This window comes from Gracilinanus agilis, chromosome 5 (genome assembly GCF_016433145.1).
Source record: "Gracilinanus agilis isolate LMUSP501 chromosome 5, AgileGrace, whole genome shotgun sequence".
Taxonomy (NCBI): domain Eukaryota; kingdom Metazoa; phylum Chordata; class Mammalia; order Didelphimorphia; family Didelphidae; genus Gracilinanus; species Gracilinanus agilis.
The window spans coordinates 172,597,639-172,669,727 of record NC_058134.1 but is presented as its reverse complement, the minus strand read 5'-3'; the positions used below and the strand labels follow the sequence as shown (position 1 = coordinate 172,669,727).

At 38.9% G+C, this 72,089-nt stretch overlaps 1 protein-coding gene across 1 annotated transcript; it reads left to right on the top strand.

Annotated features, from left to right (window-relative positions):
* The first annotated feature begins 28,361 nt into the window (after positions 1-28,361).
* ECHDC3 (enoyl-CoA hydratase domain containing 3) lies at positions 28,362-70,235 on the top strand. Its single transcript, XM_044679405.1, has 5 exons — positions 28,362-28,844; positions 34,368-34,489; positions 36,172-36,269; positions 46,090-46,290; positions 68,783-70,235. Exons 1-5 carry the CDS (start codon positions 28,675-28,677, stop codon positions 69,095-69,097), a joined length of 906 nt encoding a protein of 301 aa, XP_044535340.1. The 5' UTR covers positions 28,362-28,674; the 3' UTR covers positions 69,098-70,235.
* Positions 70,236-72,089: the final 1,854 nt, after the last annotated feature.

The window sequence follows — 72,089 nt, the reverse complement described above, 5'->3', positions numbered from 1 at the left end:
CAAGAATTCTTTTGGGAGGGGGGACTCCCAAGGCTTGGGGGGAAGCCATCCATGGATTCCCAAGCATTCTAGGAGGTGGGTCCATGAACTCCCAAGGGTTCTGTGGATCGATTTCAGAAGGTCATAAACTTGGAGAGAAAAAAATAATCTTTATTTCACTATAATTGGTTTCCACTGTAAGCCTATGTATTTTATTTTATGTATTTAAAATCACTGTTTTGATAAAGGATTCATTCATTGGCTTCACCATACAGCTAAGTTGAGTCCCTGGCATAGAAAGTTAGCACTTTCCCATGTCTATTGTGGTGTGTAAGAAATAAAATGGATATAAAAGGAGAGATTTAAAAATATTATGGTTTTAAAAGATTTATTGGTGGCCATTAGAAAATTGAAGCCACGTGCCATGTTGAAAGTCAGTTTAAAAGACCCGAGTCCTGTTACCTCCTCTCCCCATCCTGGACCAGTTCCAAATCACCAAGAGGAGGAGGGAGGAGTTACAGCCAACTATAAAACAATAACGTGACCACATAAATGGGGAGGCACAGGAGAGAATAATGGGGATTTGGGGAAAACTAAGGACTTATGGGGGATGAAACCCAAGATTCAAAATCTCCATTTATACAGGCACTAGCTATTCTATCACTCAGGCTGGAGAGCTTAGCGTTATTCTTGTCTCCATCCTCTCCAGCCATCTGACTGTATCAGTTGCTATGCCTTGCCATTTGTTCTATCTCTATTTCTTTCCTCTTTGTTAGGAGGCAGGTAGTAAAGCAGATAAAGTGCTGGACCTGAAGTAAGGGAGATGAGTTCAAATCCTCCTTTAGATACTTACAAATTCCTTTACTCTGGGCAAGTCACTAAACCTCCCTCCCCCTTCGTTTCCATATCTACCCTATAATAGCATATATAATAGCAATATAATAGATAATAATAGCACCTATATCCCAGGGGTGTCATGAGGTTCAAATGGGAAAATATCCATAAAATGCTTTACAAACCTTAAAGTACTAAGTAAATGTGAGCTATTGTTATTTTGATTTCAACCATGCTGGTCTAAAATTTCATTATTTCTTTTCTTTTTTAAAAAAATCCTCATCTTTCATCTTCCAAGGCAGAAGAGTAGAAAAGGCTAGGCAATTGGGGTTAAGTGACTTGCCCAGGGTCACACAGCTCAGAAATATCTGAGACCACAATTGAGTCCAAGACTTCTCACCTCCAGGCCTGGTTCCTCTATCCAGTGAGCCACTTAGCTACTCCAAACATCATTATTTCTCATGAAACTTCTACAAGGTTCTATTAACCAGTCTCTTACTCTTCCTATCTACCCTACAAGCCTCCATCAGATCAGTCCTTCCTGCACCTAGCCATGCCACTCTGTTGCTCAAAAACCTTTTCGAGGCTTCATATTTCAGAGGAGTTGCAGGAGTCTCTCTTATCAGTAAAGGGAATTTCCTTCCTTGCCAATTGTCTTCAGTTTATAATATTAGAGAAGTAGCTTGGGGACATAGAGGCAAGATCTCAAACCTAGACCTCTGAACCTGATTCCTAGACCTCTGTCCACTCTTGTTTCCCAAATACCTATTAAATAAAACCTAAAATCTTGAGTCTGGTATTCTGTAACCCGATTCTAATCTTCAGAGTCCACCTCATTTCATACCAGTTTCTTCTTCATAACTGGGCTATTCTTCATTCCAGGAACATGAAAACATAACTAGTGCTTTCCTGCCTCCACAACTTTGCTCATGCCATTCCCTAGACATGAGGTAGTCTTTTTTCCTTATCTCCATCTGTAAGATTCTGCCTTCCCTTTATGGACTTCTACACTGCAAGTTTCTTAAAAGCAAGAACCAGGAAGCAGGTGGATCCCCTGGTGCCTAGCACAGTGACATGCATAGAAGAGATGCTTAATAAAGGTACATTGTATTTTCAGAATTAAGGATATTGTATTGAATATATTGATTTTATTATGTCTCCTGGTGGGGGAGGAGAAAGTCTGAACATAAAATTCAATAAAGAATAGGAAAAAATTTTGTGTTTTTTTACAAGACTGGTAATATGATAGCTCTGTATGTTCAGCATTATTATTATCATCCCTTTAATTACATTTATTATTTGTACAACTTTATATATGCTTATATGTTTTTCTTTTTGGAACTGAAGCTCCTTGTTTAATTTTTGTGACTGTATCCCCAGTGCCTAGCATAGTGTCTGCTGCATAGTAGGTAATTAATACATGCTTCTTGACTGGTATTGAATAGCTGATGGCATGTTTTTGAATGTAAAAATTGGAGGAAGGAAACCAGACTTTGCCAGTTTATGGAAGTCATTGGCTATTAGCGAATGATAACGATGAGACAAAGCAAGGAAAAGAAATAATCTGAGGGTCAGCTATGTAGCACAGTGGACAGAGTAACAGGTCTGGAGTCAGGAGGACCTGGATTCAAATCTGATCTCTTCCTATCTGTGTGACCCTGAGCAAATCATATAACCCCAAATCATATAGCCCTTGATGCTCTTCTGTCTTAGGATTGAAACTAAGACAGAAAGTAAAAATTAAAGAAGAGAGAGAGAGAAAGAAATCAGGGAAGCTGTAGGGTGAGGAAGATAATATCAAATGGGTAGAAAAAACAAAGAAATTTTTAGGGAGATACAGGAATGTGTAGAGTGGGTAGAGAGCTGGCCTGGAAAGCAGGAAGACGTATATTCAGGTCCCTCCCTCTGACATATACTGGCTATGTGAACCTGGGCAAGTTGCTTCACCTCTCAGTGGTCTAGACAACTCCCCAAGACTACAAGTTGAAGAGAAGGTGTCCATCTTCACTGGTACAAGGAGTTTCCACACCTGGGAGTTCCCAATACCAATGAAAGCATATTTATATTCCTCTGGATTATCAATGAAACTTGCAGTTTGATTCAGAAGCAAATTAGGATACATCTAGAGCAGTGGTTCCCAAACTTTTTTGGCCTACCGCCCCCTTTCCAGAAAAAATATTACTTAGCCCCCTGGAAATTAATTTTTTTAAAGTTTTAATAGCAATTAATAGGAAAGATAAATGCACCTGTGGCCATCACTGCTCCCCTGGATCGCTGCAGCACCCACTGGGGGGCGGTGGCACCCACTTTGGGAATCACTGATCTAGAGCATGGTGAAAAGGATGTTTGTGTTCTAGAGGGGACAGATTTGTCATGAATAAAACACTTTTTAAAATACAAGGTGCCATATCAGTGTGACCTTCCATCCCTTGCTTCTGCCGAGGATTTCCAGTGCACTAGAGTTGAGGCACTGAAAGGAACAGAGAAAACCCCTGGGGCTGGCTTTTTTTATTGTGTTGGTATCCACTGTCCTACTTGATCCCATTTGGAGTTTTCTTGGCAAATTGTTTGCCTTTTCCTTCTCTGGCTCATTTTACAGATGAGGACATTGAGCCAAAAAAGACTAAGTGACTTGCCCAGGGTCATACATCTACTAGGTGTCTGAAGTCACATTTGAACTCAGGTCTTCCTGATTCCAGACCCAGCAGACTATCAAATCCACCTCCTTGCTGCCCCTTTTCTACTGTATATCATTACTCTAATACTCAGGTATGTTTGGTGAGAAGATGGGAGATGAAGAATTATTGAACTATAGATGGAAGGACCAACAGAGGCCATTTAGTCCAATCCTCTTTTTTACCAATGAGGAAACTGAGGCTCAGAAATGCTGTGACTTATTCAAAGTTACACAAGTATCACAGGCAATATTTGAACTCAGGTCTTCTACTCCTGGAGTCAGTGCCCTGACCTAAAGATTTCCTACAAAAACATAGTGTTGGGATAGCTACATGGCTCAGTGGATAAAGATCCAGCCCTAGAGTCTGCAGGACCTCAGTTCAAATCTGGTCTCAGATACTTCCTAGCTGTGTGACTTTAAACAAATCCCTTAACCCTCTTTGCAGTCCTTCTATCTTGGAGTTGTTACTAGGACAGAGGGGGTTTTACAAGCAAGGGTTTACAAAAAAAAAGAAAAGGAAGAAATATAGTGGTGTGAATGAAAAGAGGATTACACTTGAGTCAGAAGTTCATGCTTCTATGCAAACAGGCAAATCATTTTGTTTGAGCCTTGGTATCCCAACTTGTAAAATGGACATAATATTTACATGGATCACTGTCCAGCTTATTGTTAAGAATCCCTACATAATAAATAAATAAGTTTAAAACAAAAGAATCCCTCCATAAGTGTGTATTTAGTACAGCAGGGGAGGCAATATGAGATAGTGAATGGAAAACTGATGCCAGGACCAGGAAAACCTGGGTTCCTGTCCCTCCTTGGACACATATTAACTAAGTGCCACTGGACAAGTCCCTTAGTGTCTCAGTGCCTTAGACAGCTCTCTAAGACGAAAGTGAAGATAAGATGCCAACATGAGAAAGCGAGTTTCTGGGGTAGCTACCCAGTACAGCGGAGAGAGTGACAGGTCTGATGTTGCGAAGACCTATGTTCAATTCTGACCTCAGATGCTTCTTAGCTGTGTGACCCTGGGCAAGAGCCTGTCTAAGCCAAACCACTCTCCTGCCTTGGAATCAGTATTGTCAACTCTATGGAAGAAGATAAGGGTCTAAAATAATAATAATAATAATAATAAAGTGAGTTTCCTCATTGGAGAACCCCAAAGCAATCCCTGGTCTAGTCCCTAGCCTCATTAGAGCAATGACACATAAACAAGCAAACATGCTTCTATTCTCCCTGCTCTTGCCAGCTTTCAGCTTTAAGGGAAAGACAGCTTGGACAGCACTTCCCCTTCTCTCAGCAAGCCCTCCCCCTGAATCTCTACTCATACCTCAGCAGGTTGCAAGTGTTACAATTAAAAATAATTCCTGGCTGCCCCACAGGGAGGAAGAAATCCATCCTTCCCAGTTCTAAGATAACACGTCATTTCCCCTGTCTTTTGCTACAGGCTCTTATGCCATTGGTGATCCTTCCTTTGAACAAAGAGCCTGACCACATCAATTCCTAAGCAATACAGTATATACAATAGTGACCATATATATATACACTTACCTACTATCCTGTATTACATAACTTTATTTTAGAATTTTAGAAAGAAGAATGCATAGAATTTCTTTTTTTTTTAAACCCTTGTCTTCTGTCTTAGTATCAGTTTTGAGATAGAAGAGTAGCAAAGACTGGGTAATCAAGATTAAATGGTTTGTCAAGGACCACACAGCTAAGAAATGTCAGAGGCCAGATCTGAACCCAGATCTTCACAACTACAACCCTAATGTTCTTCTACTGCACTACCTAACTTCCCTTGAATACACAGAATTTTTTAAAAATTCTTCCCTATTTCTTTTTTTTTTAATTTGATGTTTTTTAAATAATTAACTTGATCACAAATAATCACCAATACAACAATGTATGAAGATCAAGTAAAGAGATTATATATGAAACCAAGTACTTCTTCTATATGTCTTGTTTTTTAAAAGTATACTTAAATGTAATAAAAGAGAAATAAAATTTCCCTGTTTATTTCCCCTTCTGATTTTCTTGCTTTCTTTTGTATATTTTCAAATATTGTATCGATCCTTTTTTTGTTTTTTCTTTTGGGGGCCGTGGGGTATCTGTCATTTCCCACTCACTAATCCTGCTCCCCATCTCACAACAGAAGCTATCCCTTATAACAAATGAAGGATTTTATTTGTTATAAATTTGTTATAAATTATTTGTTATAAATATGATATAAATAAAAATTGTTATAAATATAAATATAACAAGCAGAACAACTCAACACATCGGCCATGTCTGAAAACAAAGTGGCAGCAAGGAATGTTCAGAGCCCTATACTGGGAGAGGTGAGCAGACACGCTAAGAGACAAGGAGAGGGCAGAATCAGAGGATCTGGGGCAGCAATGGATCCATGGGCAAAATACCAGTGGCATCAGGAATTGTTCCCTCTACTTCCCAAGTTCTCCAACTCTAGGGACTGCGACCTTCCAGGAAGCCATGAATAAGAAAGCCAACGGGGGATATTTAGGCTATGACAGGGAAAGTTTTCAGAATATTTGCTGAATTCAATATATAATCCAGTTGGCATTTTGTTTCACCCAAATGCATGACTCTGGTTTAACTTAGAACCCATGTTACAAATATTTGGAGTGATTTACAGTTCCCAATGGGAACAGCTAAGTCTAGGCATATCAATTGGATCTTGAAATTCTAGAGTTTGGAACCAATTGGTTAACTAATACCTAGGTTGGGAGAAACTGAGGGCAAGTAGCCTTTGCAGTGGTTTTTAAATATTTTAATTGTTTTCCTTTTATTTTTTGGTCATGAGTAAAGAAACCATATATGTTTGTGGTCAACTTCATTATGCCACGCTCACATACTTAGGGCTCATTGAAATACAGTTGACTAGGGAGGAGGGTAGAGTTTTCCCAGTACATGGTTAGGAGCGGTGGCGGGGTGGGTCTTGAACCAAGGTTGTAATTGGACAAATCCACCCTGACCACACAGCTTCAGCCTAAGAAAGCAAGCAGTTGCCAGCCACAAAAGGGCAGCGCTAGGAGACAGAGGTAGCTATTTCCCGAGAACCAAAGAAGTATTGGCAATCTCTCAGTATGCCCCCACAGCATTAAGTGGAGCACATCCACCAGGGTAAATATGAGATTCCTCTGGAGCCCTCATAGCAAACAAGGGAGAGGTAGGTAGGCAGAAATGGTTGGTTAAAAGTAAAATACTTCTTTCATCCTAGACATGATATTCAGAACCTGCCCAAAGGTTGAAGCAAGAGCATTCGGTGAATTAGTTTTTGCTCTCCTCCTTACTGCTTGCATCTTCCTCAGAAGCTGGTCAGTTTTTTGCCCACTTTGGACAAGTGGCATAACTCCAAGGGTGTAGGGCACAGAGCTACGCCTAGGATATCACTTTGTACTAGCGGAATCTTTGGCTTGAGTTCATCACAAACAGCAACTTGTATTTTCTTTCATGGGGAAAAAAATTCCTTGAAGAACCTGAAGTCCCTGATATATTTGTTTGATTTGTTAGATGTGTGTTATTTCAGCTGTCTCACATCCCAAAGCCCTGCTCTCCTCCTTCCCATCACTGCTGGCTGTGGTAGAAGGTATCCGAGTTTACAGATTGTGCCTCTTATTAGGAACGGGACCCCAAGAAGTAGAAATGGAATGTGCATAAAGCATTAGCCAGGAATAGATTTGCTTGAACTCTCACCTTTCAAGGGTCTATAAACACCAGTGAAAAGAAAGCCTGGGTAGCCATGGCAATCCAGATAAAAGGGATGCCCACGCAATCACACACAAACCAACATACTTGCATTCCACAAAACGCACTAATGCTCAACTGACTGTAATTATTCTGAAAAGTCCCTGCCAAAAAGAAAAAAATTCACACCTTAGGGAGGGGCAATAGTGATGTAGAGATCAAGATAAAAAAAGCAACAGTCAAGGATTTTTAACTTGAATTACCTTCTCTAGTGGCTCTTCTGGAGACTGAGGGCAAATCCTTTTGCTTCTCTGAACCTTAATTATTCTCATCAGGACCTTCTCTAAAATTGATGTGATTGGGGACAGCTGGGTAGCTCAGTGGATTGAGAGCCAGTCCTAGAGACAGGAGGTCCTAGGTTCAAATATGACCTCAGAGACACTTCCTAGTTGTGTGACCCTGGGCAAGTCACTTAGCCCCTATTGTCTAGCCCAGGGATTCCTAAACTTTTTTGGCCTACTGCCCCCTTTCCAGAAAACATATTACTTAGTGCCCCTGGAAATTAATTTTTAAAAATTTTAATAGCAATTAATAGGAAAGATAAATGCACCTGTGGCCATCACCGCCCTCCTGGATCACTGCAACACCCACCAGGGGCAGTGGCACCCACTTTGGGAATCACTGGTCTAGCCCTTACCTCTCTTTTGCCTTGGAACCAACAATACACAGTATTTGATTCTAAGATGTAAGGTACAGTTAAAGTAAATAAATAAAATAGAATTGATGTGATTATATACATATTTACATATGAAATAAAGCTGTATTCAAGTCACATTTCAGTCAGATCTATGAATGTGGCCCTTTTTGGGCCTGAATTCCCCCCAAAGATAAAATCAGTGGACTAGACTAGACCACATGCATGTCCATGGGCAATCTTTCATCTGTAAAATGATAGGGTTGGGCAAGGCCTTGAAGATTCCTTCCTAAAGATCCCTAAATATTTGATGGTATATAATCTTTTCCAGTTCTGACAGTATATGACTCTGCTATGAGATCTGAGACAGCAGAGACTGTTTTGTGGAGGATTTGTAGATATTTTGTTAATAGGTAAACTCTTGGGACCAAGAGTGTGATTGAGATGGTAACTCTGCCTTTGGGCTTCCTAAAAGGTACATGCAGTCATTTTATTCAGATATTATACCCTAAGCATTAATGGGCTCCTTCCAAATGGAAAGTTGATAGAAAAGGTAGAGTCACAGGATATGAGCTATTAGAAACCCTAAAAGTCAAAGCCCTTTATTTGATACATCAGTGAATTGAGGACCAGAAAAAGTAAGTGACTTTCCCAAGAACTTCATTCTCCTAAGTCTTAGCATCGATCTACCCCTAAGTTCCAGTTCCCAAGTGGAAAAGAGACTTTGGCCCCATTTCTCAACCCATGCTACAACCTCTTCCTCATACATACAAATGACTACAGAGATGCAAAGGAATGGATGGATGCTTTGCTCCACAGAAATATACTTGACTTTGAATTTCGTTTTGTAGATGGGTGGAGGAGACCTACATCTGGCCCCAAATGAAAGCCTGTCCTTTAATAAGTGAAACTGGCATGCACCAAGGGGCAGGAAGTCAAAGGAGTTCAGTCCAAAAGGATGAGGAATTGCCGGCACAGAGTGTACATCTATGCTCCAGCTCCACCCAGAGCTGAGAAGAGCCCTCTAGCTAGGACGATGTGCCTGGCCAGCTAGTGTGCCAGTCAGTGCCTTGTCAGTAAGAAAAAAGCAGAAGCCAAAACCTAGGAGACAGCCCAAAGGAAAACACTGTATGAGATTTTGACTCCCAACATAGCCCAGAAAGGCTGTTTAATAAGAGATTCCATTTATGAAGCCCTTTAAAGTTTGCAAAGCAGAAAAGCATGGTTTCATTGATGCTTCTTATAGACAAAGCACTTTTCAGCTTTGTGAGAGGATATGATTATCCCCAGTTTACAGATGAGGACACAAACTCAGGGAGATTTAAGTGACTTCCTGGAGCTTAAGGAGGTAGTGACTAGTAGAGCTGGAATTTGAATTTAAATCTTTCATCTATCAGTCTGGAGCTCTTTTCACTATGCTAGTTCTTTCTTCAATAAAGGGAAGATAGAATTAGACTCCACCTCTACATTCCTTCTCCCTTGGACTAGAACAAAAAGGGGCAGGGAACAAGAAACCATAAGGAAAATGTGAATCAGTCAGTCAATAAGCATTTATTAAAAGCTAACTCTGCTTGGATACTCCCTCCTCTCTGGGTTTCCATGACATTGTTCTTCTTCTTGTTCTCCTACCTGTCGGACTACTCCTTCTCAGTGTTCCTTGCTGGGTCCTCAAACAGGTCATGTCTAGTAACTGAGGGTGTTTCTCAAAATTATATCCTAAGCCTTCTTCTCTTCTCCCTTTCTAGTGTATCCCTCTGTGATCTCATCAGCTCCCATGAGTTTACTTAACACATCTAAACAAAAAAATTCCCAGATCTATTCATCTAGCTCTATTGTCTCTCCTGAGCTTCAGTCCCTCATCACTGACTATCTTTTGGACATCTCAAACTGGATGTTCTGCAGGGATCTCAAACTCAAATGTCTAAAACACAACTCAAGCTGCCCCCCTTCCCTCTTATTCCTCCTCTCCAAAAGGCTGCCTGTCCCAAACTTCTCTATTTCTGTAAAGTCCTCCCAGTTACTCAGGCTAACCATCTTGATGCTCTCATTGTCTCCTCAAACAAAGCTCAAGTATTCATTCTGTTGCTAACACTCCAGTAAACTATCTTGGCAGGTGGGCTAAACCAGGTTGAGGGTAATTGGCAGTCCTCAAACCATTGGTGAGTTGGGGACAAGGAGACAGTGTACCCCAGGAATGTAAAAACTTACCCTGGGGGAAGGGGTAGAAGAGAACAGTTTGTTCTAAGTGTTCCATGGATCACTCAGAGCTTGGTTAGACATCAAAAAAGCTAAAGTCATCCAATGTCTACTGAGCCATCACCAGTCATCTTGACTTTTGTCTTGCCACTGGACTTCTGTGGCTTTGGAAGAGAGTGAGGCTAATGATGGGATAATTCTGTCTCACTTTAATCCAATTCATGTGCCAATCAAAAGATATTACAAGTGATGTCATTCTGGTCTCCTTCCAATGCGAAGGACATCAATCACTCATATTGCCACCATATTGGTGCAGGCTCTGAACACCTATTCCCCAGACTATTACAAAAGCCTTCTACTTCAGTCTTCCTGCCTCAAGCCTCTCCCCATTTCAGTGCATCCTTGGCTTCACTACCAAAGTAATTTTACTAAATCACAAATTGGACAATATCATCACCCCATTCAATAAACTCCAGTGGCTATCTCCAGGATCAAATATAGAATACTTTGACATTTAGAGCCCTTTATAATCTGACCCCTTTCTTCTTGGGAAGGAGAAGGAACAACTGAAATACAAAGAGAGATAATACTTCCTCCTCCATTCCTACTCCTTATACCTGAAAAAAAAAAATCATTGAGTTGCAAGTGCTAGCAGTTGAGAAAGATAATGGTAGTATTTAAAAGCTCAGGGACTTTCCCAGTCTGGTACAACAGATCATGGGACCCATTCATTAAGCAGACTCATTGCTATCTGAGTCAGAAATGGACAAGGGAGAAAAAATGCAACTGAAACCAAGTTATATTATCTGTTGCAAAATAAATAGTTCATAGGTCTCCTGGGAGTGGAGGAAGATAAGTCAACCAGAAACTAGTTAAGGCTTAGCTTGGGGGCAAAGAGACAGAGAAGGGGGGGGGGGGGGGGCGCATGACATGAAGAAATAGGACTGAAGATGTAGATACGCAGCCGGGTGATACAGCCTGTAAGATGTAACAGGGGTAGGAGCCACGTCATGGGCCAGGTGCTCATGGAAAGGAGGTCTTTGGGTCCCTGAGGAATAGTCCTCCACAGGACTGGGGCTGGTCTACACAGGCTAGATAGAATTGCCAACTGAGTCAACAGAGAGGAGGCAGACCAGTTTCAGAGGAAAAGTAGCAATGTCCACTTATCATGTGACATAGGAATATATTGTGCAGTACGGTTGCCATGAAACAGAGGCATAGAGGAATTGCATAAACAACTGAAAAAAGAGAATAAGAAAATCACTCTTTAATTTAGTGTTTCTGGCAGAGATAGCAATGAAAGCGCTGGTCTTGGAATCACAAGATTATGTCTGAATACTAGTTTTAACATTCACTTGCTATGTGATCCTAGAAAAGTTAGTTTGTTTTACTGAGCCTCAACTTCCTCACCCATATAATGGCAACGTTAAGCAACATTTTAATAATCTAGTCTACTTTTTAGACTGCTAGTTGCAGAAAAAGTGCTCTTCTCCATTGGTACTGAAAGCATCTCACTGGAAGCTGTTTACACCAAAGAAATCACAGATTTAATGATAATAGCAATAATAACAATGCACAATCTACCTCACAAGGTTGTGAGGAAATCACTTTGTAAAACCTTAACATGCTCTATAAATGTGAGATATACTAATATTATTAGCTATTGTTATTAGAGGAAAATTCAAAAGTACAAACCTACTATTTGTGGATCAGTAGTAGTCATGTTCACATGTAATGGATGATACATATAAGGGAAATGGAAACATCATGACAAAAAAAGGATTCCTTCAGAAATGGTAAAAAGAAATAAAACTGATTTAAGAAAATATTTTCTCTCATAATAAAAAGCATTCATGCAAGCTCTTGCTTACTAGGTATCTAATACCAAATCAAGCCATCTTTTAAAATATCATTTCATTGATATTAAGGACAAAGAGCAATATAAGAAAGCAGGGGAAAGGTTCCCAGCTCTATCTCATCCTTTAAGGGTTGTTACGTGTAGCCTCAGTATGATTCTCATGGCCCTAAAGCTAGCTGCCAAAGGCAAGATGTGAGATGAAAGAATTTGATCACCTAAACCTAAATAACAAGCAGGCCTAGGAGAGTTCCTGCTGAAGAAGAATAAGATTGTGAAAAAGAAAGACTCTGTGCTGGCTGGGTGTACCTGGTCTGACTGATCCAAAAACAAACAAACAAACAAAACTCTTAATAAAAAAAAAAAAGTCCTTGGGTCCAGGAAGTCTTAAAAAAATGATAAGCATGTGTTAAAATAAAAAGAAGCACCTATAGTAGCTGAAATCAGCTTAGCAGAGAAGTCTAAGAGCAGATGTCAACAGCAGAGAAGCAGCTAGTGGAAACCTTGAATGCAGAGTAGAACAGCAGATGGGCAGAGTGGGTTGCTGGTAAATTATCCTAATGAATCTGTGAGGTGCATTCTCCCTACAAGGATGCAACCAACCCCTAGGATATGAATTGTCCAGTGTCCCCTCTTCTCCCTGGAAACATGGGAATCTGTGAAACTCTATCCCTTTTCCTTTAAGGAAGTTTTTCATGTTATTTACTTTACTATTCAATTTAATTAAATGACTTTTCTTTTGAATTAATGTATGATCAGGCTTACTTGGTCTGATACAAGGAGATATATTGGTAGGAGCCCAAAGCTATAGTTATAAATAGATTACCCCAACAGTACCAGGAATCTGCATGTAGCTTTCAGAAAGCCACTCTGAAGAATCCATATGCTATGAATAAAATCACAAGAACTGACTCACAAAATAGCAATATTTGAACCTTTTACTACAACCCCTGCAATTACTATTAAAAATGCACAAATCAGTAAAACTAATAAACTACATATCTGGGGAATATTTTTATGACTTGCATTGCTTTCTAGGATCTGAAATGAATGTCCTTTGCACTCCTTTGTTTAAACTTCCTTTTTTGGGTCTCTTCTGTTCCCCTTTTATTTCCCCACTGAAAATCTTTGCTCTATTTCCCACTGTTAGCAAGAATATTATAAATGCTGAGACAGTCTTATTGTTATTAGTATATGATAACTTGTTCACTTTATAAGACTATATGTTTTCTGTAATGCAACTAGGATTAAAATTTAAGTAGTAGTGAATAAGCTCTTGACTGTATCATTTTAACCTCTTTGTTAATATTTTATTCCAAATCTTTGCATTAATATTCATTCATGGAGAGGCAGCAAAGTATAGTAGATGGAGAGCTGTCTTTGAAGCTAAGAAGACCTAAGTTCAAGTCCTACCTCTGATATATTAGCTGTGTGACCTTCAGAAAGTCACTTAACCCTTCAGTGCTCTAAGAACTCTATAAGATAATAAATTTCAAGGAAAGTGCTGATCTGCATGGGTAGAAGATCTTCAATGGGTTCCCCATATACCAATGAAATCACAGTTCCAGGCTCTATTGCTATGTACAGATGAATGAATCTGTGCTTTTGAAGTCTGATTCGTGTTGAGTTGTTCTTTCTTAAGAAAGGCCCGTTGACTGGTTGAAATGGACCTGATAAAAATGTCCTGAAAGGAATCATCTGATCACCTGTGAAGTTTAGTCATCAGTAGATGTTGTACACACAGCTCTGGATTCCATATAATGAAATCTTTCCAAATTTAATACATCAGCCAAAAGCATTAATGTAATCCAATGAACAGAAATTTCATACAGCCCATTTGCTTAATATTCTGACATTAAGAAGGAAAAAAATGCAATCCAAACTAGAAATAAAACTCTAACTACAAATGAACTAATGAGCTTTTTTAAAAAATAAAGAGTTTTGCAAAACAACTCTGAGGTACCACTTCACATCTAGCAGATTGGCTAATATGACAGCAAAGAAAAATAATAAATGTTGGAGGGAACTGGCAAAATAGAGACACTAATGCATTGCTGGTGGAGTTGTGAATTGATCCAACCATTCTGGAAGGCAATTTAGAACTATGCCCAAAGGACTTTAAAAGACTGCCTGCCCTTTGATCCAACCATACCACTGCTGGATTTATACCCCTAAGATTTAATAAGGAAAAAGACTTGTACAAAAATATTTATAGCAGCACTCTTTGTGGTGGCAAAAAATTGGAAGATGAGGGATCTTGGAAGATCCCTCATTGGAAGAAGAGATCCCCTTCAGTTGGGAAATGGTTGAACAAATTGTGGTACCTGTTGGTAATGGAATACTATTGTGCTAAAAGGAATAATGAACTGTAGGAATTACATGTAAACTGGAACAACCTCCAGGAATTGATGCAGAGTGAAAGGAGCAGGAGAACCTTATACACAGAGACTGATACACTGGGCACAATCGAATGTAATGGACTTCTCTAGTAGCAGCAATGCAATGATCCAAGACATTTCTGAGGGACCTATGAGAAAGAGTGCTATCCACATCCAGAGAAAGAACTGTGGAAGTAGAAACATAGAAGAAAAACAATTGCTTGATCACATGGTTCAATGGGGATATGATTGGGGATGTAGACTCTAAATAATAACCCTAGTACAAATATCAATAATAAGGAGATGGGTCTTGATCAATAACACATGTAAAACCCAGTGGAATTGCATGTTGGCTATGGGAGAGGGGTGGAAGGAGGGGAGGGAAAGAATATAAATCATGGAACCACGGAAAAATTCTCTTAATCAATTACATATAATTTTAAAAACAATACAGAAAAAATAGATTTGAAAAAAGAGATCCAACCATTCTGGAAGGCAATTTAGAACTATGCCCAAAGGACTTTAAAAGACTGCCTGCCCTTTGATCCAACCATACCACTGCTGGATTTATACCCCTAAGAAGAAGACCTGGAAGTGAGAGAGAAGAGAAGAAAGAAAAGGAGATTAGGAAGACAGAGAGGGAAGACAGAGGATGGGGGAGAGAGACAAGAGAATAAGATTGAGAAAAAGGCACAGAGAGACAAAGAAAGAGACAGAAGATGAGAGACAGAAAGGAGAGAGAGAGAGAGAGAGAGAGAGAGAGAGAAAGGAGAGAGAGAGAGAGAGAAAGAGAAAGAGAGAAGTAGAGAAGAGAGGAGAGGGAAAGGCAGAGAGAAAGAGAAAGAGAGAAGTAGAGAAGAGAGGAGAGGGAAAGGCAGAGACTAAGAGAGAGAGAAAGAGAGAAGAGTCTCAAAGACAAAGAGGAAGAAGAGAGAGAGAAGAAAGAGAGACAAACCAAGAGAGAGATAAAAGTGGTGCTTTGGGTGTTAAGTATAAGTTAGGTCTCTGAAACACTACATATATTGTAAGAAAATTAAAATTGGAAAAAACAAGAATTGGAGGATCCAAACCAGGTGGCTGAAAGCCTGTTGTTTGGATCTCAAGCAAGATTTCTGCACTCAACTTATTGTTCAGCAGTTTCTCGTCTATGGCTCAATTTCTCTGTGAAGAGGCGAAAAAAAGCTTGACAGGATTTTCCTCTCTCTTCTCCGCGTGGAAAGACATTGATATTGGCATTACAGCCACAGTCTGTAATCCTCCTGCTGCCTCATTCTAAGAAAGCAGCTATTATGACTGGGAACACGATGATCAACTCAATCTCCTCTTGTCTTCTGTCTCTGAATAGAAACTACACTTGAATTTTGCTCAATAAAGCTTTAATAATATCCACCAAGTCATTCTGTAAAACCCTATATTCTAGTCCAGCGATGGCCAATATGATCAAGAGTAGGAATCGGGATGCACAACCTAATTGTTTTGTTTTTGAAAAGTTTGTGCTAGATACTTTTAAATTTATTTATTTAATGTCTTTTGTTTTAAAAGTATGAATATATTCCACCTGGACACTCTACCAACAGGGTCACTCTTTGTCCTATTGCAACTTTTTTTTTTAGATTTAATTCTTATATTATATATACCAAACTTAATGCTGGCAGGTTAGAGCATCTTTATGTGTTTCTGTTATAATGTTTTACATCTTCCAGAATAATGGTGTTTTAAATCATGGAACCAATATGATTAAATCACAATATTTTTATACCTCAAGAGCTAGACATAAGAAGTCATATGTGAGACACTGTTACTGTGGATTGGTACCCTCTCCTTTTCTTCCTCATTCATATAGTTTTCAGTTTTCAATGGAAGTTTAAGTAATGGGCAGTTAGATCAGCTCTTGCATTAAAAAAAAAACAATGACTATAATAATAAAACATATTTCCTGAAGTATTATCATTTGATCTATTCCAAAACATGTGGAAATATTAAAGATTCTCAGAGAAAAAGCAACCTATCTTGACATAACTACTCTATCCATTCTGCATATTTAGAGATAGAAGGAAGGAATTTTTTTTATAGGAGAGAATAAGTAGAAAGAATCTTAGACCTTGCATAACTCAGAAATACAAAGATGGCTGTTACTCCCTTTTGCTCAAACAGTGGTGCCCATAGCATAAGGTATTTCTAGGATTCAGTTCCCCTGGGTGACAAATCCACCTACCTCTAACTACTAAGAATTGGGAAAGGATAGAAGTTAAGGTCCTAAGGTCCTGCTTAGCTTAAGGTAAGCTACCCATTCAGTTTCAGCTCTCTTTATTGAAGAGGACAACCTGGACATTGGTGTCCCTATCCCTTGTCTCCAGACTATACACTGGTGAGTTTGGGTTGAAAAAGAAAGTGAAGGATTGGGTACCTCTTACCCCTGGAAAAGAGAAAAGAACAAAGACTTTGCTTTTCCTATCCCTCCTTTCAGAACCATTAGATGCAATTAGTGAGAGGTGTGATTAAAAAAAAAACATAGGCTATGTCCTAAATTCTATATATGAGATTCATTTAGGATAATACACCCCTACTCCTTGGAGGAGGGAAGGTTAGGATTAGTATAAATTCATTTAATCTGATTATTTTCCCCTAATACCTAGTTGAGATCTCACTGTCATGAGGGAATGCCATTGACTTTAAGGTCTATTGGGCCTTTTGCTCTAAGTTGAAGATGAGTCTTCCCCTATGTGAGCTCCTTGGGAGCAGAAATTGCCTTTTCCATTTGTATTCTCAGCACAGATCATAGTGTTTTGCATATATTTAACAAAGGATTTTTTACTCATTTATTCAAAAAAGAAAGGAAGAAGCCCTGCTTTCTTTAAAAAAAAAAAAAAAGGAAGAGATCCGATTTAAGAGACATTACTAAATATGTGCTTATCACAATAACTTACTTTTGACCTCCTGTAAATGTAATGTGGTAACTTCAAAATTAATTAGTAAATCAACAATAATAACTATCATTCTATATTATGTAGTGATTTACAATTTATGAAACACTTTCCTTACAACATTCTCATAAGGGAAGCAAAACATGTATCATCTTCATTTTATAGACAAGGAAACTGAGATACATCACACACAGCCAGCAAATTTCAGAGCTGGAACTTGACTCTAATCTCAGAAGTCACCTTTTCCCAAGTGGTTTTCTTGACCACTAGAACATTATCTTCTTCACTGTCTATTAATGCCCTTTGATTTGTCATCGCCATTCAAGCCATCGTTCTTTAGTGCCACATCATGGATACCGTGGACTGTGAGCATCTCGTCATCACATATTCTTCTATCTCATTGTACTGTTTGTTAACTGGTAAGTATGAAGGTGGGCTATGGTGTTTGTGTAATGATGGTGGTAAAATGGCAGTTTTTTTTAACAAAGGAAGATGCCATTTCTGCAGTTATGACCAGGCCACATTTTTTTTTGACATTCCTTCATGACTGACTTTGAACAGAGTTCCAAGCAAAAGCAATATCAAAAATTCCATCTCCAGTGATATAATGAGTTAGAACATCCTGGGAAAGTAGGGCATTCCTGAATGATGGGTTGACTTTTTCATGAAATCTACTGTAGTAATATTTCCTAATCTGAATAGTATCCTAGTCCATATATTGAATCAGTGAAATAACATTGGAGGACAGGAAGATGATAAAAAAAATATTACCAGATGCTAACCTTACTTCTTTAGATAAGCTCTATAATTATCTAGCAATAGAATAGCTTTTATAATCCTCAGCTTTTTATCTCCTCTGTTTGGCATTAAAGCCCCTCATAATCTGGCTATAGCCTACCTTTCCAGGTTAATTCCACATTACTCCCTTTCACATACTCTCTGTTCCAACCAAATTTAACTTACTCATTCCTTGTACCTAACAATCCAGTCTCCAATATCTCTGCCTATGCATGTTCTGCCTGTCCCCTGTGCCTTTAATACACCCTTTCCTCATTTCTCAATTTAAAAATTTTAGAATTTAGAATATTTCTTTTTAGAATTCGGAATTCTTAATTTTAGTATCCCTAATGTCTTTTAAAGCTCATCTCAGGGGTCACCTCCTACATGAAGTCTTTCCATATCCTTCAGTTACTAATAATCATACCTCCCCACTCCCTGAAATTACTCATATTTACTTGTCTGTGTACATATTGGTTCCCCCACTAGAACATAAGCCCCTTGAGGGCAGGGGCTGTTTTGTTTTTGTCTCTGTATCTCCAGTGCCTTGAACTTAGTAGGTAGTTAACAAGTGATTATTGACGGAAAAAAAGTCTATCATTTTGAAGTTTTGAAGTGATCTCTCACTAAAAGATGATCAGGCCAGTAGGTGGAAAGATTCTTTGCCCAGTCCTTTTATCAGTCTATACCTTTAAGCAACAGATAAAAATATGATATCATTGAAAGTTGCTCTTGGTTCATGGATCCCTTAGGCAGTCTGGTGAAGCCTATGGAGCCCCTCTCAGAATAATATTTTATATATAAAATAAAATGCATAGAATTACAAAGGAAGCCAATTACATTGTAATATAATTAACAAAATATTCCTTCTTAAAGTTCTTGGACCTCAGGTTAAGAACTCATGCTAGGGCAGCTAGATAGCACAATGGAAAGAACATTGGGCCTGAAGTCAGGAATACTTGAGTTCAAATCTGACCTCAGATGCTTACTAGCTGTATGACACTGGGCAAATCCTGTAACTCTGCCTCAGTTTCCTCATCTGTAAAATGAGCTGGAGAAAGATACAGCAAACCACTATAGCATCTCTGTCAAGAATACCCCAAATGGGGTCACAAAGAGTCATATGAGTGAAAATGACTGAACAACATGGAGTCTCCTCAGAATAACATTTTATATATAAAATCCAAGGAAGTCAATTATATACTATATATTATATTATATATTATACATATATTGTGTATTATCAAAATATTTTTACTTAAAGTTCAAGGTCCTCAGGTTAAGAATTGGCACACAATGGCAGCTTCTTTCTCTCATTCTATGACTTTTATCTAATACCTCTGATTTCAAGCCCTGATGTAGGTATATTTCCCCTACTGTTAGCTGCCAAGAATTAATACCCTAGTTGTCCTTAACCAAATGATCAACTAGCTTTGACGGACAGGCATTTACTTTGTCCTAAGAACATAGACACGAATGTTTCCCTACAATGCCTTGAGGGCACATTCTCTCTTCCACTCTGCTCTGCCTCTGGGGTGGGTAAGCCAAGACTTGGCACAATATCTATAGAGCTTTTGTCCAACAAATTCCTGACCAAATGCAGTATTTGGGCCAGGTGAATCCTTGTCTCATCTGTCAACCACCACAATTTAGGTCCCAAAGATTCACCCTCACTCACAGGGGAGGGGTGGGGGGATTAGTATTAATAATAATAACAACAACAGCAAAAGCTAACATTTATATCCTGCCTACTATGTACCAGGTAGTGAGCTAATTGCTTCCCAATTATTATCTCATTTGATCCTCCTTACAACTCTGAAAAGTCAATACTATTATTATCTCCATTATATAGATGAGGAAACCAAGGTTAAATAACTTGGCTAGAGTCACATAGCTAATAAGTACCTGAGCCTGGATTTGAACTCCAAACCCAGTGCTCTATCCACGGTGCCACATAGCTGCCTGATGCTCAGCTGGCTACTTGACTCTTGGATCCCAGGAGCACCAGGATCTCGGATTCTTGGATGACTTGCTCTCTTTTGAAACTCACATGGTCATAGGCTCTAATCCAGTGATTCCCAAAGTGGGCGCCACTGCCCCCTGGTGGGTGCTGCAGCGATCCAGGGGAGCGGTGATGGCCACAAGTGCATTTCTGAGTTCAATAAATAGTTTCATAATTTCAAAGTTCAATGTTTCTAATTTACACCTTTCTTTACTATATTTTATGAAAAAGGTAGAAACATTAATACATATATCTTTCCTATTAATTGCTACTAAATTTTTTTAAAAATTAATTTCCAGGGGGCGCTAAGTAATATTTTTTCTGGAAAGGAGGCAGTAGGTCAAAAAAGTTTGGGAACCACTGCTCTAATCCCTTCTCCTAAAATGAAAGAATAAATGTCAAGGCTGACAAGAACAGAGACCCATAGTCACAGCACCATATTTGTCCTTGGACGGGAGAAAGCCTGAGGCTCTCCTCATACAGTACCATCTCTCACTATATACCATCTAGAAAGAAGAACTCAAAAGCAGAAATACAAGAGAGAGAGAGACCAAGAGAAAGACAGAAAGAGAATGCCAAAAGCATACATATTGTTTGCTCAAAGGTGCCTCCAGTTCCAGATTCTTAACTCTAGCCAATCAAAGAAACTATAGTTTGCTATGTGGTTAAAAGACCTGAACCAGTTATGGAATGTCTACACATGCTCCACAGTCTCTCCAAGATTTTTGTATTACGCAGCATCACAACTCACCCAGAAAGAGGCTCTTCAACCTCTTCCACACAAGGAAATCCATCAGCTAAGCTATATTGGACTTACTGGCCAGTCTTCCGTTACTCATTGGCTCTTTTTTTGTTTTTCATTTTTTAATGGATATTTTGCACTTCTTTTTTAATATAATATTTCATTTCTCCCCAATTACATACAAAAATATTTTTTAACAAAAGGGTCTTTTTAAAATTCTGAGTTCCAAATTCTCTCCCTCCTTCCCACTCTCCCACCCCCCCCACTTTCCCTGAGAGGTAAGTAATCCGATATAAATTTTACACACATTATCTTTTAACACAATAATTATTCCATTATATATACTGCAACTTCTTTAGCCATTCCCTCAACCACTGGGCATCTATTTTGAGCTCCTTATTACCATAAAAACCTATACAACAGAAATCATAACACGGCTTTTTGTGATAGCTGTCATTTATATGTCACTTCAAGTTAGCAACCAACTTACTGCTATAAGAGAGGCATTTAAGTGGTGCAATGGATTGAGCAACAGGCGCAGAGTCAAGAAGACCTGAGTTCAGATTCTACCCTAGACATCTACTAACTGTGTGACTCTGGGCAAGTTTCTTTACGCTGTTTTCCTCAATTTCTTCATCTATAAAATGACCTGGAGGAAATGGAAAATCATTCCAGTATTTTTACAAAGAAAAACCACAAATGGAATCATGAAAAGTTGGATATGACTGAGCAACAACAATAAATGCTGTCAGGGGCAACTAGATGGTTCAGTGGATTGAGAACCACACTAGAGATCTGGGTTAAAATCTGGCCTCAGATATTTCCTAGCTTTGTAACCCTGGGCAAGTCACTTAATTCCCATTGCCTAGCCTTTACCACTGATTCTGCCTTAGAACCAATGCACAGTATTGATTCTAAGATAGAAGGTAAGAGTTTGGTTTTTGTAAATAACAATAAATGCTACAAGGCTATAGTTTTCTTACCATCCTGTATCATGACTTAGTTTTTCACATTAGTGGAATATAGAGAGAATTTTCCCTTCTCTATCTCTGTCCCCAACTAATGAAGCATTTTCATTGAGAACTTTCATCATGGTACCTTCATGTGTTTTTGAGGATATAGGAGGTACCACACAAGTAGTTATTTACTTCCACTCACACAAAAAGAGATGTCCTATTGTTTAAGATTTCCTATAACTCTAAACCTATGATTCTTCTCAATTAAATGGCACAGTGGATAGAAGGCTGGTCCTGGAGCCAGAAACCTGCATTCAAAACCAGCCTTCAGACATATATTAGCTGTGTGACCCTGGGTTTGTCACTTTACCTCTATGTGCCTCAGTCTCTTCATTTGGAAAATGGATAATAAGAGTATCTACCTCCCAGGATTGTTGTAAAGATAAATGAAATATCTGTAAAGAGTTCAGCGCAGTTCCTGGCACATAGTAGGCACTTACTAAAGCCTGTTTCCTTCTTCGTTTTGCATCACTAAGACTCCAGAGCTGTCTATCATCTCCTCTGTGGCAGTATCTCCTGCCTAGCACCTGTCATCACCATTTCTAATCCCTACAACCGATGTTGTTAATCTCCACCCCTGTCTTCACTTCATTTTTTCCCTTTCTTGTCTCTGTCACTTCACAAGTTTAGTACAAAAAGGATGTTCTTTTCTAGGCACTCCCTGCGTGACAGAGCACTGCTTTTGCTGTGGGCAAAGTGAACAATTATAGTGCTTTGGCTGGAATCCCCAGCTTCCAGGTCTCTGCTTCCTTGCTGGTATGAATGTAGCACCTGGACATCTCCAGGGCGTAGGAAAAGGGTTGTGTGTGTTGGGACTGCAGGGGCAGATTTGCAAATTCTCACAGTTTATGGTTTGAACTTTTCTTTATTAATATCCAGGTGTCTGAAGAACAAGCATATAATAAACAAATCTAGTTTGTTGCTAGTTATTCAGAAGCTATTTTATTATCAAAGATGTTCTCATCTGTTATTTCTTCCTGGCTCCTTCTGCCTATAAAGTCTAAACATTCTTGAAATATGATTTCAAGTGGTCATGGTTTTACTGTATTAATTTTTGTCAGACCAAAGCAACACCTCCATCTCTTTCCCTTTCCAGAAGTGTATAGGTAAAGAAAGCCAAATTCTGCCATCTTTAAGCATAAGTCTTTGGGCTCGAGTAGAATCACAGGGGCAGACCTTCTCCCCTTTAACTTTCATTCCAAGACCATTTGAAAAAAGTCTCCCTTTCTCCTTTTCTTCAGCTGTAGTGAGCTGGCTCCACAGTGATTATGTATAGAAACCTGGAAGACACTATTTAGGCCAGTCCAGGATTTTCTATATATGTCAACCAAGAGGTATATATTTTATGCCATCTGTGACCTGCATAGACTTCCTAGAGAGTAAACTTTTGTAAGTAGTCATCAACTTTGCCAATGACTAGAGTAGACAATATAGACAATATAAAATAATTATGTATTTCATTTGTTACTAGGTTCACAACACTATACCTGGAACTGAGGAGGAGGAAGAGGCAAAGATGGCATAACCCTTGCTACTAAATCTCTTGTTATGTTTCTATAAATTCTTTCTACCCTCTAAGTAGCATGAAGACTGTTAAAAAGTTAGACAGGCTATTTGGATGGTAACTGGTGAATTCAAATAAGAAAATTATGTTTTAAGACTTTTACTAAAGGAAATTAATAAAAAGATAAACATGTGGTTATTTATAGTTTAAAATGAAAAATAATGCCTTAACAATAAGGCATTATTATTCCCACATTTAAAATGGAAACACTAAGTCAGAGAGAAGTTAAGTGACTCATCTCTAGTCACACAATTATAATAAGTAGCAAAGTTCTTGTTGGACCCAGGTCTCTTGACTGAGTCTATAGTTCTTTCCCCATCACACCTCTTTTCACTCCATCATGCTAGTAAATATCAGCCCACTAGAGTTTAGCAGAGATGGCACCATTCTGCTACTTGGAAGGGGTGGGGTAGCTGTTGGGAGCAGAGCCTGGAAAATCAAAAAGCAAGGAGCCAAAGGACTCTCCATTAAAACTGTTTCCTATCCTAACATAACACCTCTTAATCATCTCATTATATGCTTGTCTTGTAGGTGCCTGGAAATCAATAAAAGAAAGTTCAAACAATATACTGTGTGAATCTACAAATCTGTCTTCTACCTCCTTTTTCTGTACCCTGTGGACTTCCCTTGTATCAAGCCCAAGACACTGGGATCCACAGAACTGTCTTTTATTCCAGATTATTTTTGCAGTTTTCTGCCAAGAACCGGCAAGTCTTTAAAGGAAAAGGGAAAAGGTAGCAAAGATACATCTGTAAGGCAAAGAAAGGCAGGTGGTGCAGAGGAGAACATAAATCAAAGCCAAGGAGAAGCCCGCCAGCAACCCAGAAATCAAATTGTGTCAAAGAGGTTTGTGCAGGAAAAAAAATAGATTAATAGGAAAATGGATGGGTGAGAGGAATGACAAGGAGTCTCAACAAGAATTAATGAGAGGTGGAAGAGGCTTCCGCAAGTATCTTGTAGGAAAAGGGTCAGGCACTGCTTTGGGGTGGATTAACATAACAAGTTATATTGCCATTTGCCTGAATAATGCAATACTTTCTACCTGTATTGTCTATTTTTTTCTACCTTAATCACTTTCGAGGGGATAAAACAAAACCTAAAAGAAATGGAATAAGAAGCTTTTAAATACATTATATATACATTCAGGGGCCCAGTTTCATAGGCTGGAAAGGTGATAGGTGACTCATGATCCAACATTTAGCAGCAAATGCTCCCTAAATATACTGATAATAAACATTTTCACCAAGGCAGCCAGGTAGCGCAGGGGATAGAATACTGTGACAGCAGTCAGGAAGACCTGAGTTCAAATTTGACCTCAGACATAGCTGTGTGACCCTAGGCAAGTTATTTAACCTCTGCCTTAATCCATTGGAGAAGGAAACAGCAAACCACTCTGGTATCTTAGTAAAGAAAACCTGGTGGCCAATATTGGTAAGCTATGGTCCATAGGGTCATAAGGAGTTGGACATAACTGAAGAATAAAAAATTAACACAGTGCCATTAAAAACTGAAATCAGAGCTCAAAGAAAAACCCAAAGCAGAACATATGTGACAGGTGCTGTAATATGATTATTATGGTCTATGATAAATCTTCATGTCTATATCCATGGTGAACACCAACATCAGTGTTGGACAGACAGAGTCCATCTGTAATAGCAGTATAATTTGAGGATGGGTTATTGTTGCTAATAATAAATGTTTAACAAATATTGAGTTTTAATTTTTCAAGTTTCCATGTTGATATAATTTTTAATAATTGTTTTCTGATATTTTGCAAGTCACATGTTCTCTCATTTCTTCCCCTCTCCAAGGCTTCAGGTAATAATGATATTAGTTGTACATGTATTATTATATAATATATATTCCATATTTGTCATGTTGGGAAAGAAGATACATATCGCTTACATTAGAGAAAAATTCATGGAGGAAAAAATGAAAAACGGTATGTTTCCATCTGTATTCAGACTCTGTCAGTTCCTTCTATGGCAATGGATAGTTTGTTTTATCATAAGTCCCTTGGAATTATCCTGGATCCTTGCATTGTTGATAATAGTCAAGTCATTACAGTCGATTTTTTTACTATGTTCAACAGCCTCCTCAGTTCTGCTCACTTCACTATGCATCATTTAAATCTTTCCAGGTGTTTTTGTGATGATCTTGTTCATCATATCCAACATCTACCACTAATTTGTTCAGCCATTTTCATCCCCCAACTGATGGACATCCATTCAGTTTCCAGTTCCTTGCCAAACAAATATTTGTTAAAGAGAGTAGTAAAGGATTAATATGCTTATTGGCTTGGATTAATTCTAGACAATTGAGGAATCCAGGTGGCACACTGGATAGAGAATTGGACTCCAGAATCAAGTTGAGGATAAATTCTGACTTTGCCACTTACTCTATGACCTGGGCATGTGACTTAACCTCTTTCCAGCTTCACTTTCCTCATCTGTCAGATGAGGGGATTGGATTCACTGATCTCCAGCTCTAAATCTTCTAGTCCACAGTGCTCAGGTACTTTCAGCTGCATCACTGCAACCACATCAGTGTAACTGGCTGTGTTTAGTTAAAAACATACATAATTAACAACTAAGGATTCATGATGAAAATATTACTCCTGCCGGAGAAAGAACTGATGGAGTGTGAATGCAGATCAAAGCACATCATTTTTTACTTTATATTCTTCATGATTTTTTTCTTATATGTGGTTTCTTTCATAACATGATCAATATAGACATATGTGTTGCATGATAGCACATGTATAACTGGCATATCTCAGGGAGGGAAGAAAGGAGAGGAGTTGAATCATAAAATGTCAGAAAACAAATATTTAAAATTATTTCTATATGATATTGGTATAAATACAATAAATATTACTGAAAAAATAAATGTACATGATTGTCTCTTTAGTAATTTTATCTGCACAACTATTGACTATACCTGAATCTAAGTTTTAATCACATCATTCTTCATGTTCTGTTGTACTTTGTACAATAAATGATTATTAATGACAATACGGATATAACCAGAAACAAATAAATGATAACATTTTCTTAAATGAGGAAGAAGCAATACATTATGGTAATTTTAAGCTATATTCCAACTTTGTCCTTTCTTACTTTCTTTTCCTGTTTGTTAGTCTCGGTTTTAAAAAATTCTCAATTCACTAAAAATATAGTAAGCATTTTAATGCTGAACACTGTGCTAAGTGCTGGGCATATAAAAGCAAAAATAATAGTTCATATTTTCAAGGACTTCACATTCTAATGGACAGTATTTTCAGTAGGCTTTCCTAGTGAGTTTCTGATATCTTTCCAAATACAATGAAATTCTCCAGATATACCAAAAACTCCAAGGAGCTTTTGGCACCTACCACGTTGCTCTGAACTATTGAAAAGAGTCAATGGCCCCAAAAATCCCTTAAAGATCATAGGATCCTATACTTAGAGTTGAAAGAGACCCTTAGGGCTATCAGTCCAAACCCATCAATTTGAAGATGAGAAAATTAATGAAGCAAAGAGGTTAAGGAGACAGAAAGACCTAAATTCAAATCTGTTTTCAGAACCTTACTAGAGGTATGATCTTGCACTTAACCATGCTGTGCTTCAGTTTCTTCATCTGCAAAAATGGAGAATGTGGGGCAGCTGGGTAGCTCAGTGGATTGAGAGCCAGGCCTAGAGACAGGAGGTCCTAGGTTCAAATCCGGCCTCAGACACTTCCCAGCTGTGTGACCCTGGGCAAGTCACTTGACCCCCATTGCCCACCCTTACCAATCTTCCACCTATGAGACAATACACCGAAGTACAAGGGTTAAAAAAAAAAAAAAAAAAAGATTATAAAAAAAAATGGAGAATGTGATAATACCTATCTCCTAGTGTTGTGAAGATTAAATGAGAAATATTTGCAAAGCACTTTGTAAACTTTAAAGTGCTATTTAAATGCTGGCTATTATTTATATTGTTCTATGACTTGCTCAGGGTCACATATCTAGTAAACTGTCTGAGGTTTGATTTGAAATTAGGTCTTCCTGACTCCAAGCCTTTACTATAGAAATCTTAATGACAAAGCTTGGCCATGAAACTGGTGAGATAGCCTATCTCCTGCGCTTTTGGAGGACTATGAATTAGAAGACTGAATATACTGTCAGACTGGATTGTTGTGCTGGTTAGTTTTGCTGAACTGCTTTCTCCTACCTGCTTTTTTCAGAGGATCGTTTTTTTTTTCCAAATAAAAGAGAGGAAGGCATCATTTTCAAGAATGAAAGTAACATTAAAATATATATTTTAAAATGTCGAGTTCTACTGTGTTAGAAGTTTAAATTTCATTTATTGATCCAGCCATCCATTCATTCATTAGGTTAAACAATATTAAAACCATCTTGGAAACGATAAGCCCTCTTTAGAACTTAAGCTCTTTAAGAGTAAAGACGCAGGCACTCGATGTTCCATATCGGTCAGTGTGACCTTGGAGCTTCAAGGCCATTCAAAATAAATCTACAAAGATAATTTTGTAGCAAGCTCCTGCCGTCTTGCGGGTCTAAGTCTACTGGTCTAAGCCAGACCAATACAACCTTCTCTGGGATGGAGATGTGGATACCCAAGACTTTTAAACTGGATGAATGTGAGAAAAATAAAATGTTACTGTTTGTGCTACATTTTCACATGTAAACGACCTTGGAGCTACAGCACAGTGGATTTTGAGGGAGGTGAAAAGAGAACAATTTGTAGGGCCAGGTGGGTGTCCATACTTCAGTTCCACACACAGATGATTTTCCCCCCCTCTCAGATAAATGCTTAGCTTGCTGGAATTGCAATCCTCAGGCAATCACTTCTTACACAGGAAGAAGAGGGGGAGGGGCGGAAGAGAGATGCCACCAATACACACCCCCTCCTCCACCCCTAAACCACCCAAGCCAAACCAAACATCGACCACAACAAATCAGGCAGAAACTCCCAGGATCTTAGATCTGCTTTCCTTTTTTTCCCCTTTCCCTGTCGCTCCCCTTTGACTGGGGGAGGGGTAGTGCCCTAGGAGTAGGGAAATCGAAAAATGTCTGGCAGATGCGCTTTCTTTTGGTAAGCCTGGGGGTCGAGGGGAAGGCGGTTGCCTGCGCACCGCCCCCCTCCCCGCCCCATCGAGGCCCTGGGCGGAGAGCGCCGTGGCCTTACAGGCCTCCCCCGGTTTCGTTTGCTCGCTGGCCTTGGCCTGGGTTAGGGGACAACTGCCCTTCCCCCGTGGCAGCGCTGCAGAGCAGGTCCGGCCGCCGCCTCGGCGTCAGCAGCGAGCCCAGCTCGTCTACGTCCCTCTCCCGCAGCCGTGCTCTCCAATTCGATGGCCGCGGCTGTGAGCCTGCTCGCCTTTAGGGCTCGGGTGCCCGGCCGCCTCCTGAGCTGCGGGCGGGCTCTGCTCTCCTCCAGCGCCTGCAGTCGGGGAGCTGCCGGAGCCAGGCAGCCTCAGCCGGAACAGCGGCTCACCAGCTGCCGGCAGCTGGATGGCATCAGGTCAGGCTCCGCGGGGGCCTCCCCCCAACCGTCCCTAGTGTCAGCTGTTCCTAAGGGACTAAGGCGGTCGCGGGGAGCGGCCACCAGGCGCCAGGAGTCTGTGTGTTTTTGTTTGGGTGGTGGTATCGGAAGGGGGGCACTAAGGCCAGCAGGAGCTCTTTGGTCCCCACTACCGAAGTCCGGTCTGCAGCGCTGGGGCACTGAGTAGGACGGCATGGGGTGGGGGAGGGAAGAGTCCTAAGAATAGGGCAGCCTTTTCCGAATGTTTGCCCGGGTGTTGGGCCTGGGGATCCTCATTCAGTTCACTCCATTTCAGGAGCGGAGCTGGGACAAATAGGCTAATATAAGGAAAAGAGATTTGTAAACCTCCAAAACAATCAGAAAATGGCTAGACAGGTCAGCTACTATTATTCCTTCCCCTCCCAGTATATTCTAGAGGCTGCACGCTTCAGGGCATCTGCCTAGCTCCTGTTTATAACCGCTTTGGCAAGTACTGCTGGAAGGGGCGTTTAAAAAGGCACTTTTAGTCCATTCTCTGCCTCCCGCAGCAGGGTAGGCCTAGAACTTGGTTACATACTTAAGGGAGGGTGAGTCGCTCCCCAATACCTTTGATATCTAATGTAGGTTTAAAAAACCCCACCCCTCCTCCCTCCCCGAGCAAAAACTCCAAACAACCGAAACCTCGGTAGTAGATGCTTCCTGGCCAAGTTAAGCAACTATGGAAGTGCATGAGTAGGAAGGAAGGCCTGTGACTTTTCAGGAAGTCCTTCAAAACAATGTTACCAGCCTCAAAGGGCTTAGTACAGTGTGTTCAGTGGTATCAACAAATCAGCTCTCAGATCTGGGTGCCCCCTTACCAAGGAAACATTCCTGCCTGCTGATAATTAACAGGATAAAGTAGTTACAGAATAGTATACAGAATAGTACTCCTTCCCCCACTTCCCACTAGGTCCCTAGATCCTTTTCACAAGCTCCCTTCCTTTAGGGAGTTTACAAGTACATAGTTGAACCAGTGTATTGACACACATCAACCATTCAGTTAGTCTACAAGCATTTATTGAGCACCTTCCATTTACCAGAGCACTAAGGATCCAAAAAAAAAAAAAAAAAGATGGAGGAACAGTGCCTATTCTTAAGGTGCTAGTGTCTAACTGGGGAGACAAAAAGACAAACATCTATGTACAAACAAGACACACAGAGAGTACATTGGAGATTCTTTCAGAGGCAGCCATGAAGGGGATCAGGAAAGGCTTCTTGAAGAAGGTAGGATTTTAGTTGAGTTGAAGGAAACCCTCCCATGTAGATATACTTCTTCCCCCCAACTAGTCAATCTCCCAACATTCCCAGTGTAGGAGACACCAAAATGTGGTTCATTAACCAACGCATTTATCTCAATCCAGAGAGTTGTATGCAATTCCCTTAAAAGGCACAAAAACTAATATGTAAAGATGACCCTCAAAGGAAATAGATTTTAACTCCTCCATGCAGAATATCTCTTCTCCCTCTATATATTCAACAGCTTGGATCCCTGCTCTATTTACAAAAGGCCATAAACTTGATTCCTGGTGTGGCATCTGGGTGATGACAGAATGATTGAGTCAATGACTCTAACCTATGGAAATCCACGACTGAACTGGAACATTTTCCTCTTCCATTAGACAGCTTGCCCATCATAAAACAAAAAAATATACGTACTTTCAGGGCAGCTAAGTAGCTCAGTGGATAGAGAGCTAGGCATAGAAACAGGAGGTCCTGGGTTCAAACCTGGCCTCCAACACTTCCTAGCAGTGTGACCCTAGGCATGTCACCTAAGAAGCCCTACTGCCTAGCTCTTACTGCTCTTCTGCCTTGGAACCAATATACAGTATTGATTCCAAGATAGAAGTGATTTTTTTTTTTTAAGGAAAAGAAAGCAGTAAGAAGTATAGAAGGAGATCTTTTCTGCTCCCACCTTCTTTCTGAAATTTACCTCCTATTTACACTGTTATCGTGTATGTGTCATTTGTATATTGTCTTCCATATTCATAATGGAAGTAAGTGTTTAATAAATGGCTACTGACAGATTGACTGAATGATGAACTAGCACTGGATTTGGAGTGCAGGAGAGACTTGGTTGCTCTACCTGCCCCTGACAGTTATATGAACATCTATTATTCATTTAACCTCTTGTCCTCAGTGTTTACATTTGTAAAGGGGGGTGGGGCGGCTAATAATATCTGTAACACTTCATAGGTTTTTGTGAGGATTAAAGGAGAATAATGTATAGAAAGTATTTTACAAAAGCCCCCCTCCAAAAAAAAAAGCACAGGGCCTGGCATATAGTCAGCCCTTAGTAAACCCTTACTGATTGATTATATAAATGTCAGCTATAATAATAGTGATGGCTAATAAATATAGTAGGTATATCAGAATCACAGTCATTTGGGAACATAAAGAATTTGAAATATGTGTTATCTTTTTTAAAAAAGCATTGGTAAGTAACTTTTTCATATTATGTTTTAAGTTTTTTTTTCTCTTAATTTTAGGAAAGTATTGAGTACACAGCCAATAATGAGCAATATAAGCAATAAGCTTATGAAAAAAAAAACAATATAAGCAATAAATACTTTTTTCACTGAATATTTTTGAAAGAATGAAAAAACCTGGTCAAGGACTGAAGAAAAATCAGCCACTGTACCTATTAACTTTCAGCCACTATGACACAATCTCTTTGACTATAGTTTCTTTGTGAAACTTAAAGGGATGTAGATGAGGAGGATTTGGACTAGATCAGTGATGGTGAACCTATGGCATAGAAGCCAAAGATGATATGCAGAACACAATCTGTGGGCACAAGAGCTGCCTCCCCACCCCACCCCACCCCGAGTTCCTTGTTAGAAAGGCAGAGGTACTCAGAACTGCTCTCCTCCCCCTCTCTACCATGCCTGTAGACATTTTTTTTCACATCACCCACCCCTCTGCCAGCAGCTCAATGGGAGTGCACAGGGGGCAAGTTGAGTGGTTCCCAGGAGGCAGAGCTGGAGTCGGGTAGAGCTCTTGGGCCACTCCCCTCAATCTTCACCTCTGATAAGGACATTTTTTTCACTTTATCTGACCTTCCATCCAGCAGTCCAATAGGAGTGCTTCCTCCCTCCCCTGTCTGGGGTAAGGGGGCAGGAGTAGGTAGGGGGTGAGATGGGAACAGGGCATGGCACTCTATCTCTAAAAGGTTTGCATCACTGGACTAGATGATTCTGGGGTCTGGACCAGTTCTAAGCCTCCATGATGCTAAAAACCATTAAAATCTGATCTCTGTGTCTGGAATAGCTTGTTTAAAAAAAAGAAATGCTAAGAACCTGGTTAAAAAAAGCTAGTTTTTCATTACCAATTCGATAAGGATTCGTTAAGTACCTACGTACATAGTATTGACTTCTAAGCTCTATCTATGTAATTTTAGACAAAACAGTTTACTTTCTTTTTCTAAGATGGAAATAGCTGTCCTCTGATAACACTGTTTCAGTTTCACAAGACTTTTAACTTCAACATTGAGTCTGAAAAAATTGAGAGGTAATAACCAAAAGCAATGGTACTATCTACCCTATAATTGACTATGTAAAATATTTTTATTCTCTTGCATGGTTTTCAGAGTTCAGGTAGTGGCGACAACTAACAGAAAGCAGTTTTCTTCTCCTGAACAGTTTTTCTCCAGCACTCACTGAGGCCTTTTCCCTTTCATGGTTCTTGGAAATAAATAGCTTTAGAGGCTTAATCAGAATTAATCATCCTCTTCTGATGAACAGTGCCATCTAAACTGCTTCCATATTGGTCATCTGCTCAATGCTACAACAAGGAATTTACGTGCCTTATTCTTTTAAAAGATCCCAGTTTCTAGGCCAGAACAGGCTGAGAGTTAAAATAATTCTTCAGCCAAAGTGTTAATGAGACATACTGTCATAGTTACTCCCAGGTAGGCTCTGGAGTGCTTGGGCTCTCAGGAGCAAAAGAGGGTTATTCAAGAATAGTACCTATTGCCACAGTTTTAGGGAGCCTGGATCCTTTCCAAATTTTTGCTTTTGGCCTCAAAATGTAAGTTTATGCCATTGATCAGGGTGGTAGGTTTTTTAATGTTTTTAATGTTTGCTGAGGCAAGAATATTTTCCCTCTAATGGAAATATTAATAAGCAGCATTATGATACAGTGGGGAAAAGTTTTGGATTTGGAGACAGAAAACTGGAGGTCAAGTCCTGTTTCTGCCATTTACTTTGAAAAAAAAAATACTTCAACTCTCCTGGCCTCACTTTCTTCACCTTTAAAATAAGGGAGTTAGATGACCTATGAGATTTTCTGCTCTAAGCTTGTGATCCTATGGCAGTTCCCTTGGCACTCTCAAAACATGCAGCAGCTTTTATACACATAAGTAAATAATATTTATGGAAAACAAGAGAATGAACATCACACCCATTTGAAGAGGACCACAAAATTGAAATGACATCCTGGAACTACCCAAGAATCATTATTATTCTGATTGCACCGGGATTAATTCAGCCACCAAAGGGAACTGTAGCAAGGGATGTTATTTATGGAGGGACCAAATTGCCCTACATTGCAGTGAGGAATATGAAATCCATCAAAGAAGGGGAAAAGTAATAAAAAAAAAAAAACACTAGGTAGAGAGTGACAGGAGGCTGATGTCAAATATAAAACAGCAAAATTGCATTTGGCTCATTGCTGATTTCTGTCCTGTTCTTATAACAGTAATAATAATCCATTTCTGCATGCAGCCAACAGGATGATGATCAAGGTTATTAGAGTCAGCACATGGGGTATAATGAAACAGTGATCAGGCAACTTTGCATGCACAAAGGCATTTTGTTAGATGGTTTTTATCAAGAGTCCCTCTCCCAATATGAATTTTGTCCTTTTGTTCTCTCATCACACATTAGCAGAATTCTGTCGATACCATGAAAAGGCAGATGAGAAATGCTGTCACAGAATCATCTTGACAAACATGCCAGTTTCTGTTCTCCCCAGAATGGTTGATAGGAGCTCTGGGGCACTGAGGGAGGGGGTGAAATTTCAGTCATATTTGACTCTTTTCCTAACCTAATTCTGAAAAACAGCTGGAAGGAACCAGGTGAAGTAGCTGCTGTTTTGTCAGATTCTTTCTGGCTCCTGCCACTGTCATGCAAAACTTGGAACTGCTCAACAGAGGACAGTGATTTTGAAAATACTGTGCCTTGTCCTTTTCACAGAGGTGACAGCAATGTTTTTGACAACAAGCCCAGAGAAAAAAAGAAACAAATCAACAGAGGAGGATAAACCTAACCCCACCTTTCAAGTATTCTTTTCCTTGTTTTGCCTTGATTTGTAGTTCCAGCAAGTTGACAGCTACTCTAAATCGCAGGAACTAAGCATTAAGCACCATCAGATCAGTTTTCTCCCTTTTGTTTTTTTTAATAGTCCCCAAATTAGAAAGGAGATTGGAGGGGTTCTAACTTGTTATGAAGGCTACATGACTGAGTAATTATAAAATGTTCTTCACAGGACCATTATCCTGAATAATCCAAAGAAAAGAAATGCTCTGTCATTACATATGCTGAAATCTCTCCGAAATGACATTCTCCATGATGCTGAAAGCAAAGATCTAAGAGTCATTATCATTTCAGGTATTTTCTTAATAATAAGAATTTGATTTTGAGAGTAGATTTCTCTCTCCCCATGTTCTACCAGTGTCAGGAAAGATTAATCTCAATTTGGAAATTAATTGGCAATTCTCTCATACTTAGATGGAGAATTTTAAAATGCTAATTTCTAGATAGACAAAATGGTAAAGTGATTGAGACCTTGGTAAAAGCACTACTTGAGGTATAGATTATAGCATCATTAATAATGAGCATTCATCAATAAGAATATTTCTTTTCCTTCATCTTACTGCTGGATGCTGTAAGTTACCAGTGTCAGTAATAATGATCTCCCTCTCAAATTTCAGGACTTGGTTTATAGGGCACGCTGAAAACTCCATTCATTCCTCTCCCATCCCCTGCAAAAAAAAAATGGTTTCATTTTTTGGTGACTTTCTGTATAGCCTAACTTTTGTATCATATGGTTAGCCACCAATCTTTATTTGAAGAATGTAAAGTAACCAGGGGATTTGTGAGGCATGACATTGTTAGTGATAGAAAGAGAATTTGCCATTAAAACTATAGTTGCTCATCTTAACTTTGTCACTTTGAGCAATTCACTGGAAGTCTCTGATAAAAATGTTCTGGCACTATATAAATGTGAGTTATGATCACCTACCAGAATGGTATGATGCATAAGCCACCTGAAAAATGAGAGAATTGGGTTAGATGACCATTAATGTACCTTCCAGCTTTAATATTCTATGCCTCTAACTCAAATAATAATTATTATTATAATTGTTGTTGTCATCATCATTATTATAGTTCTCATTTATATAGTGCTTTTTATAGGTACAAAGTATTTGTCTCATTTGATATTCATGACAATGTTATGAGGTCAGTAGGGCAGATTTTTTTATCCTCATTTTACTGATACCCCAGAATTTAGCTAACTTGCCCAAGATCATGTAGCTAAGGAGTGACAGTGAGAACTTGAATCTTGATCTTCTGCCTCAGAGCCATATGTTCATTCTATTTAACTTCACTGGTCACTTTTGTTGACCACCACTTCTTTGCTTGTACTGGGTTCCCAAAAAAGCTGACTTTTTAAAGTAGTTTTCAGTGGAATTTCTTTTCAGTGACTAAATATTTACAGACCCATCTATGCTTGGCCATCCAATCGTGAAAGACATAGGTTACAAATCCAGAAAATGTTGGTTCAGCCTCGGAGAAGGAATTTTAGTTTTCCCTTTTTTAATTGTATGCTTTCGTCAAGGTCCTGTTCTGATTTTGTATAAAATACTCCCTTTTTTTTTTTTTAAACCCTCACCTTCCCTCTTGGAATCAATACTGTGTATTGGCTCCAAGGCAGAAGAGTGGTAAGGGTAGGCAATGGGAGTCAAGTGACTTGCCCAGGGTCACACAGCTGGGAAGTGTCTAAGGTCACATTTGAACCTAGAACCTCCCGTCTCCAGGCCTGACTCTCAATCCACTGAACTACCCAGCTGCCCCCAAAATACTACTTTTAGTTATTGTAGCATAACATTAAATGTGCCTGTTTAAAGCAGCAGAAGTCAGAATGAATTGGTTCCCAAGCCTTTATGTCTTTAGGATAATGTCAAAAGGCAGATATAGGGCTGGATATCCTAGGGCTAGCTTTTATATCTCTTCTTTTTTTTCCCCCCCCCTTTCCTTTGGACTCTTTTTTGTTTGTTTGTTTTTCCTAGCTGAGGGTCCTGTATTTTCCTCTGGCCATGATTTAGCGGAACTTTCTGATGAGCAAAGCCAGGATTACCATGCTGAAGTATTCCATACATGTGCTGAGGTGAGGTAACCAGCATTGCAAACCTGGAAATAATGATGGCAGCTTTATCTTCTAGCTTAATAATTTCATCCAGCTCTTTCCTTTCTTCCTGGTAGCTCATGTCATTTCACAGATATGTTGGTAATTATCCTGACATCCATGGGTGTAGGGGGTCAGTAGTGCTTTCTCCATTCCATGAAATAGAGAATTAACAGCACTTAGTTATCTTGCCTGGAGTCTCACAGTAAGTTGACGATAGATTGAGGAGCAGAATTAGATCTTCTCTATTCAGGCTAGTATCATGGAAGGGGTCTGACCTGGATCCCCTCTCCTCCAACTACTAATGCTTCTGTAAAATCACCTTGTATTAATGTGGCATATGTTTTCTTCCTTTTTTTTTTAAATCACCCTTAATTTCTGTCCTAGTGACTCTAAAACCAAAGGGCAAGGGCTAGGCAGATGGCATGAAGTTACTTGTCCAGGGTCGCACATCTAGGAAGGGTCTGAGGCTAAATTTAGTCATACATTTTCTATAAACTCATGCATATGCATATATATATATATATATATNCTTCCATCTTAGAATCACTACTTTGTTTTGGTTCCAAGGCAGAAGAGTGGTAAGAGCTAGGCAATGGGGGTTAAGTGACTTGCCCAGGATCAAAAAACATCTAGGAAGTGTCTGAAGCCAGATCTGAACCTAGGACCTCCCCTCTCTAGGCCTGGCTCTCTTGAGCCACCCAGCTGCCTCCTCTATTGTCTTTTATTACAAGACAATGTTCTTTTCCTGAAGAGACAACATGGTTTATATAAAAGATTCTTGTCTTAACCTTTTTTGTGTCATGAATCCCTTTGACAGTCAATGAAACCTATGAACCCCTTTGCAGAATATTTGTAAATGCTTAAATAAAATATTTAGGCTTACAAAGGAAACTAATTTTATTGAAATATATATATATATATATAGATATAGATATATAGATATATATAAACATATATATATTAAAGTTCATGTTACATTAAAACTTCTGGAAACAGATAAAGTTAGAACCAAGGTTCAAATCTCATCTTGGACTCTAATTCTATGATTGCTGGACAGATCTCTCTGTCTCAGTTTCCATTTTGCAAAATGACGGGGTTGGACTTAAATGGCTTTTAAGGTCCTCTCCAGCTCTAAATCTCTGACCGCACAACCTACATAAGCTGGTGTCTAAAGCAGGCTTCCCAGAGAAGTGGAATAAAAATACTCTCCTTCAGATAGTTAAAGCCCCAGGGGACAGCTGGGTAGCTCAGTGGATTGAGAGCCAGGCCTAGAGACGAGAGGTCCTAAGTTCAAATCTGGCCTCAGACACTTCCCAGCTGTGTGACCCTGAACAAGTCACTTGACCCCCATTGCCTACCCTTACCACTCTTCTGCCTTGGAGCCAATACACAGTATTGATTCCAAGAGGGAAGGTAAGGGTTTAAAAGAAAGAAAAGAAAGTTAAAGCCCAAGTCCCAGTACACTTCTTTTGACCCCAGGGCAGGCAGGTTGTGAATAACTTGACACACAGCTTAGCAAAGACTGCTCTCCTCACAGAAAAGATGCAGTTCATAAACACATACCTGGACCCATTGCAGTACAATGGGAGAAGGAACATATTGATTCCTTTAATACCATTTCTGAGGAAATCAAATTGTCTTGGATGAATATGTGCACCATGAACTTGTGCAAGATTTCAATTTCCAAATGTAATCAACAGGCAGATTGGAACAGAATGAGTTAGATATTTCATTGTTCAGTTCATGCATGAGAAAATTTGATTTTCGAAAGGAAGACATAGGAGGTGTCTGAATTTGCTCAGCCTCTAACAAATATAGCAACTTTGGTACAAACAACAAATGTTGCATGAGAGTTAAGATAATTATTTACAGCACAGGGAGGGAAGAGGAGTTTGAGTTAATTCAAGAATGATAAGTGTGGTCATTTGAAAAGCAAAAAGAGTCATCGATGGGCCTGTTAGTTACTTTGGCCCTTCATCAAAGAGACCTATTCTGTGTATTTGTGTTTTCTTTCTTCTCAGGTTTAAGGACTGAAATGGCCGCCTTAGTAAGAACCAGTTCCTTTCCTTCAGCAAATAAGATAAAGCTGTGATTATGTCTACAGCATCTGGGCTTAAGATCCTGCTCAAGTACAGCATCTCCATTGCTGGGTCTGGGATAAAAACTTGTGCCGAAGATGGAAATGGCCAAAAGGGCAGTTGATTTGGGAAGGATTATCAAGGGCTTGCATTTGTGTATTAGCCAGGCTGCTTGTTTCTTCTCCGTCCAGATGCTCAGGTGTGATTGCTTCCCCTTTCCTTAGCTTCCTTAAAGATAAGTAGGCAAAGGTGGGATGTTCAACTAAGACCAGCCAGTTGTCCTGGTTGTTGCTTGCTTTAGTTTGCTTTCCTGAAATTAATCCTAAAGGGAAATGATACCGCATGGCTTTTTGTCCTCTTCACTAAAGCATTAGCAGTATTAGGATAAATTTCTTTTATGTTATATTCATTTCAATTGTCCATATTACCCCCATCCAGCATTCCAACAATTATACTCTTGGGTCCTTCCGATCCCAGTTCTGTGACTCTATGCATAGATATAATTGTGACATTATGGCCTCATGAGTCTGGTGGAAAGAAATTAAATTAGATTATTAGAAAATGAGATTCTCATTTTTAATAAATTCTGACAAATGTAAAATTCCCATAAATAAGGAAATTGACCTTAAAAATAAATTATTTGAGGCAATCCCTTGAAATTAAATGAAGACTGCTTTTATGGTACAGGCAAAGAGAATTAGATTTGCAGTCAAAACACCTGGGCTCAAATCCCCGCTCTTCTAAATAATACCTATCTGACCTTTAGCAAGGTGCCTAATCTTCCTGGTTCTTGATTTCCTTAACTGAAAAGTAAAGAGGTTAGGCTAAATTGATTGCCTGTGGGATTTCTTCAGGTTCTAGGTATATGCACCTATAATCTTTTAGATTATCCCATGGCAGGAAAAAGCCTAAATTTTGTTCAAAGTTTTTAAGTCCTAGTCTATACAATAGCAAATTATCCTGTACTTTATTAACAAATTATCCTGTAATAAGGGTAATTCTAACTATGATGTTGCAGAAAAATGTAAATTATATCCACTCCCCAGAAAGAAAGCTATTCAAAGGGAATCAGTTAGTTAAAAGGAAGGAAAAACAGAGTAACATTATATATTGAGACATAATAGTCACAATGGAGATGATGTTAATAGCTAACATTTATGTTGCAGTTTAAGGTTTACAATGCACTTTATTATTATTATTATTATTTACAAACATTTGACAAAGATTGTCTCCTATCCATACAATAACCTTGAGATGAAAGTTCTGTTATTATCCTCATTTGACAGAGGAAAAAACTGAGGCACAGCTAAGTTAAATGTTTTGCTCAGGGTCACAGAGCAGCTAGTGTCTGAGGCCAGATTGAACTCAGCTCTATCCACTACATCACCTTCCTACCTCATAGATATACTCATATGAGGAAATCCAGGATCCAGAGGTGGGAAAACATGGTAGAGAGCATTGGAGGGATTTTGTCATCAGAGTATCCACAAAGCACCTGGCTAAAAGAGGAAACAGACACAGTATGCAGGAAACAGATTGTAAACCTAGAACTTAGATGTGATATAGTAGTGAGAGGAGACCTTGATTGCCTAAGTGTTGGATAAATCTCTTTTTTGCCAAAAGTATATAATGCTGGGCAGCTGAGTGGCTTAGGAAACTGGAGGTCCTGGTTCAAATATGGCCTTAGACATTTCCCAGCTGTGTGACCCTGAGCAAGTCATTTAACCCCCATTGTCTAGCCCTTACTGCCTCTGTTTTGGAGCTAATACTTAGTGTCAGTTCTAAGATAGAAGGTAAGAGTTTGGTTTTTTTTAAGTACATAATGCTAGTATGAAAATAGTTTCTTAATTTACTTCAGTAATAACTTATTTACTTTATAAAAGTAGAAGATACCACAAAGGGAAATTCTCTTCTGAATATAATTTTCCCATAAAAAGGACTGTTTGCCTGAGTGGTAATGATGGGAATCTTAGTGGGAAGTGACCTATCCATTTCAGAATTTGTGTTTCAAAAAGGGAGAGAAACTTGCCTCTTTGTAGAGGTTGGAATTCTACAAATGTACATTGAAAATGTTTTAAGATTTTTTCATTCAGTTATGCTGCATTTTTTCTTTATCTTTTTTAACCTTAAAAATAATATTTGTTATATGAGATGACTCTAGGAGAGGGAGAGGGATACTGGGAAAAACTATGATGGAAAAAAAAGAACACAAATAAAAACTTATTTTTTTTTAAATGAGAGAAAGATAGCTAGGTGGCTCAGTGGATTGAGAGCCAGACTTAGAGATGGGAGGTCCTGGGTTCAAATTTGATCTCAAACATTTCCTAGCTATGTGACCCTGGGCAAGTCACTTAACCCCCATTGCCTAGCCCTTACCCTTCTTTTGCCTTGTAACTGTTACTCAGTACTGATTCCAAGATGGAAGGTAAGAGTTTTTGTTGTTTTTTTTTTAAAGAGGGAAAAGAGGCAGCTGGGTAGCTCAGTAGATTGAGAGCCGGACCTAGAGATGGGAGGTCCTAAGTTCAACTCTGGCCTCAGACACTTCCTAGCTGTGTGACCCTGGTCAAGTCACTTAACCCCCATTGCCTAGTCCTTACCACTCTTCTGCCTTGGAACCAATACACGATTTTTTAAAAAAAAGAGGGAAGGAGAAAAGTAAGACAGTGTTACATGCACCCTAGATTTTGGAAGCAGACTTTAGAGTATTCAGAGAAAGAAAAGGGAGGATCCTAGGAACTAAAAATCTAGATGGGAAAATTGTCCAGAAGAGATGGGAAGCTCTCAAGAATGGCATTCTGAAGACACAAAGAAAACCAGTTTGGATAAGTAGGAAGAGAATAAGATAGCATCAAACTGCCTTTGGGGAGTTTAGCTCACTGGGCCCAGATAAATTAAATGCCAAAGTACTGAAACAACTGGCAGATGTAATTGCCAAGCCCATGCCAGTAATCTCTGAAAGATCATGGCAAAAGGGAAGAGCTGCCAGACTGGAGAAAATGTCTCAATCTTTTTTTTTTAAAGGAAGAGTCGGCACATTGTAAGCTAGAGTTATACTTCAATTCTAGCCAACAGTCTTAACCACATCATTCAAGGTATGACTAATAAAGACCAGAAAAGGAAAGAGTGGGCTCAAAGAGCTAAAATGGCTTCATGAATAACAGGTCATGCCAAACTAACCTCATTTCCTTTTTTTGACAGGGTTAATAAACTACATCAGGTATCTGTCAAAAATCTACTCTATCGAGATCTTAGTAAAAGATTTGACAAAGTCGCATACCATTCTAGTTGGACTGGATGATAGCATGGTTAGGTAGATTCAGAACTGGATGAGTAGTTGGACCCAGTGGTCTGGTATCAAACTTGGGAGGCAGTCTCTACTAGTGTAAGACCCTAGGAATCTTTGCTTTTAAACATTTTTATTAATTACATGGATCAAGGCATGAAGATGCCATAAAACTAGTAGGGATAGCAAACACATTGGATGATAAATTCAAAATCCAAAACAGTCTCAACAGGCTACTTATATTTGGATTGAAATAATTGACTTAAGTATAAGATTGGCAGACATGGCTGAATAAGTTTGTATGAAAAAAATATCTAGATATTTTGGTGGATTGCAAGCTCAATATAAATCAAAAATCAGATACAATAGCCAAAAAAGTAAATGCTATCTTGGGACTTCAGCAAGAGAAACATAGCAACAATATAAGGGTATTATCACCAGGACTATTGGAACTAACTCTTATTGGTGCATGATTATTCACTTTTCATGCTAATTATTCACTTTTCAATATGAGCATTTTTTTTTAAACCTTTACCTTCTGTCTTGGAGCCAATACTGTGTATTGGCTCCAAGGCAGAAGAGTGGTAAGGGCTAGGCAATGGGGGTCAAGTGACTTGCCCAGGGTCATACAGCTGGGAAGTGTCTGAGGCCAGGTTTGAACCTAGGACCTCCCGTCTCTAGGCCTGGCTCTCAATCTTTTTTTTTTAAAGGAAGAGCTGAACTACCCAGCTGCCCCCCAGTATGAGCATTTCTATTCGCCAGCTGCTATAAGTCAGACTTTGATTTGTTGTTTTATTGTCTAGACTCTAGAAAGTAATGGAGAAAATGTTAATAATGCAGATTAAACTTAAAAGTCTTTTGTGATTATATACATACATACAAACATACATATATATGTATGTATGTGTGGTTGGAGATCTAGTTGTTAAACATTTACTAACTCACCACTCTGATAGTCTCACTATATATTCTATCCTGGGCAGGCCACCCCTAAAGTACTGTGTTTGGCAAAAAGGCCCACATGTTGGGAAGGATTAAGATAAATTTAGAGAACAGACCAGTTTGCTTATGAACCTCAAGGTTGGGCCTCATGAGAATTGCTTGAAGAAACTGGAGATATTTTTCCTGAAGAAAAGAAAACGTAAAGGAGATCAATAGCTGTCTTCAAGGATTTAAAGACTTGTCAGGTGGAAGAAGGATTAGAATTAGAAGCAATGACTGGATGTTGCAGAGAGACATATTTCATTTGATGTAAAGAAAAAAATTCCATAACAATTAGAACCACCTAAAAGTTTAACAAGCTGCTTTTAATGAGTTTTCTTTCACTAGATATCTCCAGAGAAAGAGTGGATGGTCTATACTTACTGGATAAGTTGTAGAGAGGTTTCTTCTTCAAGTATAGATGAATCAAAATCACGGATTCCCTGAGTTGGGAGAAACCTCAGAGACCATCTATTCCAACCCATACCTAATCTCCATTAAGACACTGGAACAGGATTCTCCGGCATGCCATGCCCACAGCAAAGAAGGCACTGTGCTCTATAAGCAAAGCAGAATTTCAGTAGCTCAAAAAAATAATGAGATGCACAAATTTAGAGATATTTCTATCCCAAATGTTCATATGGGCTATTTGTGCCTGAGTTGTGGGGGAACCTTCCCAAGCTCGTGTTGGTCTGATCAGCCACAACATGGTGATGCCATTTTGGTCCTTTTTGATTATAAAGGACAATAACCAACCAATCTCCATTATAACACACCCAACAAGTAGTAATCTTTAATTGTATCTTCTAGAAATTTCCCTGGAATCTAAATCAAGCTTATCAGCCTAGAATTTATAGGTTCTATTATCTTTTTTTTTTTAAATCAAGACATTTGCTATTCTCTAGTACTGCAGTACCTTTTCCACTCTCCATGGCCCAGCAATCATCTCTGCTAATTCTTTCAGTAACTGAAGAGGTAATTCATCTGAGCCTTGAATTTATCAAGGGCAGCTAAGTAATCTTTTACTCTCTCATTATCATTTTAGCTATCAACTCCCTATTAGCCATTTTGGTTCCATCCTGTCCAGTCTAAAGGTAATTTTCCTTGACAGATTAAATGGAAGCAAAATAAAAATTAAGCTTTCCTTGCTGCTGTTAATTGTCATCCTGTCTATCCTGAACTGCTCCCCTGTCCTTATATGAATTTACTCTTTTCTTTAATAAAAACTCAGTTTTGTCAAACTTCACTTTCTTTGACAGGTGCTCATTTTGAGCTTTTGCACTCCTGAAATTCTTTCTTTAAGTATTGCACCATACTTTTGAATTCATCCTGTTAGCTACCCTTATTTCCATATTCTATCCATATCTTTTAAAAATCCTAATAAGTTGGTGAATTCTCTGTGCATCCTTATCAGTCACTTCAGACAACTCGTGTTTTTCCTTTTCATCAGAATTATTTCCCTTTATGTCTTTAGAATTTCCTTCTTGAGAGTTTCCCTCCCTGAACTGACTTCCCCTATAGAATAGAAGTCCATAATCTCCTACTTCTTCTTTCTCTAAACTCTTAGAAATCTACTTTCTTAAAATCTAGGGTGTATATGAGACTATGGCTATATTTCCTCTTCTGTATCACACTCTTTAGGATGGAGTGGTTATTTCCTCAGTAGACAGTTACTTCCTCTTGGTAAGAGTCATATCCAGAATAAGCTTCCCACTTTTTGGTCTTTCAACTTTCAAGGGATGAAATGATCAATAAGGTAATCCAAGAAGTGTAATATAAATTCTAGGCTTATTCTTTATTTTTATTTAAGAAAAAAATTAAGCCCTCATAGAAAAAATACTAAATATTTGTTCCAAGGCAGAAGATCAGTAAGAGCCAGGCAATTGGGATTAAGTGACTTGACCAGGGTGGCATAGCTAGGAAATGTCTGAGGTCACATTTGGACCCAGAACCTCCCATCTTCAGGCCTGGTTCTCTGTCCACTTAGCCACTCTAGCTACCCCCTTGAACCAACCACCACATTACTTTAGTGGGTTACATATTCCAGTTACATATTCCTCTCAGGGTTCTAGGTCCTCTAAGAAGGAATGGGTTTCTTTCTAATGCTCACCTCAAATACCTTTTCTGGTATTGTCCCTAATATCAATGACCAGTAATTACTGCAGTATCATTTGCTAATGCCAACTAATATCTCTTCAGTATCATCAGTAAACATAATTAGTGCCCCAGTATTGCTTTGACCATCAATTAGCTTTTTTGAAGGGATAAGATATAGAGAAGATATAGCAAGGACAGAAATATAAACCTTTCTCCCCCAAACCAGGAGGTATGTTGTTCCCTCTATCAATTCAGTCCCCAGGGAGAATAGGCTCAGAGTTAAAAGTATTCACTCTGTCAACTGGGTTTTGGGAACCCCAAGTTTACCCCAATCCCTTGGGAGCTTGTCTTGAGGGAAGTCCCAGACTGACTTAGCCTCTGACTAAATAATAAAATTTAATGTACTTAATGAAACCAGTTTAGGTGGGACTAGTAGACATAATCAAATCTTAAGTACTCTTTTTGTCTTAGAAGTTTCTCCCCTTGTATCAAAGTCCTCTCCCAGGTAGCCCACCTTTGGCCAGACTCTTTCTTTAGTATCCATTGTAAAGCATCAGCCTCTCCCTGATAATCCTGTCTTGGTCTTCTCATTTTCTTGTAGCCATTGTAAAGCCAATCAATCATGCTTTTCTGTCTTTAGTTCCCCAAAAGGTATATAAGATCCCTATGTTCTATTGCTCTTTGTACAATCATCTTTGGCGGTGATTATCTCAGAGACACTGTCTCTAGGGCCCCAGAGGTTTGACTCTGTGTGGTATTTAGTGCTGGGCTCTGTGTGGTGGCCAAATATTAAGGAGCTTGTCGCTTTTCCTGATTAAAGATTTGGTTTTATGACTACTTTAATGGTTTTTTGTTTTTCCAAGTTGACAACCCCACCAATTTCACTTCCAAATCTAGCATAGTATCTCAGGATACCAGGCTGATCCACTCCTGGGGTTGTGTGGATTTATTATACTTGCCTGCAAGTTCTAGTATGGATTCCCATTACTAGTCCTTTGTTCTTCTGTTCTTCCAGAATCTCACAAGACCATGTAACAAAAGAAAAAATATACCAATAGGAGAGGGCCCATCTCAGATACTCTGACAAATTTTTTTCTTCCCTTGGAGTAAAGTCATCATAGCAAATTGGTTTTTAACTAAGGAACCTAATTCTATCTTATTTTCCCCTAGGATTAAACAAGACAATGCATTGCCCCTGAGGTCTCTTCTAACTCTAAAATTCTAAGATTTCACTTTTCTTCAAAAATACCTTTAAAACCATAAATTGCTCTAGAAATACAAAGTGGTATCCTTACCCCTAGAGTTGCTAATATCAGCTAATTTCTGAGTCAGAATGTAATCAATACCTTTTCTCCTTCAGGTCATGATGCTAATCCAGAAACACCCTGTTCCCATCATTGCCAAAGTGAATGGCTTGGCCACTGCTGCGGGTTGTCAGCTGGTTGCAAGTTGTGACATTGCACTGGCAAGTGAAAAATCCCATTTTGCAACTCCTGGTGTGAAGGTAGGCCTCTTCTGCTCCACTCCAGCAGTTGCCCTGGGGAGAGCAGTTCCTAGAAAGGTAAATCAGTCTCTTTGAGCTTTTTCCATTTTTCAACTTTTAGTATTGCTGGTAGATTATTTCAGAATTCACTTGACCAAAGCCCCAGAAAACCACTGATATTTGAGTGATTTTTTAGGTCCACAGCATGACAGGGACTGGACATGTTATGATATTCTAATAGGTCATTATGTGAGAACATGGCCTTTTTTGGGAAGTTACAAAGTAGTAGAGAATGTCCAGCTGCTTCCTCCTTGACATCCTCTTGTCCTGCTGTGTAACAGGATAGATTTGTGAAAAGTCACATGCTTTCCAGTGAATTTGGGGATTTTTTTCCTGTTGGGAGGAACTTTTATGTGAAATAACAGGTCATACTTTCATAGAACTTAACCTCTGCCCATCAGACACAATAGAACCACTGCACAGTGCTAGTGTCTAGAGACACTATTAACACTCACATTTGATCAGCCTTATTATCATGTGCAGGGTTATTTCTGGGGACTTGATCTGACTCATGGTAGGACAAGTCTAGGAAATAAGAAGCCATGTTAAAAAAGGGTTCCATCATATCAGGAATGGTGACAAATTTCATTTTCAATTGCCTTTCTCCCTCGGGCCTCGAATGCCTCCAGAAACCTTCCTAAGAAACAAGCCCTTGTATTTCCCCTATTGAGTTTATGATTTTATCATCATCAAATCATGTTTATTGAGCATCCTTTAGATGTATGACACTGTACCCAAGTACTATATCACTTCACTAAGGAATGTTCCCTCCTAGGTCTTTATTTTATACTGGAAGCTTGTAAACAATAGAAGTCCTTAACCTAAAGTCCATGAAATTGTTTGGGGAGAGGGGAGGAGGCAAGGTATATGAATGGGGAGGGATGGAATGTAGATGGACAAATAGATGATAGATAGATGGACAGATAACTATTATTTCTATATAACTAGTTCCTTTTGAAATCCCATGTATTTTATTTTATGAATCTAAAAACATCATTTTGAAAAGGGGTCCATAGGCCCCCCAGACTGACCATCACACACAAAAAAGCTAATAAAAACTCCTACTGTTAAGAGAGAAGAAGTGCCATATACAATAACTCTAAGGGAAAATTGACTTACTATCTAGAATATATTAAAGTTTGTTCTCAACCATGAAAATTAAAAGTTGCACATGTGCCTGAGGCACAGAAAAAATGAGACCCAAGGGAAATCAAGCTAGCCAGACCAAGGAATTTTCTAAGGCTTGCCTCTCTTTGACATTGTCTCTTATTGGACTTCGTTAGGAGTGTTAGTTTGTGGGAGAACCTCGATTTAAGCACATATGTTTGGGGAGAAGTAGCTGCAAGTGGACAATGGCAATACTGCTGTTTTGCCAGAAATGGTGAGGTAATGGTGATCCATTTTAAAGATTCATAGAATTTGAGAGTTAGAATGAATAGGGCCATTGAGAGTTCAGCAACTTGATTAAAAACAGGGTCAAACTTTTTTTTTTGATCAGTAGTATTAAGTTCCTTGAGATCAGGAACTGTTTTAATTTTGTCTTTGTATCTCCACTGGATTTTATATGGGATTGGTACTTAATAAATGCATACTGAATGAATTCTCTTCATAAGAATAAATTAGATGGGAGCAGCTAAGTGGCTGAGTGGATAGAGGGCCAAGCTTAGAGGCGGGAGGTCCTGAGTTCAAATGTGATCACAGACATTTCCTAACTGTATGACCCTGGGCAAATCACTTAACTCCACTTGCCTGTATCACTCCTCAGCCTTGCAGCTAATAATTGAATCGATTCTAAGAAGTTAAGGATTTAAAAAAGAAAGAAGTTAGATGTACTATACTTTATACATTTATTTTGATGTAAAGTATACATTAAAATACATTAGAAGTTCATAATAAAATATTGCTCACTATTATATAGAACAAAGGGATTAAAATGTGATAGCTACATGCAATAAAAGGCAGGTATAGTACAATTCATTCAGGAGATGGGTTTTAGTCCCAAAGTTTCTGTCCCTGGCATTTAAAAGCAGAACCAAGGTCATTCATTTTAAATCCTTACAAAAACACCACCCACGGTTTTCATTATTTTGTTCCATTCTTTGTCCATGCTAAAACTTGAAATCCGAACTTCTTTTCATGAAAGATGTTGGACACTTGAATGCTGCTATATGTTTGTTAACTTATAAACTATTTCTTGAAAAAGAAAAGAAAACAGAAATGAGAAAAAAAAATGTTGAACTCAATGTGAAAAAAACCAGACTAGACCTCTCATTCCAAAGAAGCCGCAAGATCTGAGGCTTTAAAAAATAACAACAAAACCCACCCACATCCACTCTGTGTTATTGTCCAGTGAGACCATGGGATAAAAGGACACTATGGAAGTCACTGTAGCTTACATTCAAAGTACTGAGCTTGTCCAGCTGTTGTTGCTTAGAATGGAATGTGGGACAAGGGGAATAATTATATTGCCTTTCTCAAAGTCCTATCTGTATCAGTCCTGGTCTGTCCCCCTCCAGGCCCCCATCCTGCTTGGTTAGCTACAGTATTTTTATATTTTTGAAACTAGGGAACTACCCTTTCCAATCAATAATCTAGACTAGTGGTATCAAACTCAAAGTAGGAACAGTACCTTGAGGGCTGCATATTGACTTGGAAAGGGTCAAATTATGTTATTTGTTAGACGTTATCTACATTTTTTTGAGGGGAGTGGGGTTATTTTGTTAACTATTTTCTAATTACATTTTTTTAAACCCTTAACTTCTGTCTTAGAATCAATATTAAGTATTGGTCCCAAGGCAGAAGAGTGGCAAGGGCTAGGCAATTGGGGTTAAAGTGATTTGCCCAGGGTCACACAGCCAGGAAGTATCAAATTTGAATCCAGACCTCCCCACTCCTAGCCTAGCTCTCTGTCCACTTATCCTAGGATAAGCCACCTAGCTGCTCATTCAATTACATTTTAATCTGGTTCATGCTACATTCAGGAGTGTTGTGGACCATATCCAGCCTGAACTATGAGTTTGACACCTCTGATCTAGACAGTATTTTAAAATGAAGGTAGGTGCAGCTAAATGGCTCAGTAGAAAGAGAGCCAGACCTAGAGATGGGAGGTCCTGGATTCAAATGTGACCTCAGACACTCCCAAGCTTTGTGAGCCTGAGCAAGTCACTTGGCCCCAATTGTCTAGCCCTTAGCACTCTTCTGCCTTGCAAACAATACTTAGTATAGATTTTAAGACAGAATGTAAGAGTTTTTAAAAAATAAAAAGAAGAAATAAAGTGAAAGTAAAGGACTTCACTGAACATGGAATTGAATTCTACATTGCTTTTACCTCCACCAGGTACAAAAAACCTGACTCTATAATAGGTTAATACTTAAATGCCAAAATGAAGGGAGTGATTCAAGGAAACCCTTACCTCTTTTTCCTTAACCTCTCTTAATTCTAGTGCCTTTCATTTGTTAATTATTTCCTGTTTATCCTATAGATTGCTTGATATATATTTGCATATTGTCTCTGCCATTAAATTGTAAATCTCCTTAAGGGCAAGGACTGTCTTTTGCCTCTTTTTGTACCCCAGAGCTTAGCACAGTGCCTGGCACATAGTAGGCACTTAATAAATGTCTATTGATTAATTGATTTAAAAAAAAAAGAATATACTGAAAAATCTTTCCCCTCCTTCTGAATTGGCTCTCAGCCTGTCCATTAGACCTGTTTCCACACAGTTATAGTCAGGTCCACTTTTTCTGAAAAGCAGATCCAAAAAACCAAAACCTGATTGAAAAGCTCTCTCAGTGTTTATAACTCTGTGGAACAGACCCTCAGCATTCATTAAATCCTACTTAGTACATCTGAACTGGAGGAGAAAGCAAGCTGCTGCCACCTTCATGCTGGCTAACACAACATATACAAGTCGCCAGTGCCCTCTACTGCCCAGAAAGGCAAACCCACTGAGCGCCACTGGAGAGGGTGAGATCAGGATACATACAGTTTAAATGCCGGAAGCTTGGACAGCTGGAGTTCAAGTTCAGACTGACCCTTCATGGTGACATTCAACATTTGTAAAGTGTTTCTCTTATTCATTATTTAATCAGTAATTCATCTTTATAGCATTTCTGAGAAAGTGACCATGGTTGGCCCTAACTACAATCCACATAAAAATAGGAGTGAGTCATTGACTCAATTAAAAAAAGGCTTTGTTCAAGGAATTAAAGAAAGCCCTTTCGGTTTTAGCTCCAGACCTAAATTGGCAGCAGAGAACTAATGGGAAAACTGCAGAATCTACTTCTCTAAGCCATTCCTTGACTAGGGATAAAAGTTAATTTTTTCTCTCTTCCCAAATTTTTTATCCGTAAGGCCTGTTTCTTCATATCACCTAGTAGTTTTTAAAAATGATAAATAATATCTGTATGGTGCTTTAAGATTTGCAATTTGATCTTATTATCTCATTTGCTCCTCACAACAATCCTGGGAAATAGGTGCTCTTATTATCCCCATTTTACAGCTGCTATAACAGGTAAACAGAAGTGAAGCACCTTGCTCAGGGTCAGGACCACATAGCTAGTAAGTGTCTGACGTCACATTTGAGTTCATGTCTATCCTGACTCTATGTCCAGCACTCTATATAAACTGTACCACCTTGCAACCTACAGCTACAGTGGCCATCCCAAGGTGCAGGTGTAATCATGTCACTCTGTTCAAAAACCTCGGGTAGCTTCCTGTTGTCTCCAGGATAAGAGCCAGTCACGTAGCCAGAGAAGAGACTTGAACCCAAGTCTTCCTGACTCCAAGGCCAGCTCTCTGTGCACTCTGCCACACTCTCTGTTATATTGTTAGTGTCCTAGTTGTCATTCTCAAATGCTCAAATGGGTCTGATCTTATCACGTCAGAAGTTCCCTTCAGCATGCAGAGTGCCATCCATCCTTGACTTCCTAATCTATAGGAATATAATCCGTGTCTTAACGTAAATTTGCCATGGTTCGCCTTCTTTATTCCTGAAGTGGAGTACCAGTGGAATACTTGTTCCATATGTCATTCTTTGTCCTCCTGCACATAGCCCATCTTCTTTTTCTATCCTAAACTTCCTTGGTGAAATCTTTTATTCCTGCTCTTCTTTAGAGATCCTCATGGGTTATATAATGGAACCTACCTGTTGTGGGCCTCTTCACTGCCCTCTGTGCGATATTTGGCTTTAATTCTTATCTGCAAAAAGGAACATCTTGAAGAATTGTCTCTCCACAAAGAATCTCTTCAAATTGGACTCTGTGCTGGGTCTCCTCCATCACAATGGCTACTACCTTTGTGGAATGTATATCTCTCTGTTTCACTGCTTCCCTGATGTTTATGATTAGAGAATCGTCAAAAAGAGTCATTTCTGTTATGTCATTCAGGGAACCTTGAATAATTTTGATGCATGGATGTGAGACACTTTGTTGTAAAAAAGTCTGTGAAGTAGCATTTTGTTTTGCAAAATTAAATGTTTTGGTTTTTTTTGGTACTTATGATGCAGTAAGCACAATAGGATCTTATATTCTCTACATTTTTCAGTTAGTTGTTAAATTGTAAAGACATGGATTGTTAATGCATACTGTTTGTGAAAGCCTTCTTGTTTGCTATTAATACCCTCATTGAGGATACCCTTCATTTGCATCTAAATGACTCATATGGATGTTATATGGATGGGAGAGTAGGCATATAGGTCAATAATTACTGATGTCCTCTGTCATCCCTTGAGGAAGGTATATTAATAAAATCTGATTTTTCCCACATCTTTAGAATCTTCCCCTCTATTCTTTTAGTATCTTATATTTCAGTCCATTGATACCCTCACAATTGTGTTGCCTCCCACAAAGATCTCCTCTATATGTACTTGATCCAGTGTGGCTGCTTTTTCTTTTATTTATTCTCTTTAGCACAATTCCTGCCTTTCTATAAGCACATCTGGGACTGTGATGTTAGGATCCAAGAGCTGAGATTCCTCTGCTCTTGATAGAGAAAAGTCTTTTATAATGAGTTTTACAAAAGCTTTTCCATTTTTCTTCTATTGTCCTCCTTCCATTTTTATCCTTAAATGCCCTTGGGATGACTTTGCTTAGTTAGATTGCTTGCCAAGCTTTCTTTAAACTTATTTTACTGTCCACTGTTTCTCTCAGCTTTGGGAGACAATGCTGCTCATAATCATCCATCATTCTTCTTCATAAGATTTTACAAACAAGTTTATATTCTAAACCCAGTGTTGCCTTTGGCAGCCATCCCTCTCTGTTTGGCAAGTATGTCAGATGTTTATTGACTAAGGCACTTTCTGGAAAGAAAGTATTCTTGTTTATTGTAATTAATTTACATTGGTTAAACTTCTTGATAAAATTATTGTAATCAGTATCAGGGTCATTTCTATTGTCCATTTCCCATTTTTGATTGTCTCATTTAAATGGTAGATATAAACTTGTAGGTTAAACAGAAGCCTTGAACTTTTTATATCATAAATACTTTCTTCAATAAAAGAATTGGGAGGCACTAGACATGACAAGCACCAAATAATAGTCTGAAAAATGAAATAATTTTCCCTGAGTCCACTAGCTTTGTACAGTCAGACCATGGATTTATCAGGGCTAAGATCAGAGTTAATAAAAGAAAAAAAAAAGAAAGAATAATGAGAAGAAAATAAGATTGACATCATAAGAGAAGGAACATATATCATTCTACCTATATCCCAAGTATATTAGCCTCCAGACTATAAATGTCTTGCTCAGAGAGTCCACTAAAACTAACATTAGTTGACTTTCTCCTTAATGTAGACACACCTCCCCCCCATAAAAAAAAAAAAAAAAAAACAGAAAGCAACAAAGCGTCCCCTGAACATAACACCCAAGCCTGTTCTTAAAAATGTACTCTATTTTTATATTTTTCAAATTCTGAACTTTAGAAAATAAGCACAAACAGAACAAATCTATACAATGGCCATTTCAAAAATGTCTTTTTTCTGCAACTTGATTCATCACTTCTTTGTCAAAAGTAGGTAACATGCATCTTGAGATGTGGTTGATCTTTATGCTGGTTGGTTCAAAGTCTCTCAAAACTTTCAAAGGTTTTCTTTATTGTGCTGTTGGCCTTCTATGAACTGGTCTCCTGTTTCTATTCACTTCACTCTGTATCAGTACCTACTACCCAGGATTCTCTGAAGTTGTCCTTTTGTCATTTCTCATAGAACAGTGATATTCCATGACATCCCATGAATTCAATCCAATCTAATAAACTTTTATTAAGCACCTATTATGTTCCAAGAACTGATCTAAGTGCCAGAAATAAAATTAATAAAAAAGAAAGATAGTCCCTACCCTCAAGGAGCTAACAATCTACTGTAGGGGAGGGGGTAAATAACACAAAGAATGAGGTAGGAAAGGGTAGGAAGAAAGACTGTTCTATGGAATTGAAACCTGACAGAGCAGTGGATACAGAGAGTTTGGTACTCTACCCTCCAGCCCTCCATTCAGAGGAGAGAAGAGGCTGAGGGAGGCAGTTTTAGTCAAGTCTTGAGTTTACAGCATGCTGATGAGATTAGAGGTAATGAATGAGCTTAACCTACAGATTGTTCTAAGGAATTGATAAGAAACAGAGTTGCAGATGCAGAATAGAGCAAGAATTACATTTATGTGCCAAAATCCTTTTGGCAATTCCATAATCAATAGGTAACTCCTTTAGATTCCAGCAAATTTGGTTTTCTCCCTCCCTCCCCTTTTTAATTATCCCTTTAGAATCAGGAAGTTTATGCTGCCTTTGAAACAAAGTTTTTTTCCTCCTGGGTATTTTCCTATCACATCTTGCTTTCCTATTGAAATTAATATATTTCTATACCAAATTCTGTATGTGTATATGTGTGTGTGTTCAACTCTCCTTCATCTGGTTTATATAAAGTAAGGTTCATCTGATGACTTCCCCTTTCACCCTTTCCTTTATATTTGTATACTCTTTCTTACACACCCCAGTTATGAAAAATAGCAAGTTCTACTTTCTTCTTCCTCCTTTCCATACAGTTATATTCATTTTACTCTCCTTTCTCATTTCCCTCTAAAAACCTTAAGAATAGAACCAATACACTCTGAAGGTTCTTTGTTTTGTTTTTTTTTAATTTAATATCCTTAATACTTTTGGAAGCCATTAAAGTTCTGAAGGTACGTGTGATTCTTCCCTATTAGAATGTTAATCCTAATCATTATAACAGCCAATTTTCATTTGCTCAAATAAATTTACCTTTCTTGGTTTTCCTTGTTGCTTGTGTTTGCATTTCAAAGTTCCTTCTCATCTCTGATCTTTTCATGAGAAATGCTCGAAAGTTTTTTTCCATTAAAAATCCATCTTTTTCCATGTAAGATTATATTTACTTTTCAAGGATATTTTATTTTTGGTTGTAAACCTTTAACATTTGCCTTTTGGAATATTAGAGTCCATGATCTCTTCTTATAATAGAAACTACCAGGTTTTATGTGATTCTGACTATGGTTTCTTGGTCCTTGAACTCCTCTCTTATGCTTTCAGTTTTGTTTTTTCTTTGAAATAGAAGCTCTCAATTTTGGCAATGATATTCCTAAGAATTTTCCAATTTGAGTTACATTTTAGAAGTGATCAAAGCATTTTTTAGATTTTCACTTTTCTCTCTAGATCTATAGGCAATTTTCATTTGTAAGTTCTTGAAATATAGTATATTCACTCTGTTTTTTTTAATATCATGGTTTTTAGGGAGATTGATTCTGAAATTATCTCTTCTTGATTTGTCCTATTTTTCAATCTTTTGCTTTTGTTCTGTTATTTCTTGCAGTTTCATAGAATTGCTAATTTCTGTTTGGTCTACAATTTCCAGGGAATTCATTACTTGAGTTTGGTTTACCACTTTTGCCTCTAAACTGTTTAGACTCCTTCCAAATCTTTCCTATAGAGTTTTAAACTTCATTTTTATCTGTTATTTCGTTTCTTCATGGTATATATTGTAGTCTTATTTGGTATTCATGTAGTCTTAGCTGAAAATTCATGTTTTTCCTTAGAGTCTTTGCTTAGAGTTGTTCTGTAGTTACTTTCTCCTGAGCTGGTCTTTGGGGCATCTCTAAGAATATAATAATCCTTTGGTTAAATAAAACAGAGACAGATGGAGATCAAGTGACTTACCCAGAGTCACATATCTAGTAAATGTTAAGGTCAGATTTAAATTCAGGCCTTATCTACTTCAATATCTAGCCATCCCATTCAAATATAAGTTCTTGAAGGGAAGGGCTCTGCATCTAGCATGATACCTAGCACATACTAGATTCTAAATAAATTGTTTTCATTTATTTTTATTTTTTAAAAAGTTATTTTTTCTAGCATTCTTTTCTGATTAAATTTTGAATTCAGATTCATTCTCTCCCACCCACAACTTCTCCATTTCTTTTTTCTTCATTCTTTTGACTTTGTTTTACTGTTTCTTGAAGTCTCATGAAGTCATTAGCTTCTTTTGCCCAATCCTAATTTTTAAGAGATTATTTTCTTCAGTAAGCCTTTATGCTTCTTTCTCCATTTGGTCATTTCTACTTTTAAGAAGTTCTTTTCTTCAGTGAATTTTTGTGCCTCTTTTACCATTTGGCCAGTTTTTTTTTAAGATGATATTTTCTTCAGAATTTTTTCTCTTTTACTGAGCTGCCAATTCTCTTTTCATTATTTTCGTATCACTTGTTTCTTTCCCTCTTTAACTCTTCTAGGAATTCTTGATGGCCTTGAGTTCAATTAGCATTTTTCTTTCAGGCTTTGTTTGTAGTTGTTTCCACATTGTTGTCCATTTCTTAGTTTACATCTTGATCTTCCCTACCACCACAATAGCTTTTTATAGTCAAGTTCTTTTTTTGTTGTTGTTTGCTCATTTTCTCAGCCTATTTCTTCACTTTGAACTTTATGTTAAAGTTAGACTCTATTCACCTGGGGGTAGGAAATTGCAATGTTCCAAGCTTCAGGATTTTTCATTCTTCTGTTTTCAGAACTTATTCTAGAGGGGGTCTGAAAGTTTTTGGTCATCCCAAGGAGTTGTTATCCTGGTCTGAGTTCTTGTCCTTAAGGGTCCAGGAAAGACCCTTCTTCTCCTACAGTCACAAGTATTAGTGCTTTGACTCTGGAAATGTGACTATATCATCTTCTCTCCTGTAGCAACAAGTACTACCCTTCCTCTTGGTCTTGGAGCAGAGCCCTTATTCTTTTGTAATGATCATAAGCACTCCTCTGTTTCCTGGAACTATAATCCAGAACTACTTATGAGCAGTAGAGTTGTCAGTCAACACCAGCTACACCCAGTACCACCAAAGGGTCCCCTGTAATCTCTTTCTGACCCATTCTCCAATTTACTTACTATCTCTGAACTGAGAGCCCCCAACGCTTCTTCTGCAGCATCAGCAGCCACCTCCAAGATGCTCATACCATGCTCAAGGTTGGGCCCAACTTTAGTGTCACAGACCTTTCCTGCCAACCTCCTAAGTTGTTGCAGGCTAGAAAAATGTCTCACTCTGACCTTATTGTTGGCTCTGCAGCTCCAAAATTTGATTTAAGGCATTTTTAAAAAGCTGTTTAGAGAGGAATGTTAGAAGAGTTAAATTGGGTTGCTGCCTGTACTCTGTCTTGGTTTTGCCCATGACAGTTAATCTAATTCCACTCATTCTTCAGTATCTATACTATTTGTGATTGATTAGTCAATTGCTATGCTGTTGAGTTTCATGATGGTGCTGTTAGTTGGGGGAAGGAAAAGGGGACAAAAGAAAAAATATCAAGAACAGAAAAAGGCAAGATCAACTGAGCATTCAGCTGAGTATATCACACTTATCATTGGATACCAAACAGAAGCAAAGTATAAATTTAGCTTCAAACTTGATCTTACCTCAGTTTTAAGCTCCCAGTTTACATTGTTACTTTAGGATTAGGGGAAAGGGTAAAGTAAATAAACCCCCCTTTTTTTTCTTAGGTACTGATATTTGAGGGAGCAAGTACCTGTCCACTTAGAGAGTAGTTTGGGATAGCTTTGATCATCAAGTAATATTGGTATTCTGTGTTGGGCAGGGCTACCATTCTCTGCTTAATCTGTTGACACAATGAATGAGTGAAGCACTTTTTAAGCTCTTACTATGGTATAGCATATGCAAAGTGGGCAGCTAGGTACCACTCGTGTATAGCATTCTGGGCCTAGAGTCAGGAAGACTCATATTCCTGAGTTCAAATCTAATCTTGGACATTAGCTTTGTGATCCTAAGCAAGTCACTTAGTTCTCTTTAACTCGGTCTCCTCATCTGTAAAATTAACTGTAGAAACAAATAGCAAACTGCTCCAGTATCTTTGTAGGTAATGGTAATCCCTACAAATGGGGTCACAAAGAATCAGCTATGACTAAAATGGCTGAAGAAGAACAAACATACGTGTGTGTGTGTGGGGGGGTATTGTGCTAATCAGATATGATATTAGATGATGAAATGAAGACCCAGAAACTTAGAGACAGGAATGTTGAGAGCTAAGGGCAATCTTGGAAACTGAGTCCAAGGGAACAGCTGAGGGGCTCAGTGGATTGAGAACTAGGCCTAGAGACAGGAGGTCCTGGGTTCAAATCTAGCCTCAGACACTTCCCAGTGTGATCCTGGGCAAGTCACTTGACCCCTGTTGCCTAACCCTTACCACTCTACTGCCTTGGAACCAATACAGACTATTGATTCCAAGAGGGAAGGTAAGGGTTTAAAAAAAAAAACTGAGTCTAAATCTAGTCAATGCTACTTCTCAGTGATTAACTTTAATCCCATTAGAGAACTTTTCTTAGTCTTCCAGCTTGAAGGGAAGATGGAGATATGCCAGGATTGAAGAAACTGCATTTAGTTTAGCAGAGAATATCCTCTCTCCTATCTTTCCATTTTTATTTTCCAAGTTGGCAGAGAAGCCTCCTATATAAACGGGTTTTCTAACACAGAGACATGTGCATAGACCACAATTGTCCTGACAAACCTTTTCTGAGCTTGTTATTGATTGAAATGTGATCATTAGTTGTTAATAAAGAAACCATTCAACTCACTTTTTCCTGTTTTAGCTTCTCTCCTACCTTTCTCTCCCTAACTAGCTCCTGTTGTTTTTTTTTTCAAAAGGTGGTCCTTTCAATATGTTGATTCTTGAAATACCCAAGGGTGCTTGTAGATAGCTAAACATAAATCAGTCAATGACTCAGCAGATATTTAATAAGAAGTTGATATATGCTAGGGACTGGCTAAGTATGAACAAAAATGGGGCCAAAACAGCCCATGTCCTCAAGAAACCTGCCCTGAAATGGGGGAGACAATACTTATAAGGGCAGTAGTAGCCAAGGAAGGAAGTTTTGGTTTGAGGAATCACAGGGATGTGAATGTAGCTGTCAAAGGGAGTCAGTGGACCCAGAGGGTTGGACTAGATGGTTTCTAAGGTTCATTCCAGGGCTAGAGCTGTGATCATATAGTCCTTTGCTACTGCTGAGTAGTCCTTGTCATTAGGAAATATTGCCTTCTGTCCAGCACCACTCTACAATTAATCCCATTGTCTCTTATTCTGAGGGAGGGAAGGAAAAAGGGAAGAAGTAAATATGTATTAAACATCTCCTTTGTGTCTGACACTGTGCTGAGCACTCCATAAACATGACTTCCTTCAACCTTCACAACTTGGTGAGGTAGATGCTATAATGAACCTTATTTTTCAGTTGAAGAAACTGAGACTGATGGAGATTAAGTCAGAGTTGATAAATGTTTATTACGCACCTACTGAAGAAACTGAGACTGATGGAGATTAAGTCAGAGTTGATAAATGTTTATTACGCACCTACTATGTGCCAGGTCCTGTGCTAAGAGCTAAGGAATCAAAGAAAGGCATAAGATAGTTCCTGTCCTCAAGAAGCTCTCATCTAAATGGGGAAGACAACACAAAGAAAGGATTAAGGGGGCATGATGAAGTCTTGCAGCCAGAGGAGATGGCCAGAGGAAGTGAGATTTCAGAACTGATTTCAACTTGCAGAATTATGTGCTTCTAGAAATTATTTATGTCCAAAAAAGCAACTAGATGGGAATGGTGAGGTGAACTGACTTAAAGCCCTCCTTATATGTTGGACAGGAAGAAGATCTCCAATATCCACCCTCTGTTCTCTTCAATCAGAGGGAGGAACCCCAGGTGTAAGGTTTGCTGAGGAGGTGAGAGTTTTAGAGTTGATTTCATCTTGTAGAATAATGAGTTTCTAGAAATCATGAAATCCAGGAAGGCAGTTAGGAAGGAAGTGATTAAGTGGCGTTCCCAGGGTCACATAGTTATTAATCTGAGGCTGAATTTAAACTCAGATCTTCCTGAATCCAAGTCCAAGAACCTATCCCCATGTCACGTAAGTGCTTCCCATCCAAAGATCTTTTGTGCAGAGTCAGTAAAGAGCTGACCTACCTTTCAAGTCCTTTCTCTTAACTCATTCAGGCTTTGTGGACCTGGGAAAATCACTAAGCTCTCAGGACTCTATTCAATGAAAACTATAAATTACAGGACTTCCAGCCAAACTAGCAAAGGGAATCTCATCCAGGAGTTCCCTAAACTAATGAAATTATAAGTCTAGTGTCTATCCCTTTCTCGTCTATTATTATTTGGGGTATTACTTCATATGTGGGTCTCCAAAAAATATTGCTCCAGGTTTGAGGCTCTCTATGAGTCAGCAACCATTCTTTTACCTGTCAAGCAAAAAAACAAAAAACAAGCAAACAAACAAAAAACTACTCATGCTAGTTCAAAGCAGAAATCATTCAAGCAAATAGCATGGAAATTAAAGCAGTAATAAAAGATTCTTCTCCTCTACTTCCTCACCACATACAAGTAGGCAACACCCTCATAAGTACCCCATTAGTGGAGGGAGGGAGTTTTGGGGCAGTGGGTGGAGAATTCACATGCAGAGAGCATATATGACAAGGAAAAACATTTATAAGTCACACATCTTAGGAATCTCTGTAGCCAAGGCACATTCTTGGAACGCGTATATATATAGGGTCATGTGTGGGCAGAGCATCCCTCAGAAGTAACATTTGTCCTCTAGATAGTATCAGATAGATCTCTGCTAGGTGTCATGTATGTATTCTTTGTCATGTTGTATTTTCTGGATACCTTTTTTGATCTTAGACTTCAACCATCTGCTCTATTATCATCAACTAGGATGCAATAGCTAGAAAGCCTCTCCCTAAGTCCTTTTATCATATAATTGAGGTCTTTGAGCCACCACATCTATCTAAGCATCGAACAGAAACTAGCAGAATGCCCCAGACTAAGACTAGAGACTATTCTTTGAACTGTATCTGATGCTGATTCAGAGATGGTAGTGTCATACAACTATGTGGCTTGAGGTTAAGCTGTTCCTTGTAACTCCTATCTTGTTCATGATTGTGGACCTACTTTGAGGATTCAATTTTTAAAAACCCCACAGGAAATGCATGGCTACTGGGTAAACCAGAGCCCCTCATTGCAGTCATTTGAAAGAAGACTATTCGTATGAGTCCTAGGAGTTTTAAAACAAAGACTTAATCAGTTTCTCCTACCCATTTCAGTTCCTACATTTGGAAGATGCTTTACAAGCTTAATGTGATGATAAGGGTAGCTTGCATTTTTTATAGTGAATTGCCTACTATGTGATAGGCACTGTGCCAAGTGTTTTACAAATATTTTCTTGTTTGATCCCCACAAAAACCTTGGGAGGTAAGTATTCTCATTAATCTCCATTTTAGTGCTCAGGAAACTGAGGCAAAGAGAGGTGAAGTGACTTAACCAAGATCACACACTTATTAAGTATCTGAGTCCAGATTTAAACTGAGGTCTTGATGACTCCTGGTCCAATCATGCATTCACTGTGCTCCCTAGCTCCTATATCTGAACCTCAGGAAGAGAAAATGAGAAAAATCCACTCACAGGTCACATTCGTGTGCCCTAATAAGATTTTATTAAAGAATATGGTCTCAGAGCTACAAGGTCTGGCTTCAGGTGATGACTATTGGCTATACATATTGATTTATACTGATATATACTGGTGATGTGACCCTGGATAAGTTACTGAACATCTCATTGCTCAGGAAAACTGTCTAAAGCCTGAAGCTGTAGAGAAGGTGCTAATCTGCTTTGGTAGAAGGAGTTTCCTTACCTGAAAGTTCTCTATATAAATGAAATTATAGAACCAGCCCCTATCCCTGCCTTCAAAGGAGAGCTGCAGACATGTTAGAGACCTTCACGTTTCAAAGATGGTGGCTCCACAGATGGTTTCTAATATTTCCCTCTTAGAACAATAATTTTTGACATATTCGGGATGCTCCATTTTCATTGGTTCTGGAGTGGTGATTAGTAGGGAACCTAGATGGTACCATGAATAGAACGCTAAGCCTGGAATCAAGAAGACTCGAATTCAAATCCAGATTCACACACTTATAAGCTGTATCATCCTAGGCTAATCACTTAACCAGTCTGCCTCAGTTTCTTCAAATGATTCTGGCACTTAATAATATAGTATCTTAAGAAGTTCTTTGAGGCTTTTCAGAAGAAAGACATTGTGTAAATCCTCTGCTAATATGTTGTTATTATCTAACTAGAAGCCTTCTCTGTAGAACTTTCTCTTCAATGATGAGAAAGAACACCTTTCATAAATTTGAAGATTATTATTCAGTCCCCTGAACTTTACTTCTTGAGGCAAAAATAATCAAAACAATCTCTGTCAGGGTTGTTATGAGGATCAAATGAAGTAATATCGGAAAGCACTTAGCACAGTGCCTGACACATAGTAATGTATTGTGGAAGAGTCCTAGAGGGATGTTAGATATTACAACCCACTTAGGAAGTCCCCAGGGCTAGTGAAGCACAAAACCCTTGATTTATGTAATATGAAGTTTATTTTAAAAAAAGAAACTGGTAGGTATGACCCTAAATCTATCCAAACTAACTCCACCCAACTTTCTAAGTCTCCTTGGAAAGGCAAGCCTTCGTTTTCTTCTATAGGCCCTGCTTAATCCTCCCTATGCTAAGAACACCCCCCCACATTATATCTGACTTAATCTAACTTAATACCAATAATTAATAGTAAAGAAAGGGGAAAACCTCTGGGTTTGGCTACTGTACTAAGTAACTCAAAGTTATAGGGAGAGAGCTTTGCAAATAGGAAACCTTAGCCAATAGGAATTCTGCTATAGATGGATCTAGACTGGTCTCAGGGAAATTGGTTTCCTCCAAGCCAACCCTCTACCTAAATGTCAAAGATTTTCCCCACGAAAATCCTGCCTTTCCAGGGAGAATCTCTTAGAGCAAAACTCCTCTTTCAGGATGGGAATTGTAAGCAGGGACAAAATCTCCCTCCAGCTTGGTCAAAATCCAAGAAGGAAGTGAAGTTCAGTTATTTCCAGTTGTAGATCCACAATTCCTTTCTACCCAGAATCCTTTCCCAGGGCTTCTCTCAAAAGTAGGTATGTAATAAATGCTATCCCCTTCCCTTCCCAAATTATGCTTTGGGACCTTGGAGCTCTGATAGGGCAGAGAAGGAAGAAAGGGAGGTAGGGAGAGAATCTGACTCATCCTCTGCCTGATTTTGAGCCTCTTCTCATAGAGAAAGGGGGCCAATTCTTCATGGTCTTGGTTCCACTTCTACTTCTGAGAAACTTTCCTTCCTTAGGGAGTCAGACCTTGAACGAAGGGCAAAGGTGTCAAAGTTTGTGACTTGAATTTCTGATTTGACTGAAAACCTCTGGGCTAAGCTTAAGCCTCAGGACCAAAATTATTGAGGCTAGTTAGGTGGTTCAGTGGATAGAAAGCCAGGCTTGGAGATGGAAGTTTCTGAGTTCAAATTGGGCTTCAGACACTTCCTAGCTATATGACACTTAACAAATGTCACTTAACCTCAATTGTGTAGCTCTTACCATTCTTCTGCTTTGGAACAAATACTTATTATAGATTCTAAGAGAGAAGGTAAGGTTGTTTTTTTTTAAAGAAATATTCAGGACTTTTTTATGTGGGTTATGTCTATGGATATTTATCATTTTAGAAATTAAATGTCTTTATTATTATTATGAAAATAGTTTTAAGTATTTTGATTTGAAGACCCGTGAAAACATCCCAGGGACCCCCCCAGGTTTCCTTAGACCACACTTGAGAACTATAGTTCCAAGCTTTGTAGTGTAATGGGTAAATTAAACACTGAGGTTTAGAGAAGGGGAGAAGGAGGAATGTTTGGGTGAAGAGGGATAACTGAGACAAATACAAATGGGAATCACACCCACACCCACAAAACACAGGACTTGGGAAATGAGTGATTACAGTTGAGACCAACTGTCACTTCAGACCTATCCAGCTAGGAATTACCTTTTAACCTAGAGTGAGCCCTCTGGATTGTGAAGAAGGAACAAAAGGAAGTTTAAAAACACAATTTAATAATGAATTTAAGGATAAGAGATGTTGGGAGAGGTCACCCTAAACTAAGTATCTAAGGACAAAACTCAGGGCCTGGGAGATGGGTCAAGATCTACTCTATACTCGCACAAGCTGTCAACATGGCTAGCTGGAAGGGAAATGGATGTCTCACAACTGGGTTCCCTTCTGTTCCAGCGATGATCACAGATTTCAGGAACACAGGTCCATAGCAAAATAAATCCACAAAGGTAAAGACAAGGAGCTTGAATCAGCCTAGGATGTCCACCACCCAAGTCTGATCCTCTTGTTCAACTTGAATTTCCCACAGGCAGGTGTTTCTTCAGGGAGACAAATCCAATCTCCTGGGCTCTCCACTAGAGATAATTCACCAGCATCCAACTGCTCTCAGCCATAACAGTCTCTCAGGAAAAATACTTTTTCCTTCCTTCCCACCATTCCATCATTGGAACCTTTAGGTCTTATCTGATAGCCTGGGAGCTAGTTACACTAAATGTCTAAAATATTAATTTATAAATTTTCCTATAACAGTAGCAGATAGAATGAACAGGTTAATATTCAGTCAGAGAGAGGCATCTAGATGGTTCTGTGTATAGAGAGCCAGGCCTGGAGACAGGAGGTCTTGGGTTCAAATATGACCTCAGATACTTCCTAGATGTGTGACCCTGGACAGGTCACACACAATTGCCCAGACAGAAGTAAAGGTTTTAAAAACAATTTCAGGGGGCAGCTGGGTAGCTCAGTGGAGTGAGAGTCAGGCCTAGAGACAGGAGGTCCTAGGTTCAAACCCGGCCTCAGCCACTTCCCAGCTGTGTGACCCTGGGCAAGTCACTTGACCCCCATTGCCCATCCTTACCAATTTTCCACCTATGAGACAATACACCGAAGTACAAGGGTTTAAAAAAAAAATTCATTCAGGGACTTTTGTTGAGCACATCACATATTGGGATATAACAGCCCATGACAAGAATAGATCCTAACCCACAGGCACTGAAGTGGACCTCCCACTCAAGAAGCTCTTTGACTGGTAAGCCAGTGAAACTAAAGGCTAGGGGAAAAAAAAACAAGGTAAAGAAATCAAATGAACCAACTTCTCCATCTCACTCCACTCCTCCTCCTCCTTCTCCCCCTAGGCAGTTTTTTGAACCTTCTCTACCAGCAATTAAATACCACTGGTTCTCTTTTATTTACTTCTGCCTGGACCAGAAGATCTGTTTCTTTAAAATTTGTTAGTAGATCAGAAGTGTTCCCACTAGAAGGTATATCACACACGGATATTCTGGAGCTACCTCCTATGGTCTTGAAAAAACTAATTACTGAATATTTATCTGAAAGCCTTTAAACCTTGGAGATCGACAAAAGCTCCAAATCAGAGCTTCCTAAATTGTTTTGTTAATTGTCTAGACTCAAGAAAGAAATGAAGATACTAATAGTTCAGGTTAAATTTCAGCATAGGTTGTATCTTTTCAGAGAGCCTATTATTAAATATTTACCAGCACATCCCTGCATGAAGATGTCAATCCATCTCCCAACTTATAGGCAGAAACACCTGGTAATATAGTATCCCAGAAAGTTCTTTGAGGCTTTTCAGAAGAGAGACATGGTGTAAATCCTCCGTGTCAATATGTTGTTTTTGTCTAACTTGAAGCCTTCCCATGCAACTTAAGGCCATTTCTCATGTTTTATCTTCAGTGGTGAGAGAGAATAGTTGGTCACTACCTTTCATAAATTCACAGATTGTTATTAGGTCCCCTGATCTTCACTTCTCAAGACAAAATAATCAGAATGATCCCTGGCGGTTTATGGTTTCCTAAAATGTGCTATATTCTAACCTTTCTATCAAACTTTATGTGGACCAAATACTCTGTGGTCATGAGTCAGTTATCCCTCCCAGGATCCCTGGGAAGAAGCTGGTTTTAGCCATGTTTTTGAGTTGAGGAAACTGAAAGAGCAAAATGACCTGCTCTGGGGTCAACACAGAGAATCAGTGGCAGAGATGGGAATAGAATACACAACCCCTGTTTCGTGCTCTGCCTACTGTATTGTCCTGTAGCTTTAAAATCTAATGGACTCTTATGGAAAACTACTTGTGGCATCTGGGATCTGATGCAGCTAGAATGCCTAGAAGAGACAGGCAGGGGAGCTCTTTATAAATCTATAATGGAGACCATAAAAAGGGAGAACAGAGACAAAGAGGCACAAGGGAAGAGGAGAGAGAAACATAAAAAGAAAAGTCGGAAAGCTGAGTGTGCATCAGAAAGAAGGTATTCGATAAAAGGGAAGAGCACCTATGGAAGAATCATGAGACTAACCTGCATCCACCTACTACAACATGGGAATAAACAATCTCTTCTTTCAGCTGGAATGAGCCCTGGGATGAGCCCCTGCTTAGGATTTTAAATGGTACTAACTCCTCTTCCCAGAACTTTGGCATCTTTTCTGCAATTCTTTATAACATATTTGGGCCTTTTATCATTCCAGACTGTCCTAGAGAGAGCATATTTCACTTGGCATTTTTCATTTTGCATTACATTTCTCAGAATTGGCAATTTCATGTTGGTGTAATTCTCCTAATTCTCTGGAGGATCATGTGTATTAACAGGACAACACTGGGTAAATGGGAGTATAAAAAAATCTTTTTTCTGATATTTGGCTTCTGATTTGGGTACGTCTTTACATATTAAATATAGCCTGTCTGACTAGAAATCTTGCTCTGGTTCAGTTGTTATGTTTAGACTCTGGACTAATGAATTCAAATCTCCAGTGAGGAAACTCTCTACCAATATAAATAGGCACCTTCAATGCCATTTTGAGGGATTGAGGGCTTACATGATTGCTTAGGGTTTCTCAGTCACAGTGTTTGTCAGAGGTGAACTGGAATCCAAGTTTGCCTAGGTTGCAGACAATTCTCTATCCATTATGTGTAGGGAAGTGGCTTTCTCCTGCTGCTTGTCATTAGGGAATAGAGACTAGACCTGGGACTTCATGAGTGTAGGGTGCTCTCTACCAAAGCTGGATGGTATTTTCTCTACAATTTAAAGTCTTAGAGTTTTTCCTAGGATACTGAGAGGTTAAAAAATGTATCACAAATGGGACTGGAAGCCATGTCTTCCTGCCTTCTAGGCCATCTGCTATGCTATATCATCACCTCTCTCTTATTAATCAATAAGGATCATTAACTCCACAAGAATAGCAAACCTGGTTATGAAATTCCTGGTTTCCCAGGGAATATGTGGTTCTCCTTTTATAGAGTCTCATATTAGAGCAAGAAGAGTTCTTAGGGGTCAGTTAGTCTGATCCTTCATTTTACTGATGAGGAAACTAAGGTCTACCCAGGAGATGGAAGTTGGCCAAGGTCACATAACTAGATAATAGAAGAACCAGGATTGGAACCCACACATCTTGATACTTTAAGGGGGAAAAAGGGATTTTGGTCAAATATATTAAAAGGTGGTTGCCAGGGGGAAAATCCCCAATTAAGGAATAACCTCCAGTCAAAATTGACTTTTATGGAAAATTTACAATTGAGAAGACATAGAAGATTTATAAGGAAATAAGAATAAAACACAGTAGGTAAATTACTATGATCCTCTAATTAATCCAGGTAGATCTAATGTTTAACCCACGCTGAGAGTCAGAGGGCCAGGACCCCAGAGATGAATTAAGCAAAAGCTTCAGTCACAGAGGCTCTATTAAAGGGAAGTTCCTTGAGAGAAGTTCAGGAACATTCAGTCTTTAAACTCACCACCTGGAATTCCAAAGAGCAGTCTCACCAAGTTCTCAGCATCCCAGCCAGCACTCCTTCATGAACCAGGAAAGCTAGAAGACTACGGAGCCCAGCTAATTGAGGTCTCTTTTTAAAGGGGTTGCTTATGCGTCACTTCCTATGCTTCCCTCCTAGATTGCATGTCCAATCACAACAGATGCTTCTCTTAGGACTGCCTGGGGCAGTCAGTTGATTCTGATTTGTCACCCACTCTAGCAGTTCTCACCTTTGGTGATTAAAATACCCTATTCAGTGCTTTTATTTAATCTTGCTGCCTCTATTTAATTTCAATAATGAGGGTTTTAGACTTTTCCTGCCATTTAGGGTAGAAATGGGTGAGGCACAAGCCCTTCCTGGGCAAGGAATTATTTCTTTATATCCCCCACATCTGGCTAAATGCCTATTATATAGTAGATCCTTAATAAATGTTTCCTTCCTTCCTCCCTCTCTTCCTTTGTTCCCTCTTGCTTCTGTCTTTCTTTCCCTCCTTCCCTCTTTGCTTCCTTCTCTTCCTTCCTTCCATCTTTCTTTCTCTTCATCTTTTTTTCCTCCCTCCCTCCCTTCCTCTTTTCCTTCCTTCCTTCCTTCCTTCCAGTTTGAGAGGGGATTGGTAATCAAAGAATTTAACACCATTTTATGTACCTTTATCAATTCAAATAAATTTGTTTTAAGTTTCCACCTCCAAAAAAAAGGCAAAAAAAAAAAAAAAAAAAAAAAAAGGAAGTGCCTTGCTTGTGGTCACACAGGTAATTAATAATAATGATCATAACATTTAAATAGAACTTTAAGGTTTGCAAAACACTTTAAAAATATTATCTCATTTGGCCCTCACAACAACCCAGGAGGCAGTTGCAAATTTCCCCCATTTTACAGATGGGGAAACTAAGGAAGACATGGGTTAAATAATTTGCCCAAAGTCATATAGCTAGTTTAGTATCTGAGGCTGGATTTGAACTCAAGTCTTCTTAGTTCTAACTCCACCATTCTTATCATCACTCTACCACAGACTGCCTCAAAGGTAGATTCCATTATTATCTCTATTTTAGAGATAAAAACATAAGAGGGTATATGACTTGTTCAAAGTCACACAGCTAGTAAGTATCCAAGACAGGATTCAAGTTCATGTCTCCCTGACTCTGGAGTCTGGCATCCTAGCTCCTGTACCACCTCTACTTGGTACATGTCTGACCCAGTGTTGTGGGTGAGTCAAAATGTACATACAGTCTCAGAGAAAGGAGAAGGGAGGGAGACAATGAGGAAGCTTGAATGACTGAAGTATATAACTGAAGTGCCTTAATAACCTGACTTAATTTCCTTCTTAGGTTGCCTTGGAAATGCTCTTTACTGGGGAACCCATCACAGCCCAGGAAGCATTGCTTCATGGGCTGCTCAGCAAAGTGGTACCAGAAGAGAAGCTGGAGGAGGAGACCATGAGAATAGCCAAAAAGATCTGTACAGTGAGCCGGTCTGTTGTGGCAATGGGTAAAGCCACCTTCTACAAGCAGCTGCCTCAGGACATCAAGACAGCCTACTATCTCACTTCTCAAACCATGGTGGACAATTTGGCCAGTCAGGATGGGCGGGAGGGAATATCAGCCTTCCTTCAGAAGCGCAAGCCTGTATGGTCAAACTCTTAGGCTAGAATCACTGGAGGCATCTGGAAGAAAGGAAAGCAGTCTGGCAAAGCCAAAAACCTCCATGATTTTATAATGATGCTTTTGGAGGGGGGAAAAAATCTTCTTATCTACAATGTCTTATACGTGAGCTTTTGGGTTTGATTTGACAGTGGAGGCTTTAGAAGTTCCACTGTAGACTTCTCTCCCCTTCTTCCCAACCCAGATCTGCCTCTATTTCCCTGGCACAATGACGTATTGTCCTGTGAGACAGAGGGCAGTGTTGAAAAAGTTGAAATTAGTGTGACTGCAATTTATTTCATTTTAAAGATTCTAATTCCATAGGTTCTGACATACAGATGAATAATAAAAATGAAACGTTATTTGGAAGAGCAAAATGTGATAAAAAATTATTGAATGCCTACTAGTTCTACAAAGTGGGGAATTCGACTTTACTCAAAGGAATTTGGAGGAGCAAAGAAAGGCAGTAATCTAAGGAAAGGGTGCAAGGAAATTTAAAAAAAAGGAAGATTCATGATGTTCTTGTAGTCCTATAAAGTTGAGTTGACTGGAGTTGTCTTTAAACGAAACAGATTGATGATGTCCCTGAGATAAGATGCAAGGGGTGCTGGAAATCTCCACACTAAAAATTTCTATCATTCCACTGAGATGTTTGAACTTTGATCTTTCCCTCTTCTCCTGGTATATCTCCCCCAGGTTTCAAGTTTAAAATGCAACAGGCACTCATGAGCTTTAAAATCCAATTTAATAAAAAAAAATTCAATTAAAAACTGTTTTACTAATAAACATATTAAAAGAACAAAAACATTTTAAAAGAATATAAAATGTTTCCTTCTTGGAATCGGTATAGCAAAAGGTCAGCAAAGATGCCCCCAAAGTACAAGGAATCAGGGTGGAGTTTCTGACAAATTCCCCAGGATCAGCTTTTATACTTCAAAGGGCAGAAATATCCCTTCTCCCTTTTTAAAGAGCCTGCTTTGTTCACCTGGAGGCACTTGGCTCCAAGCATGTACAATATTGGGCAGGGCTAACCACAGAAAGGGGCAGCTAGCTAGCTAGAGTACTAGGCTTAAAATCAGGAAAACCTGAGTTCAAATCCAGCCTCAGGTACCTACTAGATGTGTGACCCTGGGCATGTCACTTAACCTTGTTTGTCTCAGTTTCCTCATCTGTAAAATGAACTAGAGAAAGAAATGGCAAACCACTCTAGTGGCTTTGCCAAGAAAATCCTCCAGTGGAGTCGCCAAGAAAATCCTCCAGTGGAGTCATAAAGAGTCAGAAACAATTGAATATCTATAGAAAAACAGGAAGATAGAAGGCAGTTGTGGGGCAAAAGGGAGAAGACATGGAGCAAGGGAGAAAAGGCTGGGGATATGAAGGTAACCCTGTCCCTATCACCCCTCTCTATTCCCCAGCACTAAACCTGCAGAGCTCCTACCACCAACGGATTAATGATAAAAAAAAAAAAAAAAAGGTCTCTTGTTGCTTATGTAGAATTCCCTTTACATAAGTTATACTTTATTCAAAAAAGTTCCCAGTCCACAGTTTTATTTTGTGCCTTTCATTTCTTCCTATAGAGGAAATATAGCTAGGGGTGGGAAAAAAGTAATAAAGTGAAAGTTTTTCCTGATTCCTCCAGCTAAGTGAGTAAATGGATCTGTATAAAAGCCTAGATTGATAGAATCCGTAGTTCCCAGAAGTCATTGCTCCACTTCAGTGGCATCAAGCCCAAAGGTTTTTTAAAGCATTTTATCTTTATATTTGGTGTCATATCTGAGAGTATCAAAGTGCCTTAGATAGAGCCATCGAGGCGCGGGAAAGCCTTGGAGTTATTGGAAAGAAAATAAAAGGTCAAATGCTTTTACTGTTGAGCGTCTTCTGTTTAAACTAAGAATGTTTGGAATTTAATCTCAAATCCCCAGGTAAATGAAATGATTTTCTCTTTTTTATTCTGACCACTTGATAATTGTAACTTTAAGACAGTCTCTGTCTTGAGGACAAGTTGGTGGGTCTCATTCTTTTCAAGATATTTTATTTTTCCAGTTACAAGTAACAACAATTTTTGACATACATTTTCCAAAATTATAAGATCCAAATTGTCTCCCTTCCAGCCGGAGATGGGCAAGTAATTTGGTCTAGATTATCCAAGTAATATCATGCAAATCTGTTGGTCTTTTAACATGCAATTGATCTAGAATGCTTTAATTATACCCGAAAGGGCTTCACTCTTACATCATATTGGCTCAGTTTTTGACCCTTATATCTAAAGCTTTCCTAAAGTCTTAAAAGGGCATCTGCCACAGGAAAAACAACAGCAACAAAAAAAAACAAATATAGTAAGGCTTCCCGTTACTCAACCCAAATCCTTCATATTAAGTTGAAAATCACCCATATTAGTGACCTCCATTATTTAATATGTATTTTATATGTATATACCTATGTGCTTTATGACTTTTCTTTGGCTTGTCGCAGATACTATCATCACCACTCTTGTACTTTGGGTCCATTATTGACAACTAAATAGCATTAATGAAACAAAGAGAAGCCCTGATCTGGCATGGGCATGACTTGTTACAAGTGATAAAACTGATATGTGGGATACAGCCAGATGGCCCAGTGGGTTGAGAGCCAGGCCTCATGGTCCTGGGTTCAAAACTTAGATACTTTGTAGCTGTGTGACCCTGGGCAAGTCAGTAAACCGCAATTGCCTAGCTCTTACTGCTTTTCTGCCTTAGAACCAATATATAGAATTGATTCCAAGATGGAAGATAAGGGTTAAAAAAAAAAAAAAAGATTGATTTGGGAGCTAATATTTGGAATAAAATAATTCTCAGAGGGAAAATGAGTGTGATTTGGTAAACTATTTTGAGATTTTGTGTTGCTTGGGGAAATGGCATGGATTTAGTGGGTAATTAAAATTTTTATTTTACATATTTTTCTGCCTTTAATTTTTCAATTGGCAGTCAGGTTTACGTTAATTCATGTGTGTTGAGTT

What these genes read in the sequence shown, in the direction of transcription:
- ECHDC3 (XM_044679405.1), top strand. Translation starts at nt 28,675, where the DNA reads ATGGCCGCGGCTGTGAGCCTGCTCGCCTTTAGGGCTCGGGTGCCCGGC. An exon ending in CGGCAGCTGGATGGCATCAG is followed by an intron (nt 28,845 to 34,367) that starts GTCAGGCTCCGC and finishes TGTTCTTCACAG; the next exon opens with GACCATTATCCTGAATAATC. An exon ending in GGAGAGCAGTTCCTAGAAAG is followed by an intron (nt 46,291 to 68,782) that starts GTAAATCAGTCT and finishes TTTCCTTCTTAG; the next exon opens with GTTGCCTTGGAAATGCTCTT.